At 43.0% G+C, this 72,089-nt stretch overlaps 1 protein-coding gene across 1 annotated transcript; it reads left to right on the forward strand.

Moving 5' to 3' along the window:
- The first annotated feature begins 26,512 nt into the window (after nt 1-26,512).
- TLX3 (T cell leukemia homeobox 3) lies at nt 26,513-31,790 on the forward strand. Its single transcript, XM_030213188.1, has 3 exons — nt 26,513-26,927; nt 28,377-28,620; nt 31,580-31,790. Exons 1-3 carry the CDS (start codon nt 26,513-26,515, stop codon nt 31,788-31,790), a joined length of 870 nt encoding a protein of 289 aa, XP_030069048.1.
- Nucleotides 31,791-72,089: the final 40,299 nt, after the last annotated feature.

Below are 72,089 nucleotides of genomic sequence, written 5' to 3' on the forward strand. Positions count from 1 at the left end.
CATTTTATTGGACTAATACATTTAGCTTCCAGAGGCCAAAATCTCCTTCCTCAGGTCAGTATAGTGCTGTTATAGTATCCTATCCTGACCTGAGGAAGGGGGTTTTGTTCTCTGAAAGTTAAGTCAAAATGTATTAAAATTAGTCCAATAAAAAGATTACCTTATTTACATGTTCTATTTATAAACAACACAGCTACAATACTATATCCTAAAGCAAAATAATAAAAATATATATTTACAGTTTGTTGTCTCTGGTTTCTGCTTTCCTCAACTTCTTTTCACTGTCTTCCTTCCATCCAGGATCTGTCTTTGCTCTCTCTCTCTGCCATCCAGTGTCTGCCCTCTCTAATGTCCCTTCCATCCACTGTCTGCCCTCTCTTTCTGCCCCTTCCATCCATTGTCTGCCCTCTCTCTCCCTTCCATCCACCATTTGCCTCAGTCTGCCCTCTTTCTCTCTCCCCCTTCCACCCACCATCTGCCCTTTCTCTCTGCCCTTCAATCCGTCTGCCCTCCCTCTCCCATCCATCCAGGGTCTGCCCTCCCTCACGCTCCCCACTTCCATCCAGGGTCTGTCCCCTCTCTCTCTGCCCCCTCTTTTCAGCCCCCAGTTCCACCTGCCCCTAGTTCCAGCACCAGCCCACATCTCCCACATGCCCCCCTTTTCAGCCCCACTATCCCACCAGTCCCCAGCCCTTTTCTCCCAACAATCCTGAGCTTCAGCCCCCAGCCACTTCTCCCTGTCCCCTTTTCAGCCCCTAGTTTCAACCCCAGCCCTTTTCTCTCACCAGTCCTGAGCTTCAGCCCCAGCCAGTTCTCCCTGTCCCCTTTAAAGCCCCCAGTTTCAGCCCCTGCCCCATTTCAGCCCACAGTTCCAGCACTAGCCCCCTTATCCCAAATACTCTCCTTTTCAGCCCCCAGTTCCAGCCCCCTTCATCCACCACATGCTTTGCATCCCCCCTTTTCAGCCCCAGACCCATTCTCCCACCTGCCCCAGGCATGGACCCATTTTCCCTCCTGCCCCCTTGTCAGACCCCAGTTCCAGCTTCAGACCCCTTCTCCCCTCTGAGCACCCCCACCCCTCCCCTCCCCTCCCCAATCCCCTTCTCCTCTGTGAGCACCCCTCTCAGCTCCCCCACCCCTCCCCTCCCCAATTCCATTCTCCCCTCTGAAAACCCCTCTGAGCTCCCCCCCACCCCTCCCCAATTCCTTTCTCCCCTCTGAGAACCCCTCTGAGCTCCCCCCACCCCTCCCCAATTCCCTTCTCCCCTCTGAGAACCCCTCTGAGCTCCCCCCACCCCTCCCCAATTCCCTTCTCCCCTCTGAGAACCCCTCTCAGCTCCCCCACCCCTCCACAATTCCCTTCTCCCCTCTGAGAGCCCCTATGAGCACTCTCCTCCCCAGTCCCCTTCTCCCCTCTGAGCTCCCCCACCTCCTTCTCCCATCTGAGCCCCCCCCCCTCCGTGGAGAGCGACAGAGCCCTCTTCTCCTGCCACCAACCTGCGTTTTTTTTAATCCATGCAGCGATGCAGGCAGCGCCTCGTGTCTGCCCTGCTGTGTGCTGTGAAAAAAGAAAATCACTTCGCTGGCGTCGGGCCTTCCCTCACTATGTCCCGCCCTCTTTTGAGGTAACTTCCTATTTCCTCGAGGGCGGGACATAGCGAGAGAAGGCCCGACGCCAGCGAAGCGATTTTCTTTTTTCACAGCACATAGCAGGGCAGACACGAGGCGCTGCCTGCGTCACTGCATGGATTTTTAAAAAAATGCAGGGTGGTGGCAGGAGACGACGGAGCACCCCCCCCCCACCCGCCGATACCCGGGGCGGACCGCCCCCACCGCCCCCACCGCCCCCTCCCCCTTGGTACGCCACTGAGGGGGAGCGCTCCTCCTGGTGCCGATGCTTCTCAGGTGCCGGATCCCTCAATGCCCCTGAGCTCCCGGCACCGTGTGTCGAAGGAGATCGGTGTTGGTGCTTCTTGGCCTTCGCCCGATGCACCTCACCGAGACTCCTCAGTGCCGACAAGGACGATGTCGAATCCTCATGTTGCCTCAGAGTCAGTCCGACAAAGGCCAGTCCCAGGGTCCTGCATAGCAGGAGGCCTCGAGGCAGGTGGAGACCCACTTGACACCTCGTTGCTCCCAGTGTCTCTGGGCCTTGCAGCAGCAATCCATACCTTGACGCCGACATTGCCGACCTCAATGCTGATGTCAAAGGACTGGACCGAGCTCCATAAAGTTTCTCTCTCTCTGAGCCTCTCAGGAAATTTACGTCCTTTTCTTCATACGAAGAAAAAGGACACAATTTGCCGGGCTATGGTTGGGCCCAGGGCACTGAATACACCAAGAATGTGTATCAGTACCCGAGATGGTCCAGTTGCACCAAGTACAACATTTGAAGCCACTGGGAGTCTTCAATGACATGGGAAGGAAGATGGCTTCGGCTAAATTAAAAGGCTCAATTGTGCCTAAGAAAAAAATAAAGGCACAAAAATGGGGAAATCAAGACCAAGTAAGCCTAAATGCGGCCTGCAGCGAAAAATAAAGAAAACTTAGACGTAGTCCAACAAACCAAAGAGGATAAGTTTTTTTTTCTTGAGTGAAATAAAATAAAGGAAAAAACAAAAAATAGCTGTATGGCACAAGAAAAGGCTCTTTTCCCAGGCACAAAAAAGGAGCTGCCAAAGAAACTGCTGCTCCTCATGCAGAGAAAAAACAGCTGAAGAACGCAGTCACACGATGGGCAGGAAGGCACAGTGGGGCACAGCACACGTGACAGAAGGCTCTGGCAACTTCTTTGCTATCTATCATGCCGGTTCCCAGGATACTGGATGTCAGGATTGCTGGATATCCTCTTGACATACTTAGATTAATATTAAACCAGCTTCTGACTTCTGATAACTCTCCCCCTCCCTCAGGAAGCACTGAGGATGACACGGACCAAATGGTATTGAACTGCCTGCTAGCTCTGTGTTTTCTTAATTGCTCCTGATTAACATACCTTTTGTCATATCTGGGAGCAGGGCTCTCTAAGAACAAAGGAAGCCAGACATAGAGGCTCCATCACTAGGGACTTCAAAGAGGTACAACCTGACTTCAGAAAGCAAACTGGAGTTTGGCTGGGAGGGAAGATAAGTTTTTGATCTCTTTCTGTTCTTGAGGTATAAAGCAGAGCACATGGCTCTGCTCAGGGCACACCTCTCTGTCCAGGGCACTTCTCTCTCTGTCTCTCCCCCTGCACCTACCCATCTCCAGCCACCAGAGCTCCGGCTCTAGCCCACCTTTCTTCCCCAAAGCCTTCTCTCCCAGAGCCCATGGCTTAGCTTTCTTAGGCCCTTCTCTCTCTTCCTTTTTCTCTCTGCACACATATACCTCTTTCAGCACAACCCCAAGGCTTCTCTCTTTCTCTGAACAAACACCATATCCTTTCTTTCTCTCTCTAAACACACACCCAGAGACAGCCTTGTACCATTTACCTGTACTAAGTGCTGTGAGCCTATACATATATGCAAATATAATATACTGTATATATCCAAACTCATGTGGATTGTGTATTCTTTGGGAACCTACTGCCTCTACGAACCCACTGCCTCTGTGAACTGGACCCCGGGACCAAACCTAGACAGCGATTGCTGTCAACGTCGACCCCACTTGTGAGAATAATTAATCCTGCTTGTCCTCGGAGAATAGAACATACAATCATAAAAAATATATACCCCACATCTTAATTCCCCAGTAAGATACATCAGTACTGAAATCAGTGTACTGAGTTTAACTTTCTCACAGTTCTAAGAGAAACTGTTAGGAGTTTTGCTTTTTATGACAGTGTACATCATCATTTATATTGTACTAGGGCACATTTTTAAAAACTGCTGAAAATATAGCTATTTGTTGATGTGTTTAGATAGGAGTGACCTGTTATAATCTGTTATAATGGCAGAAGACGTTTAATGTGAATAAGTGCAACGTGATGCATGTGGGAAAGAGGAACCCAAATTATAGCTACGTCACGCAAGGTTCCACGTTAGGAGTCACGGAACAAGAAAGGGATCTAGGTGTTGTCGATTATTGTGTTCAATTCTGGTCACCGCATCTCAAAAAAGATATAGTGGAATTAGAAAAGGTGCAGAGAAGGGCAACGAAAATGATAATGGGGATAGGATGACTTTCCTATGAGGAAAGGTTAAAGCGGCTAGGGCTCTTCAGCTTGGAGAAAAGGCGGCTGAGGGGAGATATGATAGAGGTCTATAAAATAATGGAGTTGAACAGGTAGATGTGAAGCGTCTGTTTAAGCTTTCCAAAAATACTAGGACTAGGGGGCATGCGATGAAGCTACAATGTAGTAAATTTAAAACAAGTCAGAGAAAAAGTTTCTTCACTCAACGTGTAATTAAACTCTGGAATTCATTGCCAGAGAATGTGGTAAAGGCGGTTAGCTTAGCGGAGTTTTAAAAAGGTTTGGACGGCTTCCTAAAGGAAAAGTCCATTATTAAATGGACTTGGGGAAAATCCACTATTTCTGGGATAAGCAGTATAAAATGTTTTGTACTTTTTTGGGATCTTGCCAGGTATTTGTGACCTGGATTGGCCACTGTTGGAAACAGGATGCTGGGCTTGATGGACCTTTGGTCTTTCCCAGTATGGCAATACTTATGTACTTATGTATTTGTAAGTGAAGAGCGGTAATATTTGTTTGTTGATCATTTGTAATGACTATTATGTTAGTTTTTGTTTTTAATTTATACATGTGTTTTATTATGTATGGGGGTTTTTTGTAACCTGCCTAGGTAATAGGCAGTGTATACATTTTTAAAATAAATAAATATAGAACTGGGGTTCATTTTAGGTGGAATATTGCATGTATATTATATAAATATTAATTTGGTTCCAGCTAAAAAAAAAAAAATACAATAAATGGGTTCCTGGAGGGAACTAGACAAAGCTTATTTACACTTATATAGATCTGAGCTTGAGATTCAAGTTTTATTATTATATGTTATGACATCTTCTGTTATTTAATCCCATGAATATTGTTGTCTTATATGTTTTGTCTGTATTTACATAAACCTTAATAAAATTTTTAAAAACCTGAATTGAAAATAATAATATGGGTGATTTGTGAAGAACATTATGTTTAAATGCAAACATAATTTCTAGAATTTAATGAAATTTTACATTTATTAAAAAATGCATGCAATTATTATATTCATTAATTTCAATAACACTGTGGTTGAAGATTTTAAACCTTGTTTGTGAACTAGAAAATGCATTTACTGTCTCTCTTCACAGGGATAGAACAGACTTCTCAGGGTGGTGCCTGCAGCTTTACAAGACGACCCTCCCCCCCCCCCCCCCCCCCCAAAAAAAAAAGGGTCTGTAGCTTTGGTCTAGTCCAGGCTACTTTTGATCCAGATATATTTTTATTGCAAAATTTTTAAATATAAATATCAAATTACAATCTGTAGCAGGACAATAAGCTATTAAATGTTTTTAATGGAGGCATGAGATAGCAAAGGGTAAGCTGCTATGCACTGCAGTCTAGGTGCTGTGCCACAGACCAGGAGTTGCAGCAACAAATGAACCCAATGCTTAATGCAGATATTCAAAAAAGCACAACCAATGGCCTCAGTGGCGACTCACATGACCAGCTCAGGTCATGACATGCTTGCCTCTTCACCGGCCATATGACCCCTTTATTCATACTATTTTTACTTTTTTTGCAAATTTTGTATAAAAATTGTGAAAGTACTTTAAATTTGAAATCTCATATCTTAAACACTTCTTTTAATATAACATTTATAACGCCAATAACAAACATCTAAATGTGAAGGACCGGACACCGACACACACACCATGTTTCGCTGATTGCTGCTTCAGGGAATGGTCCTTAAAAACAAAGCATTAAGTGCCCTGTTTACTAAGGCGCGTTAGTGTTTTTAACGTGCCAACAATTAGTGTGCTTGCTAACCGTGTAGGCGCATGTAGGTTAATGCACATATATGGTTAATGCACATTCAGTTTAGTAAACAGGGCCCTAAAACAGTGTATCACCATACACATAGAAAAAAAGGTTGTGTTTTTCCTGTTTGAGCAGCCATTTTCATTGAAGAATGATGTGAAGGAACCAACATTGTTGGGTTCAGATAGGATTAGCACATCCCTTTTTCTTTTTTATATGTTTTTGATATGACACACTGTTGTAATGTTTTTTTTTGTTTGTTTGGTTTTTTTTTTAATCATTTATTTATAATTTTTCATTTTACAAGGGTCACTTGCAAACAGTAATACAGAGATGACTGTACATTAATACAATATTAGAGGAAAACAATCTCAACTAGATAAATGGATTATATACAATCTTTCTCTTTCTTAGACCACAAAATAAATAGGGAGAGTGAAGCAAGACAAGGAGATCAATTAGACAACAGTAAACAAAGAAAACGTGGTATTAACCTGATTATCCCCAGTTATTATTTATCTGAATCATTATTCCACATTGATCGACTGGTTGGCTTCTTCAAACCCAAGACGGTGTATAGTCAATTAATTTCATTGGAAACATACTTATTGTCCAATATTAGTGGAAATAATACACCTGATTTCATTTTTTTCTCTTTTAAAACCAGAAATTATTTAACAATACAAACACTTGAATCTCTAATCCAATTCCCACTGATTAAGGTAATCCCAGTTTCACAGGCTTCACTCCTTTTGAATTAATATACTAAGAGGAATCATTTCAGAGGAAAAAAACTTTAGGAGTCATACCCGGAACTCTGGGAAAACAACAATCTCGATATTAATCATCTGTAATAATATTCATTTTGTTCAAATTTTTCTGGTCTATTATCATTTTCAAAATCTTAACTGTTTCCTACTCCTGTAGAACTTCATTTTTCTGTATCAATTTTTCATTCTCAAAGGATTCGATTCGAATATCCATGTGGCTCACTAATAAGATTATATCTGAAGCAAAATTATTTACTACCACCGTTAGGTCCTGGAGTGCCTTCCAGATGATATTCAATTTAACCTCCACGGGAGCCAAAAACTCCAAGATGATAGCTCTTACGGGTTTAGGAGTGGCACCGCCAACACAGGTTCAGCTGTAAACGACTTCTGTTTCAGCAAACACTCCTAACTCACTCCTCCACTCCTTTGGACATGGTGGTTAAATGACTTGGGAGCGATGAAGTTGTTTCCAGGTCCAAAAGCATCGACGCTCCTTCGTTGGCACTAATCAAAGGACTCATCAACCCAGTCATCTGTGGGCAGCTCGTTGCGCAGCGATCCCACACTTGCTGCACAGGGGACAAAACGCTGGTCATCGGTGGCTGACCCCCCATTGTCCCCTTCCTCTCAGTTAAGGTAACTGCAAATGCAGAGAGGAAATTTCAAGTAAACAAAGACAGAACTTCAGAGGACAGCTGGGCCGTTGAGCTTACGAGCTTCAGGTCACCATTTTTCCACTCTCCCTAGTTTGGGACACTCTTTGTCTGGTTTCTCCTCAGAGGTCTTTCTGATATGGGTAACCCTTCAGCATAGCCCTCTGAGTCATTGAAACACAGAAGCCCCTCCACCACTACAAGGTGGTGTCTCTTCTGAGGGGGTAATGTTTTATTTTTAAGGACCGTTCCCTGAGGCAGCGATCAGCGAAACATGGCGCATGTTGGCATCCGGTCCTTCACATTCAGATAAGTTTGTTACTACTTATCATTTCTATAGCGCTACTAGATGTATGCAGCGCTGTACACTTGAACACTTGTTACTGGAGTTATATTCAAATAAGTGTTTAAGATATGAAATTTCAAATTTAAAGTACTTTCACAATTTTTATACAAAATTTACAAAAAACGTAAAGAGTTAACATGAATAAAGGGGCCATATGGCCGGAGAAGAGGCAAGTGAGTCATGACCTCAGCTGCTCATGTGAAATGAGTCACTGCTGAGGTCATTTCCATAATTTAAGGGTTGTGCTTGTTTGAATATCTACATTAAGCATTGGATTAATTTGTTACTGCTATTGATTACTCCTGGTATAAAAATTAAATTGACCTTGCTATTGAGACAGACCGGGAATTCAGCATTCTGAAGCCCGATCCAGGAAACCTGAATACACTAATGGATAGTCACGTTAAACAGTCCTTGAGATACTGTTTTGTCTTGTTTAAGTTTTTGTGGAGATGTGAGTAGAAGGGAAGGGACAGAACTTGCTCTTCTCTAAAAGAAGTCCTGGATATAGAAAATGACACTGTAGAGTAGATCAGTGGCACCTTTTACTTCAAACATGATTTTTTACAACTCCATTTGACACCAGTTTCACTGGAATTAATAATAAAAAAAGATCAACAAGATTTAGATGATGTTTTTTCGTTGTACAAAATTCAGTTGGCCACTATCACTGCAATATTGTTATTTGGGTATACAATAAATTGTAGGTTTGGATTTGAGCTCATTCTTTTTCAGTGGTAGCTGAAGGGGAGTTACATTCAGATACACTAGGTATTTCCCTGATCCCATTGGATTTACAATCTATGGCCCCAATGCTCAGAGCTACCACAAGTGTAAATGTGCAGTTAATGCTGGGCATGCATGCACTGAATGCTCAGAGGGGTCAAGCATAGGTGTTAATGTGCACAATACAGATGGCTGCAAATTGTACTGAAATGTATTTAAATGGATGTTAATGAGGTCAGTAAGTATTCCTTCTCAGTGCAGAGATGGAAGTGCTGCAATGCATAGAAGAAAATGATGGCCAATAACACCAGTTATCACCAGGTCAGGAGCAGCTTAGAAGGTTTTGAAGAGAGGATTTCTTTGCAAATTTTTCATATTTAACTGCCAGTTTTTTCTTCTTTTATAAATGGAAGGAGGCTCTTGCAAGTTTTAAAGACAGATTTTCTTCTGTGCCTAAATATGCGCCTTGCAAAAATTCCATGTGCTAATAATATTTGTGAGCAGGGGCGGACAGACAGTAGTTTGGGCCCCTAGGCAATAAGTGTCATGGGCCCCTAATCATCTGTCAAAAGAGATTAAACTAAATGGAGGCTAGGGGAGAGGGCCCCCCTACTGCTGTGGGCTTTCGGGCACTGCCCTGATGTCTCAAGTGGTCGCCCCTGTTTGTGAGGCTTATATTTAAGAATAAGTGCCAATGTGTGCTGACACTTCCGTTATGTCTGGGAATGCAAAAAAGAGCTGTGCTTTCTACAAAACCTTTGTGTGCATTTGTCAGGCATGTTCTTCCCCCTACTTTTTATTTAATAGTATGATTTAGCCATGCATAAAATTTAAATATGATTTACTTCAAGCCTCTCTGTGCAATTTCTTTTTTATTTTTTTGTATTGCTGTTGTGTTGTTGGTTTATCTGTACAAGACTTTTGCATGTGGCTGTGAGTATTGGTCCTTAAGTTTATACCTGAGGCATTGGAAGTGACTTGCCCAAGGTCACAAACAGCATCAGTGCAATTTGAACCCTGGCTTCACCAGCTGCCATTGCTCTTTGTTTTTATAGCTATAAATTGCTGCAAGGTGTTAAATGTATTCCATGGAAGATTTAGGGGCCCTTTTACAAAGTTTTGCCACATGCCAAATTGGGGCTACTGCAGGAGCCTGGTGGTAGTTCTCACCCCAAGCATGCGTGACAAAAAAGCGAATGCTACATACCTGTAGAAGGTATTCTCCGAGGACAGCAGGCTGATTGTTCTCACTGATGGGTGACGTCCACGGCAGCCCCTTCAATCGGAAACTTCTCTAGCAAAGTCCTTTGCTAGTCCTCGCGCGCCCGCGCGCACCGCGCATGCGCGGCCGTCTTCCCGCCCGAAACCGGCTCGAGCCGGCCAGTCCAGTATGTAGCAAGACAATACACTTCAAGGGAAGACACAACTCCAAAGGGGAGGCGGGCGGGTTTGTGAGAACAATCAGCCTGCTGTCCTCGGAGAATACCTTCTACAGGTATGTATCATTCGCTTTCTCCGAGGACAAGCAGGCTGCTTGTTCTCACTGATGGGGTATCCCTAGCCCCCAGGCTCACTCAAAACAACAACCATGGTCAATTGGGCCTCGCAACAGCGAGGACATAACTGAGATTGACCTAAAAAAATTTACCAACTAACTGAGAGTGCAGCCTGGAACAGAACAAACAGGGCCCTCGGGGGGTGGAGTTGGATCCTAAAGCCCAAACAGGTTCTGAAGAACTGACTGCCCGAACCGACTGTCGCGTCGGGTATCCTGCTGCAGGCAGTAATGAGATGTGAATGTGTGGACAGATGACCACGTCGCAGCTTTGCAAATTTCTTCAATAGAGGCTGACTTCAAGTGGGCTACCGACACAGCCATGGCTCTAACATTATGAGCCGTGACATGACCCTCAAGAGTCAGCCCCGCCTGGGCGTAAGTGAAGGAAATGCAATCTGCTAGCCAATTGGATATGGTGCGTTTCCCTACAGCCACTCCCCTCCTATTGGGATCAAAAGAAACAAACAATTGGGCGGACTGTCTGTGGGGCTGTGTCCGCTCCAGATAGAAGGCCAATGCTCTCTTGCAGTCCAATGTGTGCAGCTGACGTTCAGCAGGGCAGGAATGAGGACGGGGAAAGAATGTTGGCAAGACAATTGACTGGTTCAGATGGAACTCCGACACGACCTTTGGCAAGAACTTAGGGTGAGTGCGGAGGACTACTCTGTTATGATGAAATTTGGTGTAAGGGGCCTGGGCTACCAGGGCCTGAAGCTCACTGACTCTACGAGCTGAAGTAACTGCCACCAAGAAAATGACCTTCCAGGTCAAGTACTTCAGATGGCAGGAGTTCAGTGGCTCAAAAGGAGGTTTCATCAGCTGGGTGAGAACGACATTGAGATCCCATGACACTGTAGGAGGCTTGACAGGGGGCTTTGACAAAAGCAAACCTCTCATGAAGCGAACAACTAAAGGCTGTCCCGAGATCGGCTTACCTTCCACATGGTAATGGTATGCACTGATTGCGCTAAGGTGAACTCTTACAGAGTTGGTCTTGAGACCAGACTCAGACAAGTGCAGAAGGTATTCAAGCAGGGTCTGTGTAGGACAAGAGCGAGGAGCTAGGGCCTTGCTGTCACACCAGACGGCAAACCTCCTCCATAGAAAGAAGTAACTCCTCTTAGTGGAATCTTTCCTGGAAGCAAGCAAGACGCGGGAGACACCCTCTGACAGACCCAAAGAGGCAAAGTCTACGCTCTCAACATCCAGGCCGTGAGAGCCAGGGACCGGAGGCTGGGATGCAGAAGAGCCCCTTCGTCCTGCGTGATGAGGGTCGGAAAACACTCCAATCTCCACGGTTCTTCTGAGGATAACTCCAGAAGAAGAGGGAACCAGATCTGACGCGGCCAAAAAGGAGCAATCAGAATCATGGTGCCTCGGTCTTGCTTGAGTTTCAACAAAGTCTTCCCCACCAGAGGAATGGGAGGATAAGCATACAGCAGGCCCTCCCCCCAGTCCAGGAGGAAGGCATCCGATGCCAGTCTGCCGTGGGCCTGAAGCCTGGAACAGAACTGAGGGACTTTGTGGTTCGCTCGAGATGCGAAGAGATCCACCAAGGGGGTGCCCCACACTTGGAAGATCTGGCGCACCACTCGGGAATTGAGCGACCACTCGTGAGGTTGCATAATCCTGCTCAGTCTGTCGGCCAGACTGTTGTTTATGCCTGCCAGGTATGTGGCTTGGAGCACCATGCCGTGACGGCGAGCCCAGAGCCACATGCTGACGGCTTCCTGACACAGGGGGCGAGATCCGGTGCCCCCCTGCTTGTTGACGTAATACATGGCAACCTGGTTGTCTGTCTGAATTTGGATAATTTGGTGGGACAGCCGATCTCTGAAAGCCTTCAGAGCGTTCCAGATCGCTCGCAACTCCAGAAGATTGATCTGCAGATCGCGTTCCTGGAGGGACCAACTTCCTTGGGTGTGAAGCCCATCCACATGAGCTCCCCACCCCAGGAGAGACGCATCCATTGTCAGCACTTTTTGTGGCTGAGGGATTTGGAAAGGACGTCCCAGAGTCAAATTGGACCAGATTGTCCACCAATACAGGGATTCGAGAAAACTCGTGGACAGGTGGATCACGTCTTCTAGACCCCCAGCAGCCTGATACCACTGGGAGGCTAGGGTCCATTGAGCAGATCTCATGTGAAGGCGGGCCATGGGAGTCACATGAACTGTGGAGGCCATGTGGCCCAGCAATCTCAACATCTGCCGAGCTGTGATCTGCTGAGACGCTCGCACCCGCGAGACAAGGGACAACAAGTTGTTGGCTCTCGTCTCTGGGAGGTAGGCGCGAGCCATCCGAGAATCCAGCAGAGCTCCTATGAATTCGAGTTTCTGCACTGGGAGAAGATGGGACTTTGGATAATTTATCACAAACCCCAGTAGCTCCAGGAGGCGAATAGTCATCTGCATGGACTGCAGGGCTCCTGCCTCGGATGTGTTCTTCACCAGCCAATCGTCGAGATATGGGAACACGTGCACCCCCAGCCTGCGAAGTGCCGCTGCTACCACAGCTAGGCACTTTGTGAACACCCTGGGCGCAGAGGCGAGCCCAAAGGGTAGCACACAGTACTGGAAGTGGCGTGTGCCCAACTGAAATCGCAGATACTGTCTGTGAGCTGGCAGTATTGGGATGTGTGTATAGGCATCCTTCAAGTCCAGAGAGCATAGCCAATCGTTTTGCTGAATCATGGGGAGAAGGGTGCCCAGGGAAAGCATCCTGAACTTTTCTTTTACGAGATATTTGTTCAGGGCCCTTAGGTCTAGGATGGGACGCATCCCCCCTGTTTTCTTTTCCACAAGGAAGTACCTGGAATAGAATCCCAGCCCTTCTTGCCCGGATGGCACGGGCTCGACCGCATTGGCGCTGAGAAGGGCGGAGAGTTCCTCTGCAAGTACCTGCTTGTGCTGGAAGCTGTAAGACTGAGCTCCCGGTGGACAATTTGGAGGTTTTGAGGCCAAATTGAGGGTGTATCCTTGCCGGACTATTTGAAGAACCCACTGGTCGGAGGTTATGAGAGGCCACCTTTGGTGAAAAGCTTTCAACCTCCCCCCGACTGGCAGGTCGCCCGGCACTGACACTTGGATGTCGGCTATGCTCTGCTGGAGCCAGTCAAAAGCTCGCCCCTTGCTTTTGCTGGGGAGCCGCGGGGCCTTGCTGAGGCGCACGCTGCTGACGAGAGCGAGCGCGCTGGGGCTTAGCCTGGGCCGCAGGCTGTCGAGAAGGAGGATTGTACCTACGCTTACCAGAAGCATAGGGAACAGTCTTCCTTCCCCCCAAAAATCTTCTACCTGTAGAGGTAGATGCTGAAGGCTGCCGGCGGGAGAACTTGTCGAATGCGGTGTCCCGCTGGTGGAGATGCTCTACCACCTGTTCGACCTTCTCTCCAAAAATGTTATCCGCACGGCAAGGCGAATCCGCGATCCGCTGCTGGAGTCTATTCTCCAGGTCGGCGGCACGCAGCCATGAGAGCCTGCGCATCACCACACCTTGAGCAGCGGCCCTGGACGCAACATCAAAGGTGTCATACACCCCTCTGGCCAGGAATTTTCTGCACGCCTTCAGCTGCCTGACCACCTCCTGAAAAGGCTTGGCCTGCTCAGGGGGAAGAGCATCAACCAAGCCCGCCAACTGCCGCACATTGTTCCGCATATGTATGCTCGTGTAGAGCTGGTACGACTGAATTTTGGCCACGAGCATAGAAGAATGGTAGGCCTTCCTCCCAAAGGAGTCTAAGGTTCTAGGGTCTTTGCCCGGGGGCGCCGAAGCATGCTCCCTAGAACTCTTAGCCTTCTTTAGGGCCAAATCCACAACTCCAGAGTCATGAGGCAACTGGGTGCGCATCAGCTCTGGGTCCCCATGGATCCGGTACTGGGACTCGATCTTCTTGGGAATGTGGGGATTACTTAGTGGCTTGGTCCAGTTCGCAAGCAATGTCTTTTTTAGGACATGGTGCAAGGGAACAGTGGACGCTTCCTTAGGTGGAGAAGGATAGTCCAGGAGCTCAAACATTTCAGCCCTGGGCTCGTCCTCCACAACCACCGGGAAGGGGATGGCCGTAGACATCTCCCGGACAAAGGAAGCGAAAGACAGACTCTCAGGAGGAGAAAGCTGCCTTTCAGGAGAGGGAGTAGGATCAGAAGGAAGACCCTCAGACTCCTCGTCCGAGAAATATCTGGGGTCTTCCTCTTCCTCCCACGAGGCCTCACCATCGGTGTCAGACACAAGTTCACGAACCTGTGTCTGCAACCTCGCCCGGCTCGACTCCGTGGAGCAACGTCCACGATGGGGGCGTCGAGAGGTAGACTCCCTCGCCCGCATCGGCGAAGCTCCCTCCGCCGACGTAGTCGGGGAGCCCTCCTGGGAGGTGGCCGCAGTCGGCACCGCACGCGGTACCGACGTCGGGGACCTCACCCCGGGCGATGGGCCAGCCGGCGCCACGCTCGACGGTACCGGAGGCGCAAGCACCGCCGGTACCGGAGGGGTAGGGCGCAACAACTCTCCCAGAATCTCTGGGAGAACGGCCCGGAGGCTCTCGTTCAGAGCGGCTGCAGAGAAAGGCAAAGAGGTCGATGCAGGCGTCGACGTCAGAACCTGTTCCGGGCGAGGAGGCTGTTCCAGGCTGTCCAGAGTGGAGCGCATCGACACCTCCTGAACAGAGGGTGAGCGGTCCTCTCGGTGCCGATGCCTGCTGGGTGCCGACTCCCTCGGCGACCCAGAGCTCTCGGTGCCGACGCGGGGAGGCGACCGGTGTCGATGCTTCTTCGACTTCTTCCGAAGCATGTCACCGGAGCTCCCCGGCACCGACGAGGAGGACGTAGAATCCAGCCGTCGCTTCCTCGGGGCCGAGACCGAAGGAGGTCGGTCTCGGGGGGGCTGTACTGCAGGAGCCCTCAGGGTAGGAGGAGACCCACCCGAAGGCTCACCGCCACCAGCAGGGGAATGGACAGCCCTCACCTGCACTCCTGACGATGCACCACCGTCCGACGACATCAGCAGACGAGGTCCCGGTACCACCGACGTCGATGCAGTCGCCCGATACCTTGGCGCCGATGCAGAGGCCCGATGCCTCGATGCACTCGATGCAGTGGCGGCCGAGGAAGATGGTCTGGACGCTGACGACGTCGATGCACTCGAAGATCCCGGTGCCGATGCCGACGAAGAGCCCGAGAACAACACGTTCCACTGGGCTAATCTCGCTACCTGAGTCCGCCTTTGAAGCAGGGAACACAGACTACAGTTCTGAGGGCGGTGCTCGGCCCCCAGACACATAAGACACGACGAGTGTCTATCAGTGAGCGAGATTACCCGGGCGCACTGGGTGCACTTCTTGAAGCCGCTGGAAGGCTTCGATGTCATGGGCGGAAAAATCACGCCGGCGAAATCAAAATCCGAAATGACGGAAAAAGAACACCAAAAATTTTTTAGGGAGAAAATCTCGACCGAGGCCAAAAAGAGGCCTACCCCGACGACGAAAGAAAACTTTTCGGGGCAAAAAGCTGGAAGTACGGGAAGGGGTTGGCCCGAAACCCGGGAGGGGGTTTCCGGAGCACTTCCCGACACTTTTAAAGACTTTTCCGAAGAAAAAGAACACGTCAAAATAAATTTGGACGCGCGAGGTCGACTTTCCGGGGCTCGACACGGCGAAACACGACCGTACCGAGTGCGGACAAAAGAAGACTGGCCGGCTCGAGCCGGTTTCGGGCGGGAAGACAGCCGCGCATGCGCGGTGCGCGCGGGCGCGTGAGGACTAGCAAAGGACTTTGCTAGAGAAGTTTCCGATTGGAGGGGCTGCCGTGGACGTCACCCATCAGTGAGAACAAGCAGCCTGCTTGTCCTCGGAGAAAAAATGTTTTATTTTTGTAGTGCTGGGGCTTACCCAGCAGTAATTGTACTGTCTGGTTACTGCCAGGTTAGTGTAGGAGCCCTTACTGTCACCTTAATAGGTGGTGGTAAGGATTCTCCACAGAAATGGCCATGCACCAGTCCCTGTGATTAGTGCAGGGCCATGTCTTTTTGGGGGCTGAAAATAACCTTTTACCCACTGAATTAAAAGGGGGCCTTGGCAAATCCACGTGCTGACAACACTGCAGGCCCCCTTTTACCACAGCATGGTAAAAGGGGCCCTTAGGTTTCTGTATTTCAATTAATTAATAACAGACCCTTTTACTAAGCTGTGGTAAAAAATGGCCTGCACTAGTTTGGATGCAAGAAATTAGCATGCACTGGGCCATTTTTTACCATGGTGGCTAAAAAGGCCTTTTTTTAAATTGGGCGGTAAATGGCTGTGTGCTAATATTAACAGTAGCGTGTGGCAATTCACTTCCTGAGCCCTTAATACCACCTATTTACTTGATGGTAACGGCTCATACACTATTCCTGTGGTAATCAGACAGTAGAAAATAGAAAATTATTTTCTAGCGTGGGGAATAGTGCACACTAACTTCGAAACTACCACAGGGTGCCCATGCTACCCCAGCAGTAGTGTCGATTTAGCATGCATTGGCCCTACCGTGGCTTAGTAAAAGGGCCCTTAAATGCATTGTATTACATTTCAAGAACCTTTCAGTTTTTTAACTTGAGTAAATATAATATTACTAACTTTTTGTAAACTACTATAGTAAATACAGCAAGAATTCTTTTAATCTATGGAGGAAAAGACTTCAGAAACTCTATATTCACTATCTGAGATATCGTGAATAACAGACTGGCATAGATCTCATTACATAGACTTTTTTATTATGTGAGACTATGATACAGGCTCCTCATAGTAACATAGTAGATGATGGCAGAAAAAGACCTGCACGGTCCATCCAGTCTGCCCAACAAGATAACTCATATTTGCTGCTTTTTGTGTATACCCTACTTTGATTTGTACCTGTGCTCTTCAGGGCACAGACCGTATAAGTCTGCCCAGCACTATCCCCGCCTCCCAACCACCTGCCCCTCCTCCCAACCACCGGCTCTGGCACAGACCGTATAAGTCTGCCCAGCACTATCCTCACCTCCCAACCACCAGCCCTGCCTCCCAACCACTGGCTGTGGCACAGACCGTACAAGTCCGCCCAGCACTATCCCCGCCTCCCAACCACCAGTCCTGCTGCCCACCACCGGCTCTGGCACAGACCGTATAAGTCTGCCCAGCACTATCCCCGCCTCCCAACCACCAGCCCCGCCTCCCGATCTTGACTAAGCTCCTGAAGATCCATTCCTTCGGCACAGGATTCCTTTATGCTTATCCCACACGTTTGAATTCCGTTACCGTTTTCATTTCCACCACCTCCCGCGGGAGGGCATTCCAAGCATTCACTACTCTCTCCGTGAAAAAATACTTCCTGACATTTTTCTTGAGTCTGCCCCCCTTCAATCTCATTTCATGTCCTCTCGTTCTACCACCATCCAATCTCCGGAAAAGGTTCGTTTGCGGATTAATGCCTTTCAAATATTTGAACGTCTGTATCATATCACCCCTGTTTCTCCTTTCCTCCAGAGTATACATGTTTAGTTCAGCAAGTCTCTCCTCATACGTCTTGTAACGCAAATCCCATACCATTCTCGTAGCTTTTCTTTGCACCGCTTCAATTCTTTTTACATCCTTAACAAGATACAGCCTCCAAAACTGAACACAATACTCCAGGTGGGGCCTCACCAATGACTTATACAGGGGTATCAACACCCCCTTTCTTCTGCTGGTCACACCTCTCTCTATACAGCCTAACAACCTTCTAGCTACGGCCACCGCCTTGTCACACTGTTTCGTCACCTTCAAATCCTCAGATACTATCACCCCAAGATCTCTCTCTCCGCCCGTACCTATCCTCATCAGTCAAAAAACCTCCATTCCTAATATAATCAAAGTTTATCAGTATGAATTCTTTCTTTCTTATACTCTATTATCACAAATTTGTAAAGGTTTAAATATACCTATCTGGGCTGTAGCATCATCAGTAGGGTGTGCTTGACAGAAAGCTTCTGTTTCCCAAATGCTTCGTCGGGAGCTAAGCCCTTGATCGCAAATTGTGCCCTGAAAGAAATTAATAGGTGACTGTTCACGAGAATGTATATAATGGAAACAGACATACAGCATTTGTTCACACTTATAGCCTACCTTAGTGTGTCTGACTGGTTCTATCAGCAACACAACTAGTACGCAACATGGCGCCCAGTTTTAAACAAATGCCAACATCAACAGCCTATCAGAAGAGACCTGAAAATTAAAAGAGCCAGGACACCTACAAAATATTTAAAGAACCAAGACTCCTATAAAATATTTAAAGGGGCAGTTCTATTTTGTATTCTTGAACGGGCCGACATAAGATTATAGTACATAAGTACATAAGTATTGCCACACTGGGAAAAGACCAAGGGTCCATCGAGCCCAGCATCCTGTCCACGACAGCGGCCAATCCAGGCCAAGGGCACCTGGCAAGCTTCCCAAACATACAAACATTCTATACATGTTATTCTCGGAATTGTGGATTTTTCCCAAGTCCATTTAGTAGTGGTTTATGGACTTGTCCTTTAGGAAACTGTCTAACTCCTTTTTAAACTCTGCCAAGCTAACTTCCTTCACCATGTTCTCCGGCAACGAATTCCAGAGTTTAATTACGCGTTGGGTGAAGAAACATTTTCTCCGATTTGTTTTAAATTTACTACACTGTAGTTTCATCGCATGCCCCCTAGTCCTAGTATTTTTGGAAAGCGTGAACAGACGCTTCACATCCACCTGTTCCACTCCACTCATTATTTTATATACCTCTATCATGTCTCCCCTCAGCCGTCTCTTCTCCAAGCTGAAAAGCCCTAGCCTCCTTAGTCTTTCTTCATAGGGAAGTCGTCCCATCCCCGCTATCATTTTAGTCGCTCTTCCAGTCTATACGGCTATTTAACCCCTTAGGTATAAGGGTATTGAGACGGTAGATCCATCGTTGTTCTCTCTGGATCAAGACACGGTCACAGTCGCCTCCTCTAGGTGATTTCTGAATTTGATCTATTACAATGCATTTGTAATATGCAAATGTGTGTAGTTTATCCAAGCTATGGGCCACTTGAGGGGCTTCTCTCTTCTGGTGCAATATGTTAAACTTATGATCTCTCAGTCTATGTTTAAGCGCCCTAGAGGTCTTCCCTACATACAATTTGGTACAGGGACATTGTAATATATACACATTAGTGTAGAGTACTTCAGATTATATGTTTTAGAATTCTCAGGATTGATGAATACATTAGTCGTTGTCATACTATTACAGTAAATACAGTTGTCACATTAATTATGGCCCTTATTAGTGATCATATTTTTAACCTCTATCGTGGGTTGCGTGTAGTCTGTCAAATTTTGTCCCCTGGAATAAGCAATGCGTAATTGGTGTTCCCTAAACACTGGATGAGCTTGAATTATTCTCCAGTGGTTTCTAAGTATGTTTACTACTCCTCTGATACCGTTGGTGTATTTGAGTACACATGTTTGTAATTGAGAGTCTGAAATTTTTGAACTAGTCTGCAGTAATGCCTCCCTATCATTATCTTTTTCGCGGGTATACACTTGCTTTAAAACAGATTCTGGGTATTGTCTTCCTCTGAACTTCTCAAGTAAGGTTTTTGCTTGATCCTTAAAAGTCTGCCGATCACCTCAAATCCTCCAATATCTGAGTAGTTGGGAAAATGGTGAACTCTTCTTGGTTGCTACAGGATGATTACTATGGTAGTGCAGGAGGGTGTTCCGATCAGTAGGTTTGATAAACACTTCAGTTATGAAGGACTGATACATTTGGGACACTTCAACATCGAGAAATTTAATCCGAGTATAAGATGATTGTTTAGTAAAAGCTATATTATTGTCTCTGGTATTCAACCATTGAAAGAACATTTGTAATTGATCTTCAGTTCCTTTCCATAGCAAAAAGACATTGTCAATATACCGATGCCATGCAGTAATTAGGTTTTTCCAGGGATTCTCTTTGACCCAGTTTTCTTCAAACTGTATCATATAGAGACAGGCTATAGATGGGGTACAAGTTGCTCCCATTGCTACCCCCTTCTTTTGTAGATAGAATTTTGTATATGTAATGAGATCTATGCCAGTCTGTTATTCACAATATCTCAGATAGTGAATACAGAGTTTCTTAAGTCTTTTCCTCCATAGATTAAAAACATTCTTGCTGTATTTACTATAGTAGTATTCCTCAGTGGCAAGAATCAGCAGTTAGTTGAAATAGTTCATTTTGTATTATAACTTTTTGTAAAACAATTTTTAGTGGAATGCCTTTAACAGTGGTGAAATGGTGAAGTTTAAGAAATGGGATGTCTGTAACTCTAGAAAATGTGAGGGCCTAGAACAAAAATATGGTTAAGTTAGAGGTGATTTAGGAGGGAGAATGGCAAGAGGCCAGGGACCTGTGAAGAACACTTTAGATACTGGACTTTCTGCCGAGATCTTATACAGTTATAAACATGTTGACATCCTCAACTTTATTTGTAAAAGGATAGTGTGGCAACTTAGGTTTTCTTTTAAAAAAATTACCAATTTTTGGTTCTCAAAACAAAATATTTAAGATAAATTTAAAATGTAAGTGAATTAATGGGACCACTGGCTGTGCGATTATCTAATTAGATGTACCACTCAGGGGTCAAGGACTCGTTCCTTAATTTGCTGTGTGTCCCTTCTGCGTCATAGCTACTAATCCATACACTACTTGTTGGTCATTTTCATTTAAATAAAGCACAATCAAATGCAAATGATATGACCGGATACGCAATAATTATATAATGCATGATCTGTACTTTCACATGCATCACCATTTTGAAGGATTTTATTTTTCCCGTAGCTGGTAATAAAAATCGAGTCGCTATACTAATTACAAAAACAAACAGAAAAACAACAACAGGTACTGAGGAAAGCTTGTCACCCAAACCTGTCGGGTTTTTCTCTGTCAGTAGTACAATTTGTCCAAACAAATAAATAAATGCATGCATGTTCAGCTTAATTTTCTGTATTAGCTGTAGCCTGTGATAAACAGAACTGGAGAGGAAAGTAGGGCATTCTGGACGTACAGCTTCAACTGCAGAATATCGACTAGTGGAAAGAACAGGAAATCAGAATTAAAGCTTATGTGCCCGCATTTCGGGAATCTTTGGGGCTGCAGTACACAGACTAGGAACACTGGAGACAAATGGACCGCAAGGGTAAACAGAGAGACAGGCCGGCTGCTGCAGGGCAGGAAAGACAACTGGGCGTTTAAATTTCTATAAATACAGGTAATAGGCGCTCCACTTTTGCTCACAGGTGTGCAGTGGAATATTTGTTTGTAGCTCTATGGCTAGTTGATGAAAGCCCGGAAGGATCCACAAGTTAAAGTTACTGTTGAGATGACAGAGTAGGGGGAGGGGAGGGGAGGGGTGCTCATGAATCTCTCTCTTGATGCGTCTACAAAGCAGGGCACAGTGGTCGTTACCTTTCTTCCCCCACTATTCTGGCGCTTATAAGCTGAATTTGCCTGGAGTTAGGTGAAATCACACCTGTTCCTTTCGTTTGTCAGTTTTCAGAAGGGACAATACATTAGTCAAACCAAACCCCCGCCTATCACCCCTTTGGCGGAATAAATTAGCATAACCGTTGCCACTTCCTCTCCAGAGTCGAAGCATACTGAAGTCCAGGATCCGCAGTCAGCAGCAGAATAAAGGAACACAGCAAATTTAATAGGGACTCAGAGAATAGTATTTAGGTAAAGTCTCACTTTTACTCCCAGAACACATTTTCACTGGCTTTAAAAACAAAACTGGTTAATTTATAAAGGGCAGTATTACTTTAGACTAGGTACCTATCACATACTCTAACATTATAGTAGTAGGCAATAATTGTCTTATTTCATAGGTGATATGGACGCTGATTTTTCCTCAAGTTGCTTGAACTAATGCAATCATTTGCTCCATAATAATCTGCCAATGGTTCAAAATAAACCCAAGCTTACGTTTCTGAGAACTGACATAAGGATATGGCCGTCAAAATAATTTGCGTTGATCACTAATAGCTTACTATGCGTTAAAATCCCAAACGAATAAGGTTATATAGCGCAAGAAAAATGGTTGGAGTTTACTAGTAGTTTAAGATAATATAAGTCTTAGTCTATTAATTATAGATCATAATTAAAGTAAAACTGCAGAACGTCAACATATTAAATTTAAAAGCTAATATTAAGATAAAGTTAATATTTAATAAGGTAGCCGACCGTTACCAAGCAGTGTGCTCGAGTGTACATTTAGCTGTTAACATCATGTTCGTTTTCTGAGGAAAAATGTATTGTTTAGCTGATTATCGAAGACTTTGTGATGTATTATCCATTTCACAAAATAATATAGATATCTTTTTAAATATAGTAATAAAAACATACCAAGCCTTTTAAATGCACTATTACTTACCAGCCCTTTTCATATTGTACTATCACAGACACTTTGGAATTGGTTTAAAAGCACATCATTCATTATTCAGTGCTCATCTTTGCATATTATTCCAGCACAAGTCTGCCAGCCTCCCTGTGAAATTGTTCACAGAATTGATAACAGCAGACACGCATGCAATAAAAAGATAGCCCTGGGCAGCTAGAGCCCCCATTATGCAGATCAAGCTTCAATTTTCTCTAACAAAGCCTGCCCTGATTCGAGACCAAGCATCGGGGGGGGGGGGGGGGGGGGGGGGGGGGGGGTCCTTTTTGCCACCCTTTGACCATTGAGTAGGAATGGGGTTGGAAGTTAGACAGACTCTTAATGGCGATGCCTGGGGGGGAGGGCAGTGCTAGGAAGGGCGTTTTTCCATCGTTCTCCTCCCTTTTCTCTCTTTTTTGTCATCCCCTCTCCAAAGCTAAAAGGCTCCTCACCAAAAGCTAACATAGCAGCTTGCTGGTATCCTGTAAATCCAATTAGCTCCACTCCATAGAAACTCGAACTAATGATCAGTCAGCTTAGACAAGCGAGAGCAAGTGGAAAAAAAATCCAATTAGGGCTCTTTGAGCCTACCCGGCCACTTCAGGAGCAGCGCAGAATAATAGCCGCACAGATACTATTTGTAAATATACTAGAAAAAAACCAATATAACACTTTTTTTCTTCTTTGTTTTAATAGTTATCAATAAGAGCAAAACCTTATTCAAAATAGAATCAATTAGAGCCACCTCTTTTTTCCTGTTGAAAGTTCTTAGTATTTATGTCTGTGCTTTGCAAGTTCACTTCTCATACAAGTGCGACTTTTTCTGTTCTGTTGCCCAGGTGCTATTATTACACCACAGGCTGAAATTTTGGCGCACCCTCAGCACAGTGAGATTCTATTATGTCCAATAAAAAAAGGTATCATCTTATTTTCTTTTCCATGTTTTATTTTGTTTTATTTCTATTGATTACCTTTAAAAGTGGACTAACACGGCTACCACACCTTGGCATGTGTAGAGAAACTCACCAGGGACTTTGTCGCAAAAGCGGGAATGAAAGGGTCGTTCGATTCCTGTTTGCCTGCTCATTTGTAGAGATGTAGCTGTTTAATAGATAAATGTTTTCACAAGTTAAGCAAAAGACTTTTACAATTTACTTACCCTTCCAGGACAAAATTCCGTTTAACCTATTTTTTCAGTCTCCGATCATCTTAGTTTCAGACCTAATGCATCGTTAAAGTGTTAAACATCATACAGCTGTGCAAACGTAATTTGAGAAGTCCAGCAATATGAAAAGTGATAAACTGTTTAGAGCTTTGGTGTGTTTTTCTTTTCTGATTTTAGAAAGAACATAACGTAGAATTCCCATGGAATTCTATAGAGAGCGCCTAGAATTCCAAGATATTCCAGAGGAAAAGATCCCTTCATATAAAGCAGGTTTTATATGATTGATCCTTGTAACCCGTCCATGTTACAAACGACCATGTGTGTTTTTGTTTTTGTTTTTTTGGGGGGGGGGGGTCTTAAAGGAAGGAAGTTTATGTTAGTTATGAATCGTAAATAATTCTGAGCTTATAGCGTTTCTTTGTACTCATGGGATGTTTCTGTTAAGTAATAGCTCATGTCACGTTTCTTGCTAACACTGAAATAACATACAGCCAGAAATTATTCACAGATCTCTTTCTCTAGAATTCAAATTTTGCTAAATGTGTTTTAAAATTTTCACCTGGACGTTGTCTGCACAAACTTTTTCATGATTTAGCCGTTAAACTAGACAAGAAGCAGATCATGCACATTTTATACTCACTACACGTTTTAATCCACCTGTTCAGTACCGTAAACCACAGTTCTTTAAAGTGAGTGTTTACGTACGTTTGTTATTCTCAAATAAGACAGAATATTAGAATTTGCGTGTGCGAACAGAAAATAATGTCACGGTAACAGCGATGATCTCTTAGTTTCTGGCTGACGTTTTATACTGTTCATGACTTTTTGCGTAATGACTTTAATAATAATGTTCTATTCCTTCTCATTTATGTTGTATTATTATTTTATTCTACCTTTAAATACTTTTTAAAGGGCTCTTAACGATCTAAAATTTCTCAATTTAAAAAAAACGCCTGTAAAGTATAGCTTTTGTAAAGCGTATGGCTGCTGTCGAGCCGAAATTCAAAGGCGGTTATGCAGTGTGCAAGTACATTGATTAATATTGACTATTTCTTATTATAGTTTTTCAATTAAAGATGGGGCGTTGTTGGACTTGATATGATTGGATGAATACCCGCAGACCTCTTTCATTAGTCCTTTCCAAAGTTCCGGGCTGTTATTGTGTGCTAAATGCAAATACGAGTACGTTTCCCAAGAAAGAAAAGCCAGTATCTCTGCTTAATTTATCTCTTCCTTATCATGTCCATCTCGCAATATTTCTCCTGGAAATACAGTTTATTCAATAGCTCCACATGTCTGCTTACATTTACTGCAGCCATTTAAATTATTCACTCTGTTGGGGTAATTGAATCCATTGCTTTAAAAAAAAAAAAAAAACTAATAAACTCTCCGCTTGTCACTGCTTTACCAAATCACAACATCAGCCCTAGCAGGTGCTGATCAAATACTATTACAATCTATTAAACGGAAAATTCTATTCCCTGTTTTCATTTCCCTTATAAAGGGAAAACTAAGTAAATGCATTTGAACGTTATTTAATTTTTAACGCCTTTAGTCCAATTTGGGTGTTAGGGAGCGTCTTCAAACTCTGCTAATAGGAAGTCTTCGCCAGTAATTATATTGAAACACAAAATGGAAAACATGATTTCTTTCTTTAAGTAGTAAATCTGCTTTGAATTGTTGCAAGAGACGTTCCTTGATAACAACCGAGAAAATAAAAGGTCTACCCTGTTGGATTTGTAAATGTAAATTAAAATGTTTAAAATACCACAAAAGGAATTTGCTAGGAAAGTATCTGAGTCTTTAATCATGCATACATTCAAAGTTACTTAAATGCTCACGTTTTAAAATGCGTTGCAGCACATTTTGAATGTGTATGGACTATAATGCGAGGCACATTTAGATGTTTCTGGAGTGTGCTTCTTTAGAAGAGATTTTGAGATGATTGGAATAATTAGTTATATATATATATATTTGTGATTTATTCTCTCCCTCTCATACACACGCACACACATTTTTCTACTTTCCACTGTCAAAAAAACCCAACAACCTTGGAATAAATGGTATATAAATATTAATGTAATAATAGGCTGAAGATCTTATGATACATTTTTAAGTTTGGGGAAAACGAATAAAAACTGTTTCCAGTTTATTTAAAATATTTAATTCTTCCATATTTTCCATTGAGATTTTGTTGAAATGTATTGCTATATAAAGTTGCAGGTATCTCCCCGATAGGAAGATACTTTACAGGCAAGAAAGGAATAGCAGATTGAACTTCTGAAACAGAGACTCTGAACTAGTGCATACATAAGAATAATTTTGTATACAGAGTTCATCATGAGTTATTGCTTTGCTACTTATAATTACATGCTGAAATACTGAGTTTAATGTTGGTGCATCGAAAACGAAAATCACAAGATTGTCACTACGGTACGATCGGTGATCTCTGCAGGTAAAAAAGGAAAACCTTCTAGAATTCAAACACTATTCGATCTCTGGAAAGGTGGTGATATTCCAAAAAACAAGCGCACTTCAAACTGGAATATCAGCCCACATATTATCTTTGCTAATAAATTTGACCTATTGTTCGTTTGTTAAAATGATGTCACCTTGGAACAGTCCCTAAGCTCCTATTTCAATGAATTAGGCCTTTACAGAGACGCAGGAACCAATGGGAGAGCAAAGGCTTGCTTTCTCCAACCAATGAGAGCTGCTAGAAAGAAATTAGAAGCAGAAACTCGAGGTTTGTTTCAAAAAAGATGACACAAAGCCTGTCGGGTTGGACCACTCTTGGCAAAGTTTCAGTCTGACATACAGCAGGACCTTCATGGATCTACTGTAAAGGAAGACCGGAATTTTATAGGAGAATTCAAAGCGTCTTTTTTCCCCCGAGCCAATATTTCTGCACACTGAGGATGGATCAGCCAACAAACACACAGACCCAGCACCAACACGAACCCATCAGCTTTGGAATTGATCAGATTTTAAATAGTTCTGATCAGGAGAACTCGTCTCAGTCTGCTCCCAGAGGATCGGAGAGTAGCAGTTACCTAGGAAGTCCCGTGAGCAGAACAAGCGCCCCTTATCCCTCTCTGCCAACCTCCTTCCCTGGCATCGGGGCACCCTTTGAAGATTCTGGATCTTACAGTGTGAATCTGAGTTTGGCTCCAGCTGGAGTGATCAGGGTGCCAGCTCACAGACCTCTCCCTGGTGCAGTGCCACCTCCCATCTCCAGCGCCATTCCGGCTATGCCAGCTGTGCCCGGCCTTGGCAGCCTCAATTTCCCGTGGATGGAAAGCAGCAGGAGATTTGTGAAGGAGAGGTTTACAGGTAAGGATTATTAATGAAACAACAAGCTGCCCTCCTCCCCCCAGATGTTGGAGTTCAGATAAGCAGTAACTCAAAAACAGTGATAACAACTCCCATATGTCAGTGTCCAAAAATAGAAGTTTCAAACAGGATGCTAAATAACTATTTTATTTGTTGATTTAAAATTCTACCGCCCCTAAAAAAGGATTTTTAAAGGAAAACATCAGGGAAGTTCTGTATTACTTTTGCTTCAATAATGGACACACATATATACAATCTCGACCACATATGTTTGCAAAACCTTTAATGCTATTAGCAGTATGTAATTAATAATTCTGCATCAATTAGCAAACGAAAATTATGGATAAATTTGCTTGACGAACATAAATATGTGGCTAACTGAAGTTGTTCGGGCTTCTAGGCATCAGAATTGTTGCTCTTCTGATATACGTCTAGCTAGAATATAAATAATACATTTGATTTAGGACTGTAAATTATATGGAAACGAAAAATGTAAGAGAAAACATTGCTAGGGACAATAAACTGCTTTCGGTAGAACAAGGCGTAAATAATGGTGTCTCTTCTAGAAATGATGAAAGGGATTCGGTTTAGCAAAAAGAAATAGTGGCATATACAGACCATAGTAACTGCACATCTAATAAATACACCTATGTACCATGGGTTTTTCAGAAATAATTGCCATGCATCCGGGATCTTTTATAAATTGCATCTGCCCTATAAAAATAATCTCTACGAGTAGAGATGAGAATGGGTAAGGAAGAATTATAAAGCTGCATAAATACTACCATAGCAAATTCTGTAGCTAAAAAAAAAAAAAAAAAAAAAAGCGTCAACCCCGCTTCATTAAAATGTAGCAGAATGTAGAAATAGTTTAAATCACCGGTCTGGAAACATCTTTTAGAGAAGCTGAGCTAAATACAGTACCAAAAAGGCCCTGAAAGCTCATTTCCTGGGAAAATAATGAGCAGGCTCCAAGCAGCTTTCCTGGGTGAAGGGCCTGCCAGCTTGTGCTTGGAGCTGGTGGTCTCCTTGCTACCTGAGCACCGGGAGATACTGGTGAATGAGCATGGCTGGACATTTTCATCTGTTCTGAAATAGATAGTGGCATGTCCAGAGTTTGGTGTTCTCTACCTCTGTCTCCAATTTTCTGCCCCCCCCCCCAAACCCTCTTATAACCGGTTCATGGGGGGGGGGGGGGGCAGATTCCAGGAATAGGGCATGCTATCCCTCTTTTTTTTGTATCTGTCTCATGTGATTTTTTTTTTCATTTTTCCTCAATAATTTATCTCCCCCCCCCCTCGTTTCCTTCCTTTATAGGCTTCTAAGGTTTTATTTTATTCGCCTCTTAAACCCCCTTCCCCCTCTTTATTTTTTTGTTTATATCTGCCTCTCTCTTTTTCTCTTCCCTCCCTCTGCCACCTCCATTGAGAGTCTTGTTTGTTCTCTCAGCAGCGGCTGCGCTCACTCCCTTTACGGTGACCCGCCGGATCGGACACCCCTACCAGAACCGGACACCGCCGAAACGCAAGAAGCCGCGGACCTCCTTCTCCCGGGTGCAAATCTGCGAGCTGGAGAAGCGCTTCCACCGGCAGAAGTACCTGGCCTCGGCCGAGAGAGCCGCGCTGGCCAAGTCCCTCAAGATGACGGATGCCCAGGTCAAGACTTGGTTCCAGAACCGCAGAACCAAATGGAGGTGAGCCCGGGGTCTGGAAGGTGGTGGGAGGGGGAGGCTGGAAGAGGGTGGTCTATATATCCCGAGGGAAAAGAGCGTCAAGCATCTCTCTCTCTCTCTCTCTCTCCACTTTTACTGAAGTCTCGGACACCTTAACATCCTTCTGCTTCATTGCTTTTCTTATTTAATAAATGCGAAAAAGGGCGCGCTACAATGAATAAAACAGTGTAAGATGGTTTCAAACTTATAAAGCTTGGTGAGTTTCAACGGTAGAAAAGGGTTGTTTTCCCTTTTTTGGATTCAAGTTTGAGACACACAGACACACACGCATAAGTTTTTTCTTTCAAAACAAAATTGTTGCATTTCTTTTTTCTCTTCCAGATAGTTCTGAAAATGCAGTATTCATTTTGTATCTATTTAAACCTTGCATCTGTGTGTGATTCAGAATTAGTGATTGCCTCGTCTCATACCAAAAATACATATATTTGTATAATAAAAATGTATTTTGTGAATCTGCAATAAATTCTATTTCATATACTGTATCTTGGAAAAGTTTCTTGAAGTAGTAACTCTTTTGCTGGGAAAGTTTTCTCAGCGATGACATACCCTGTCGGCTAAGATCTATTTTCCGATTTCCCCTAGTCTGATTGAAATTATTTTAAATAGAGTGAATACAATAAAATGTTTTGTAAGTTTGTCTAAACTGAATACATTAAAGACAATTGCAAACTGGTAGATCTAGCCAGTGGAAATCATCCGTGGGTTTAAAAATGAAAACTTTTTTCTCAACCTATTTAAGCATCGAATTCGCATGTTTGCTGTAAATAATATTTAAATGTAAATTTTTATAACATTTTGCAAGCCATTAAAACCAAAACCTTATTAGAAATTCGACTGCAGTGGAATATAGTTAATTCAAATATATCTTCCGCTTGATTTTAAGATTGAAATAGCTGGAAAGGGTTGGTTGTATTGGAGCAAGGGGAACTGCTAGTTTGATTTTGAAAATTAATCTTTTCTTATTTGTTCATTTACTTATTTTTCCTTGTCACCTTTTTCTGTCTAACGGTAAACAAACCTGAAATCTCAAACGTTGCACCAAGATTTTGTAGAATACGAATTCTTTCACAATATTATACCTATTATAATTATGTAAAAACTTTCAAATCCCCTTACCTTGTGAAAATGTTTTCATAATTTCTTTGACGTCTATTATTGTTTTTTTTAATAATTCTCACATACTAAACACAGAGTATAATAATATAATGCTGTATTGGGTATATTCAAATGTTGCATTACTCGAGTTTAAAACTAGATCACACAATAAAACATTAGCAAATTAACTAAATAAGCCCAGTCTTCTATTCGGAAAATTTTCGGTATTAATATTATTATAATAAAAATAAAAGAATGCAAATATAATGCAATAGCTGGGATGCACAGTCCATACACCATAGCCAGACAGCTGTACCTCTGGGGGTTTTGTGCATACCTGGAAACTAGAATTGTCCGTTTGTTGACGGCCGAATTAGTGGTTTACAGTCGAAGAGTAGGACAGTTCTCCAGGAGGTACAATCAGATATTCCTGGCTGCATGAATTCTCCAAAGATTATGTCCTAAGAACTGTAGAAAACGTTGCAAACTACAATCCTTAAAATAAAGTTTACATTCCATTTTATTCCCTGCTCTTGCAAATAATGTATGCTTGGAAAGAGTCGTACGTTCCCTCCCCCCCTCCCCACCCCACCCCGAGAGCTAGGATTTCCTAGAAACGATATAACAGCATTTTTCTGATGGAGCGGGGGTTCCTATTGAAAAGGCTTGTTCTGCGGGATGGGGGTACAGGGTTATGGATTTGATATATCACCTTTCTGTGGGTACAACCAAAGCCGTGGGGTTATTTTTGTTTGTTGTTGTTGCGGCCCAGTGATTTACCTCTTTCTCATTTCTTCCGCAAATTAAAGGATTGAACAAATAAAAACTTAATTCTTCGCGATGCCATCCAAGAATGTGGCTATCTCTTTGGCCCTGCCCGCAGTTTGAACGTACAATATCTGAGTGTATTTTATTCGCGGTAACACAAAAGGGCTCCCGGATGTGCCGCATCTGGCCTGGCCAAGAATGAGCCGAATCTGAATTTACGGGGGCTCATTCTAGAGGGCGAGACCACGCCTTAGGTCGTTTGAATGGTGAAAAACGTTGGGTTCGGCAAATTGTACAGTTCATTATTTGTTTCCATACAATTATTTTAAATTAATCTAATCGTAAAATAAATATCCCCGTGCTGTTATATGTATTCTCTATATTTGTGGGATTTTTTTGATTGGTTATTGTTTTGAATCCAATCGACTACCACACTAATATATAGATATGACATGACAACATGGAAACATTCGTTCTAGCATAATAGCAATTCAGTCTTAAAAATAATGAAAATATACATTTTTAATGACGATAAAGGAATGAGAAAAAACGAAAACAAGATACAATATTAAGGGACGGGAAGTTGAGGATGCCTTCCTTGGAAATTCGTTTACATTTCTCAGTAACAGTCCCGTGGGTTCTTCTTTCTAGACCTGTATTGTCTGCCGGACTGTATCCTTCTTAATAACCGTCTGTGAGTGCTGTCTCGCTGATATAAGATAGAAGGGCAGATCTTCTTCCTAGACCAGTTAGCGGACGAAGCAAAGAGTTAAAACCGCCGCAAGATAAGCGCATTTGCCCGACCTCAAGTATAATGTTAAGTTAGTGGTAATGTCGTGCACCAGTGACTAACAATAACTTTACCAAATAAAAATACTCTGCTAAATTCCCTAAAGATTAAAAAGATGCTTTATAAATTCTGTATTATGTTTCTGCTTATGTTATTAGACACGTAATAATAAATGGCTTCCAGAGATCTGTTCGTTGAGATCTTAGAAAGCCGCTAAGCCTTTTCGCTGCTAACTGCTTTGCTGATTGACGTCTTGTTGCCCCATAGGAGACAGACGGCCGAGGAGAGGGAAGCCGAGAGACAGCAGGCCAGCAGACTCATGCTGCAGCTCCAGCACGATGCTTTCCAGAAGTCTTTGAACGATTCCATCCAGCCGGACCCTCTGTGCCTGCACAACTCTTCTCTTTATGCACTTCAGAATCTGCAGCCCTGGGAAGAGGAGGGCTCCAAGATCGCTCCCGTCACCTCTTTAGTGTGAGCCTCCTTCTGCAGGGTCACGTCCCAGCCCTTCAAGCCAGTGCCAACGGTTGAATACACCGTGAAATATCTGGTCTATTTCTCCCAAAGGACTCAAGGAGGAACAAGCTGATCAGATCTGGGCCATTCACTATGCTGGATGACTTGCAGCAGCATCCCTGCTCTAGCTGGTGTCCTTTTCTGTCCCACTACCTAACCAGGTGTCTACAAAGAGGATGGACAATCCCGGTCTCTCCTGACGCGTTGGGATTTTCTTGCGATGGCTCTTTCTTTCCGCCAAGGACTAAAAATAACCGAAAATAAACCTATGTGTAGGGGTGGGGGTGGGGGTCCTAAAACCTTGTTTTTATTTTGCTATTGCGTGAAATTCCATACTGATCCATATCAAAAGCAACAGTCTGAAAGAAGAGAAGGAATGCGCTTGAAGGCCAAACCTCAAAGTCCTTCCCATGTGTGGGTCACCTTCGATTTTGTTACGGAACTTTCTCCAACAAACTAAGGGAAGAAACACTTACATACCATCTGAAATGCATTTCGGGGAAAAAAGTAACAAGGGAACAAAACGAATATATTTTCCCATCTCTTGAATTAATTTAGGCTTTGATTTGTTCCTATAGCACCTCACAAGTAAGTCTAGAGGCGGACAAAGACACGAAGCTTATCTTAACTGACGGATCTGATGCACTCTGAACTAGTTTTGTATAAAAATGTTGATGCTCCATTGGAAGGTAAATATGAAGATTTTTTTTGTTTAAAATATTCATTTAATTTATTTCTGCATTGAAGTTCTCAGAACTGTTAATATAAAACACACACACACACATATATATATTGTTGCTTATTATTTATGTCATACTAGACAGATACTTTATGTAAATGCAGGAACAAATGCTTAATAATATTCTGATTTTGGAAGAATTAAAAAAATTACATTTAAAAGAGAAGCAGAAAATAAAGCGGAGTTCAGTTGTGTAATGTGAAAATTCTTCTGACCTTCCTGCTAACCTAGTATCCAGCTGTTAACATCTGTTTCTCAATAGGTACACAGGACTATAAAAAGAATAAGGTTATTTAAAAATAAATCCCAATTGAAAAAGCGCCTTATGTTTCATAATAAAGATTTGCTGTTGACATAGACTATGTATTATACTTTGTACTTTACTGAAATGTGTAAATAAAAGTTCTCTTTAAATATAACCAATCCTCTGCGTATGATTAAAGTCACAAAGCACTATAGCAGTTTAACAGAATACCCAGCCCTGTGGTGTTGAGTAGCCTAGTGGTTAGAGCAGGGGGCTGATAACCAAGGAAGTATGGGTTCAAGTTGTGCTGCTCTTGGACAAGTCAGTTAACCTTTCCTGCCCAATTACAAGAATTAGATGTTAAGCTCTTCAAGGGACAGAGCAATAATAGTGTATTTGAATGTAACTTTCACCTTGAGCTACTACTAAAAAAGGATCTGTGCTATTTTAGCACAGGTGCCCTGTTGATAACTTTTCCCCTAAAAGGAGATTGGAAACAGTGGTGGGACAAATGAGTTACAATAATAGTGCATTGCTGTAATACCTATTAATTTCAATTTCTGTGTTACATTATATCATCACAGCACAAAGGATCTCATTTCTGGGCCTCTGAGGTGTGGAATAGCACTACACTGATCAACATGCTTCTAAGAATGTTTTTGCTTTGGCATAGAACAGTGGATTAAATCCGTGCATTTCTCAGGATGTTTGTGCTGTACAAGACAAAATAGTAGATAATTCATTCTCAATATTGTTTATTATCCCACTATCTATGTAGATTAAAATAATGGATTCTATTCTGCATCACAAGCTGCATGAGAAACATAGTTTTTCTTAATCCTAACCAAATAAAATCCCTCAAAAGTCAATAAATCCACAGGCACACAAAAAAAGGGCAACAGTGCAGTGTTTTGCCAGTCTCTGGGGCAAGACTACAGCATTAATATTTTGTCATGTGCAACCCAGTGGCATGCTGTGGTCAACCAAATCAGACATCATGGTAAGGATCTATTTCTTTCCAATAATTTCCTAATAATTTTATGCTACCAGTTATCTAAGGACCTGATTCACTAAGACTTTGCTCCTTTTCTGTGTCTATGAGAAAACACTGTGCTAAATATCAGATGCCAAATCTAAACAGCTTAACTATGAGGAGCAGTCCTGAAAACCAGCAACTTTAGACAATCATTATTTTAAGCAAAATGTCACCTCTGCCCACCTACTTTGTTGGTTTTCTTTTCACAAATAAGGAAAAGAGTATTAGGAAATGTCATAGTAAATTAATTTTTATCACTGAGCTATTTACCCAGGTTTAGTTTTGATGCTCCTTGTGATCGTAGGCAAGTCACTTAACCCTCCATTGTCTCAGATAAGCAATTAGGTTGTAAAGCCCTCTGGGGACAGGAAAATCCCCAGTGTACCTGAGTGCAATTCACCTGGCGCTGCTATTGAAAATGGTTTGAGCTAAATCCAAATCACCTTCCCCCATCCCAGAATTCAAGGAGCATGAAAACTAAAATTGGGTGATGATCATTTTTACTGGACTAAAATGGCAACGTGGCAAAGAAGTATTATTTATGGCCAGATTCAATTTGTTTTCTGGACAGATGTTATCCTCTACAGAGAGGTTGTATATGATGACTTTCCTAATTTGGTCTTTTTTAGGCACAGAGATAAATTTCCCAGCTAAACAGGGCTGGAAGGGGTTGCTGATGATTTGGTGGCAAAGGGTGTATCTTTGAGAGTTGTATAGTCTGAGTTGTCAGAGATGATATGAGATGGCAGAACAGTTACAGTTACCCACCTGGGGGAGCATGTCTTGGTGTTTCAGCACAAGAAAAGGAACTGTCACCAAAAGTCTAAATTGAGTCCAAGGCTGCTTATGAATATGGTGCTGGAATATAGTCTGATAAGTTTTCTCCTGAATTTATTGCACTGGTTTTGTGAAAACAAACAGAAGAGTTATGGCTTTGGAGGAGATAGGAACCAGTCCTTGCAATACTTATCACCACCTCCTTGGCAATATTCACTGGAACTAATCAAGGCAGCCAATTAGATTGGACATGATAAAATGCTTATGTATTTTGCAGCACATACAGTGGGAGGAGCCATTGTACAAAGGAACATGTAAAAAAATGAGCAACATCACTCAGTGGCAATTTTGCAACCTACTTGTGCAGTTGCTGGATTTCACAAACCTTGAAGTTCTAAATTTTGGGTTTTAGAGTTGGTTTTCAATACCACAGAGGTAAGCTCAGTTACCCCTTCAATCACTCCTGCAAGTCCCAGGTCCATTTACCTGATGCTTGCACATGCCTTGGAGCAGGTGTAAATGGCAATGTCTAGATCAGGGGTTCTCACCCCAGTCCTTGGAACACACTAAGTTAGTGTGGTTTTCAAGACAGCCACACTGAATATGTATGAGAGAAATTTGCCTCCGTTGTATGCAAATCTGTCTCATGCATATTCATTGTCTGAAAACCTAACTGGCTGAGTGTGTCCTTAGAACTCAGTTGAGAGCCCCTTGTCTACATTGTATAAAGTGTGCATGAATTACTGGGTACAAAATTGGAAACATACCCTTCAGGCTATGCCCACAATATACCTTATTTTAAACTGTGCATTTTAGTGATTTACACTTGTAAATAATAGCTTGCTAAATCCTTGTTTGCATTTGTAGGACACTGGTATGTGTAAACACTGCTATTTACATGTGTAAAAGTTGTGCAAGGCTTCTTAATGATCTCCATAGTCAATTACAATAAAATTAAAGGATCATTTACTAATGGTTGCCACAGGCTATTTAATACAGGACCCATTTGAGTAAATGACCTCCAATATTTTTAAGCTAACATTTTATTAATGTCTATCAAAACATTGTGGGAATTGCTTTGTAAGGTTTTGATGTTTTACAGTGGTGATCATCCTAGACTCAGCCAATTCTGATTATTACTGAGTGTGAGCTATTTTTGTGCACTTTATAGTATCACTTATTGTATAGGTTTGTTTTAAACTTTTTTTGGTGTCTGCAGTTTTATGTTTTATTTCATCATTGTAGGTCTGTTCTGTTTCATTTGTATAGAAGACTGTTTTCATGTTTGAATTTCCCCTCTTATTTTGGATGCATCTCACTTTGTGCAATGACTTCAATGACAACACAAGCGACAAAAGTTTGAAATAATTGTGGGGTCCTTTAACAAAGGTGAGCTAGTGTTTTTAGTGTGTGCTAAAATAAGCATGTGCTAAACACTAGCCATATATTCCTATAGATGTCTTTAGCATTTAGCATGTGCTAAAAACGCTAGTGTGTCTTTGTAAAAAAGACCCCTAAATATAGGAAGACAAAAAATTAAACAAATGTACATGGTTCTAGCAGCATCTGATTCTGCTATACAGAGGATAAATAGTATAACATGCTTACTACACAGTTGGAAAACCAGAAATGATTATTTAGATTTCCAGTGTGGTTGCATGTTTTATATGTAGATTTGGAGAAATTAAAAACACATCTAAGATATCACTAGTTCTTTCTCTTGAGTTATAGCTCCCCTTCTGTATGTTGACTGTGTAAGAGACATTTAACTGTTTTAGGATGACATGCATCTCTAAGAGCATTTTTCACATAAGAATTAAAAAAAAACAATTTGTTGGTTAGGAAAGTCAGGGTCTTTGGTGCTACCTATGTCTGATAGACTGTGCTCTACCTGCAGAGTTAACCCAGCAAAGTTAGGACTGCCTTTTGTGTGATCCTGCATACCCAGTTAGTTATGCTGGCATTGTCACTGAATATTACCTCACAACTCTTCCCCGACTCTACCCCCAGACTGCCCTGGCACTAACTGGAGAGTGCTGTGGTGATCACGGTGCAGTTTAGTGCTGCTGAAAATCCAGAGATGGCCTACTTGCAGTGATTTAACCTAATATCAAATCTAGTATTATTAGGCAGTACATTTGTGCAGACTACCAAGGCTAATTTAATACATAGGGTGACTAATTATACACCATTTAGCACCTGGACTAGCTTGCTATACACATTGTATCTTTGATCAGCTTCGTATATCTTGTTTAACTGTACAAAGAACTTGTCTTTAGTTTAGCGACACATCTGCTTATTCCAACTGACTCTGTACCACCCATCATGTCCCTATGTTTATATCTGCACTTGGCCCCTCAGCTATATAGTAAGTTGTATAAAAGCATTGGCATTATAGCAATGTTATTTGAATGTTCTAATGTGTGCTTATTAGATATTTCATTAAAATTATACTGATATATTAAATTTCTGTTATTTGAATTTCAGTGCTGTTACATGTGTATATTTTTTATTCTGTTTCCTGGTAGTCCTATTATTAGATTTCAGTTTGCTGTTTTCAAGTTTACCTCATTCATTGTTCTTATGTTTATATGTGGTCATTTTAGTACTGTTATGCTGTTAACAAAATTGTAAGTTTTATATTACTCTGTACCTGCAGTACACCATCTTGGGTAAATCTCTTCATAAATGAGGTTAATAAATCCCAATACATACATGTTTACACATATAGGGGTCCTTTACCAAGCTATGGTAAGCACTAGGGTGTGCTTATTACAGCTTAAAAGGGCTTACCTTAGGGCATGCTCAGGCATCCTGAAGTAAGTTCAGGGTTAGTGCGTGCACACCACGCAGTAAAAAAAATAATTTTTATTTTTACTGCAGAGGGGGCATTACAATATGTAATCAGTGCAGCTATATTGCTGTGTGCTAAGGGACCCTTTTACAAAGACGCGGTAGGCTCTACGCACTTGCAGCACTTGCCAAAAAGCGAAGATACTTAACCGTAGCAGGTATTCTCAGAGAACAGCTTCTTATTCTCACAGATGGGTAGACGATCTTCCCGCATTGCCCAGTCTGGCAAAATTTCCACAGTAAAAGATAAGAGCTTTGAGAAGCACGAGCTGCGCCTCAGCATGCATGTGCCAGTGCCTTCTCACCCGCTGCATGAATGCATAGCTTTAGCTTAATACAAAAGCTAAAAACCTAAATGAAATATCAAAAATACAACTCCAAGGGGAGATGGGCGAGATTGTGAGAATAAGAAGCCTGCTGTCCTAGGAAAATATCTGCTACAGGTAAGTATCTTCACTATCTCCGAGGACAAGCAGGCTTGTTTATTCTCACAGATGGGGAATCCCTAGCAACCAGGCTCACCCAAAGTAACAAACACTGGTCAACTGGGCCTCACAACGGCAAGGACTTAACACAGATTAATCTGAAACTATATACAAACTAGATGAGAGTAAAGCTTGGAACAGAATAAATGGGCCTAGGAGGGTGGAGTTAGATTCTAGACCCCAAACAGATTCTGAAACACTGACTGCCCAAACCGACTGTCACGTCGGGTAAACTACTCAAGGCAGTAGTGAGATGTGAATGTGTGGAATGAAGACCACGTCGCAGCCCTGCAAATCTCTTTGATGGAGGCTGACTTCAAGTGGGCTACCAACGCAGCCATGGCTCTAACATTATGAGCCGTGACATGACCCTACAAAGTCAGACCAGCCTGAGCATAAGCAAAGGAGATGCAGTCTGCTAGCCAATTGGATATGGTGCATTTCCCAATGGCAACCCCCATCCTGTTGGGATCAAATGAAACAAAAAGCTGGGCAGACTGTCTAAAGAGCTTCGTCTGCTCCATGTAAAAGGCCAATGTTCTCTTGCAGTCTAAGGTGTGCAAGCTGCTTTCAAGACAAGCAAAAAGGAGGAGCAGACTTCACATAAATGTGAGCAACAAACAAAACCGTGGGGTAGATGCGAGGAGGATATCCAGTAGTCTTTATTGGGAAACGGCTAAAAAACGACCCGACATGGCTGTGTTTCGAAACAAAAGGCCTGCCTCAGGGGTCTGGTGAATCTACATTAAAAACAAACATGAATATGTAATAACCAACATGAAATAAATAAGACTATATAATGATTAAATAAATAATTGAATGATTAAATAAATAAATAAATAATTGAATGGATGAATGAATATTTAAATGAAGCAGTAAAGTACAATAATAAAACACTTAAATGATATTACAAAAAGTATACATACAGTGGGGGAAATAAGTATTTGATCCCTTGCTGATTTTGTAAGTTTGCCCACTGACAAAGACATGAGCAGCCCATAATTGAAGGGTAGGTTATTGGTAACAGTGAGAGATAGCACATCACAAATTAAATCCGGAAAATCACATTGTGGAAAGTATATGAATTTATTTGCATTCTGCAGAGGGAAATAAGTATTTGATCCCCCACCAACCAGTAAGAGATCTGGCCCCTACAGACCAGGTAGATGCTCCAAATCAACTCGTTACCTGCATGACAGACAGCTGTCGGCAATGGTCACCTGTATGAAAGACACCTGTCCACAAACTCAGTTAATCAGTCAGACTCTAACCTCTACAAAATGGCCAAGAGCAAGGAGCTGTCTAAGGATGTCAGGGACAAGATCATACACCTGCACAAGGCTGGAATGGGCTACAAAACCATCAGTAAGACGCTGGGCGAGAAGGAGACAACTGTTGGTGCCATAGTAAGAAAATGGAAGAAGTACAAAATGACTGTCAATCGACAAAGATCTGGGGCTCCATGCAAAATCTCACCTCGTGGGGTATCCTTGATCATGAGGAAGGTTAGAAATCAGCCTACAACTACAAGGGGGGAACTTGTCAATGATCTCAAGGCAGCTGGGACCACTGTCACCACGAAAACCATTGGTAACACATTACGACATAACGGATTGCAATCCTGCAGTGCCCGCAAGGTCCCCCTGCTCCGGAAGGCACATGTGACGGCCCGTCTGAAGTTTGCCAGTGAACACCTGGATGATGCCGAGAGTGATTGGGAGAAGGTGCTGTGGTCAGATGAGACAAAAATTGAGCTCTTTGGCATGAACTCAACTCGCCGTGTTTGGAGGAAGAGAAATGCTGCCTATGACCCAAAGAACACCGTCCCCACTGTCAAGCATGGAGGTGGAAATGTTATGTTTTGGGGGTGTTTCTCTGCTAAGGGCACAGGACTACTTCACCGCATCAATGGGAGAATGGATGGGGCCATGTACCGTACAATTCTGAGTGACAACCTCCTTCCCTCCGCCAGGGCCTTAAAAATGGGTCGTGGCTGGGTCTTCCAGCACGACAATGACCCAAAACATACAGCCAAGGCAACAAAGGAGTGGCTCAGGAAGAAGCACATTAGGGTCATAGAGTGGCCTAGCCAGTCACCAGACCTTAATCCCATTGAAAACTTATGGAGGGAGCTGAAGCTGCGAGTTGCCAAGCGACAGCCCAGAACTCTTAATGATTTAGAGATGATCTGCAAAGAGGAGTGGACCAAATTCCTCCTGACATGTGTGCAAACCTCATCATCAACTACAGAAGACGTCTGACCGCTGTGCTTGCCAACAAGGGTTTTGCCACCAAGTATTAGGTCTTGTTTGCCAGAGGGATTAAATACTTATTTCCCTCTGCAGAATGCAAATAAATTCATATACTTTCCACAATGTGATTTTCCGGATTTAATTTGTGATGTGCTATCTCTCACTGTTACCAATAACCTACCCTTCAATTATGGGCTGCTCATGTCTTTGTCAGTGGGCAAACTTACAAAATCAGCAAGGGATCAAATACTTATTTCCCCCACTGTACAAATAGAATACAGTAAAAAAAGTAAATATGGAGGAAGAAATATGTATAAAAATATATACAAAAGTGCAGGTCAATAAAATGTACGTGAATTTTGTGATGTATGGATGAGCAAGAAACTATGAAAGTATCTCTGATGTTAAGGCGAAATGATGTTTATAATTTTTAATCTTTAATTTTTATGTTTTAAATGTAGTTTTTTTTATTACATTTACAATATATTTCAAGTACAGCAAAGATGACTATAAGTCATTATAGATTATAGGTAAATAGTTATTACATACTTAATTAAATTATGATCTTTTGCTCATCTTTAGTCCACAATATGGAGGCAAAACAAACTATATATCAGGAAAATTTGAATTACTACTTAAACTAAGAAAAAGGTGGCAGAGAATAAGATCGAGTGACTCTTAAGCTTTACGGCGAAGAGGTTATTACAGTCCTTGGTTACGGTACAAGTGAGCTAGCTAACTTGGATTCCAGAAAAGAATTCATTTGTTTAGAATCAAAAAATACATATTTAACAGAATTTAGCTTTATAACACATTTGCAAGGAAAATTTAGCCAAAATAATGCGCCCAATTGCAAAGCTTTCGGGCAAAGTTTAAGAAATTCTTGTCTTTTCTTTTGCGTAACCTTAGAGACATCAGGATACATTCTTATTTTACAATCCAGAAAATTCTGTTCTCTATGAAGAAAAAATTGCTTGAGTATCCAGTCTCTATCAGGTTGTAAAATAAATGTCACTTTAAGAGTTGCTGTTGTCAGTCCCACCATATCGTCTTCAATTATTTGAGTTAAGTTCATATCTAAAGTTTCCGCTGGTACCTCTACTCTTTCTCCTCGATCAGAATCTCTCTTCAAAAAAGGTGTTATATAGTATATCTTTGATATCGGAGGATGTGATTGTTCAGGAATTTTCAATACCTCCGTTAGGTACTTTTTAAACGTAATAAGAGGTGAGATTGACAATTGCTTTGGAAAGTTTATAAGCCTAAGAATATTTGAGCGTTGGTAATTTTCCAGCATTTCAATCTTATTTTGCAAATAAAGATTCTCGTTAATCAAATTAATTTGAATCTGCTGGCAATTCTGTATAGACTTGGAATTATTTTCAATGTCTTTGCCCAAAGTTACAATCTTTTGGTCCAATATAGGTATTTTTCCGACATAGAATGTATCTGTTGATTAACAAATGTGAACTTCGGGGAAAAGGAAGCTTCTAGACATACTAGAGCTTCCCAGATTGATTCTAAAGTTATGACCTTTGGTTTCTGAGGTAAAAGATACTTGGTAAGCCAATTTCAATGGAGTCCTTCAATGGCTGGCTCTCATATACCTTCAGATTTCCTCCAGGGACACTCTCCCCATTCTCACCCGCCATTTTCAATGCGGGGATAGTCAGCGTCTCCACTTTCAAAGCAGCGCCCACGCCAGGAGACCCCGTCGATGTTTGCGCATCCGGGATCTCCTGAGTTGCTTTCGGGGTTTCTGCCGGCATCATGGGAGGGTTACGCTCTTCAAGACTCAAGGATGTTTCGGCTTCAAGCCGCTAGGATGGGAGACCCCTCTATAAACTCAACGGCAGCGAAGGAGTTCCCGCCAAACCGCTCAACATCATGAAACGGTCCAAAGTCCCCATCATTGGCAGGGATAGCGCCGCTGGGCTAGCGCGTTGCCTGCCTCTCCTTTTGGGCATCAGGAAATCACTTCCAATAAGTGGGGAAGTAAATCTGAAACTGCTTCACTTGCTTCTTACTTGGCCACCATCTTGCCCCCTCAATGTAGTTTGTTTTTGGAGTATGTTATATTTTAAAATCATATTTCACTGTATACATATTATTTAAATTTTTATTATCTAACAATTCTATTATAGAAATGCAGCTGTCAAAATGGGGTTTGTCACCAATTATCTCTTTCAGAGCTCCACAATTATGAACACGCTGTCATCCTCACACTGTTTACATTACTACATTAATTGCGAGATATAGTCGGGTTACGCCTTTTTTCCTCACCATAGTTGAACATCCACCTTTTGAATTACAAACACAAAGCTTCCTAGTAGGCATTTTTCACTTTCATACATTATAACGCCGATTTAAAAAAAAAAAGGTTCCAGGGGAGATCCGGGAACTTATAGACAGGTGAGTCTTACGTCGGTGCCAGGCAAAATGGTAGAGACTATTATAAAAAATAAAATTACAGAGTATATTCAAACGCATGGATTAATGAGACAAAGCCAAAGGGGTGAACAAACATGTGGATAAAGGTGAGCCAGTTGATATCATGTATCTGGATTTTCAGAAGGTGTTTGACAAAGTACCTCATGAAAGACTCTAGAGAAAATTGGAGAGTCATGGGATAGGAGGTAGTGTCCTATAGTGGATTAAAAACTGTTTAAAAGAGAGAAAACAGAGAGTAGGGTTAAATGGTCAGTATTCTCAATGGAGAAGGGTAGTTAGTGGTGTTCCCAAAGGGTCTGTGCTGGGACCGCTGCTTTTAAACATATTTATAAATGACCTAGAGATGGGGGTAACTAGTGAGGTAATTAAATTTGCTGATGGCACAAAGCTATTCAAAGTTGTTAAATCGCGGGAGGATTGTGAAAAATTACAAGAGGACCTTACGAGACTGGGAGACTGGGCGGCTAAATGGCAGATGACGTTTAATGTGAGCAAGTGCAAAGTGATGCGTGTGGGAAAGAGGAACCCGAATTATGGCTACGTCATGCAGGGTTCCATGTTAGGAGTCACCGACCAAGAAAGAGATCTAGGTGTCGTCGTTGATGATACGTTGAAACCTTCTGCTCAGTGTGCTGCAGCGGCTAAGAAAGCAAATAGAATGCTAGGTATTATTAGGAAAGGAATGGAAAACAAAAATGAGGATGTTATAATGCCTTTGTATTGCTCCATGGTGCGACTGCACCTCAAATCCCACAATCATCAACACTCCAGATTACACCCTCCCTATCTCAGACAGCCTGAAAATCTTCGGCGTTACAATGGACCGCTACTTAACACTAGAGAGCCAAGTGTTTCACTCAATATGGAAGCTCAAACGCCTGAAGCAATTCTTCCCGAGGGAAACATTTCGCAACCTGGTACAATCAATGGTACTAAGCCATGTAGACTACTGCAATGGAATCTATGCGGGATGTAAAGAACAAACCTTAAAGAAACTTCAGACCGCTCAAAACACGGCAGCTAGGCTTATCTTTGGAAAATCGCAATTTGAAAGCGCAAAACCCCTCCGCGAAAAACTACACTGGCTCCCAATCAAAGAACGCATTGCTTTCAAAATTTGCACTCTGGTTCACAAAATTATCTACGGTGAAGCCCCAGGATACATGACAGACTTGATCAACCTACCAACTTGAAACACATCTGAATCAACACGAATGTACCTAAATCTGCACTACCCAAGCTGCAAAGGACTCAAATACAAATCAACCTACGCATCCAGTTTTTCCTACATTAGCACACAACTGTAGAATGCATTACCAAAAGCCTTGAAAACTACGTACAATCACCTAAACTTCCGGAAAACACTAAAAACTAACCTGTTTAAAAAGGCATACCCTGCCGATCCAACATAAATGCCTGATATCTGCAACACAACAAAACTAAAGTACATAATGGACATAACACAACTCTTCTGTTATACGATGCCCTAATGTGGCTGTGCCACATGAACTTTATCTTACCACAACATCAATTTGTATTTGTTCACACCGGAGTCTGCAAACGCCTCTCCGGTACTATGTAAGCCACATTGAGCCTACAAATAGGTGGGAAAATGTGGGATACAAATGTAATAAATAAATAAATAAATAAATAAATATTGTGCTCAGTTCTGATAGCTGCATCTCAAAAAGGATATCGTGGAATTAAAAAAACTGCAGAGAAGGGCGACGAAAATGATAAAGGGGATGGGACGACTTCCCTATGAGGAAAGGCTAAAGCGGCTAGGGCTCTTCAGCTTGGAGAAAAAATGGCTGAGGGGAGATATGATAGAGGTCTATAAAATAATGGATGGAGTGGAACGAGTAGAAGTGAAGCCTCTGTTTACGCTTTCCAAAAATACTAAGACTAGGGAGCATGCGATGAAGCTACAAAGTAGTAAATTTAAAATGAATTGGAGAAAATTTTTCTTCACTCAACGTTTAATTCATCTCAGGAATTCTTTGCCAGAAAATGTGGTAAAGGCGGTTAGCTTAGCAGAGTTTTAAAAAGGTTTGGACAGCTTCCTAAAGGAAAAGTCCATGGACCATTATTAAATTGAACTTGGGGAAAACATTTCTGGGATAAGTAGCATAAAATGTTTTGGTTTTTTTTTATTTTGGGGAGGATCTTGCCAGGTATTTGTGACCTCGATTGGCTACTGTTGGAAACAGGATGCTCGGCTTGATGGACCTTTGGTCTGTCCTAGTATGGCAATACTTATGTACTTATATATATATTTTCAGTTTTCTAAAAGATTTTTTTTCTTAAGTTCGTACTTCCTCCACACATGCACGTCATCTTTTTATACACGGACACTTTTTTTTTAACCTCAACATATTGAGTTGGCAGCGCATCTGTACAATTTATTTTGTGTAGATATTGAAACATATAGCTCTAGCATATCACAACTTGCAGTTTTTTCACCTAGATTGATATATCACACACCATTCAAAACAACTGAATAATATATTTTTTTAAAATAAAGACATTTCCTTAATAAAAAAAAAAAAATAAAGACACATTTCGTTCTAAATAGAGTCAAATATACAATTTTCTCTTTCAAAACTCTTCACCCGTTTTAATACACATACTTTATCGGTCCTCACTTCCACTCTTCTCTTTTACACGTCTCACTTTTATTATCCATGAACTGTCATGCCTACATTGGCTCTGCTATTTAACCAATGCGACTCTCGTTTACCTCCTTTTCTGCAATACTTGCAGCACTGACTCTAGCTGTTTGCAAGGCCATTGCTTTTCAGCGCTTCTGTCCCATTGAGGGTAAGCACTACATAGACTTCTAGTTTTAATTTTGAGCACATTTTTATTTTCTATAGCAGTTTCTCAGATGCAGGTCCTCACAGCGTTCTCTAGCCTCATTCTCTATGCTTTATTGGTCTTTCAGTGGCACTGTGGTATGAGTTTGTTCATTAGTTGTTTTTTTTTTCTTACTTTCAATCACTGCCACCATATTTCCCTTGTTTTTATTTACATCCATCATTTCTATGCACTGCCGGCGTCCGCAATCGTTTGCATGCACTGCCTTTCACTTCACGCTCTCTAGCACTTTTAAGTTCATTTTTACAGATGTTTATGGAATCCTTCATTTCATCTAGGTTTTCACATTCTCTTTTAAAACATATTTTTTAAAGACACGGTTCTTTGGCGCTTTTTTTTTAATGCTATGACGCAGGCACACCACATACTGTCTATCGTTTCATTGCTGCACTATACCCCCTTAAATCACTCTTGACATTCACTATGCCCACATATATATATTTATTCCAATTAGTTGTATCACAGTTATTTAATATTTTTCTTTTCAAAATATTAGCAGTGTCACTGTTCTCTCTCCATTTCACAGACACAGTTCTATAATGGGTCTCATTTTGTTTTTCTCGCAAAGTTTTGATTTAATCTATGCTTCACATAGAGAGAGTGTACTGTAATTCCAATATATGTTGTATGAACAGCAATATATAAGTTGATTATATGCAAATGTATGAAGTAATTTTCATGTTTTATTCAGGTATTACAAAGATTTTACAGCCAGAATTTTACAACTAGGAGTTTGACAACCATCTCGTTGTTAAGCAATTTTGCCATAACATCAGAGGTACTTTTATAGTTTCTTGCTTATCCATACATCACAAACTTCATGTACCAGTATTTTAATATATATTTTCACATATATTTTCTTCCTCCATATTTACTTTTTTACTGTAGTCTATTTGCATGTATACTTTTTGTAATATCATTTAAGTGTCACTTTACCTTATATTTGGACATCACTGTTTTATAATTGTACTTTTCTGCTTCATTTAAATATTCATTCATCCATTCAATTATTTAATTATTTATTTTATTCCATTTATTTTATGGTCTTATTTATTTGATGTTCGTTATTACATATTCGTGTTTGCTTTTATGTAAATTCACCAGAGCCCTGAGGCAGACCCTTTGTGCTGAAACATAGCCATGTCGGATCGTTTTTAGCTGTTTCCCAATAAAGACTATTTGATATCCTCCTCGCATCTATCTCACTATTTTGTTTGTTGTGCTGCAAGCTGCTTTCACCAGGATGGGCATGAGGTCAGGGAAAGAATATTGGCAAGACAATTGACTTGTTCCGAAGGAACTCCAACACCACCTTCAGCAGGAACTTAGGGTGTGTGCGAATGACTACTCTGTTGTGATGAAACTTAGTATAAGGTGCATCCACTACTAAGGCCTGAAGCTCACTGACTCTACGAGCTGAAGTAACAGCCACCAAGAAAATGACCTTCCAGGTCAAGTACTTTAGATGGCAGGAATTCAGTGGCTCAAAAGGAGCGTTCATCAACTGGGTGAGAATGGCGTTGAGATCCCATGACACTGGTGGAGGTTTGACAGGGGGCTTTGATAAAAGCAAACCTCTCATGAAATGAACAACTAGAGGCTGTCCAGAGATAGGCTTACCTTCTACACGCTGATGATAAGCACTAATTGCACTAAGGTGAACCCTTACGGAGTTGGTATTGAGACCAGACTATGATAAGTGTAGAAGGTATTCAAGCAGGGTCTGTGTAGAACAAGAAAGGGGATCTACAGCCTTGCTGTCACACCAGATGTCAAAGCTCCTCCATTTAAAAGTGGAATATTTCCTGGAAGCCAGCAAGACCCAGGAGACACCCTCAGAAAGACCCAAGGAAGCAAATTCAAGGTTCTCAACATCCAGGCTGTGAGAGCCAGAGACTGGAGTTTGGGATGTAGTGGCCTAGTGATTAGGGTGGTGGACTTTGGTCCTGGGGAACTGAGGAACTGAGTTTGATTCCCACTTCAGGCACAGGCAGCTCCTTGTGACTCTGGGCAAGTCACTTAACCCTCCATTGCCCCATGTAAGCCGCATTGAGCCTGCCATGAGTGGGAAAGCGTGGGGTACAAATGTAACAACAACAACAAAAAAAAGCAACCCCTCGTTCTGTGTAATGAGGGTCAGAAAACACTCCAATCACCACGGTTCTTTGGAGGACAATTCCAGAAGAAGAGGGAACGATATCTGCTGTGGCCAGTACGGCATGATCAGAATCATAGTTCAATGGTCTTGCTTGAGTTTCAACAAAGTCTTTCCCACTAGAGGTGTTGGAGGATACTCATACAGAAGACCTGTCACCCAATGTAGAAGGACGGCATCTGATGCTAGTCTGTCGTGGGCCTGAAGCCTGGAACAGAACTGAGGGACCTTGTGGTTGATCTGAGTGGAAAAAAGATCCACCAAGGCGGTGCCCCATGCTTGGAAGACCGTGCAGGCTATGCCCATATTTAGAAACCACTCGTGTAGTTGCATTATCCTGATCAGTCTGTGGGCCAGGTCGTTGTTTACGCCCGCCAGATAAGTAGCTTGGAGAAACATGCCGTGTTGGTGAGCCCATAAGTACATAAGTAATTCCACACTGGGAAAAGACCAAGGGTCCATCGAGCCCAGCATCCTGTCCACGACAGCGGCCAATCCAGACCAAGGGCACCTGGCAAGCTTCCCAAACGTGCAAACATTCTATACATGTTATTCCCGGAATTGTGGATTTTTCACAAGTCCATTTAGTAGTGGTTTATGGACTTGTCCTTTAGGAAACCGTCTAACCCCTTTTTAAACTCTGCTAAGCTAACCGCCTTCACAACGTTCTCTGGCAACGAATTCCAGAGTTTAATTATGCGTTGGGTGAAGAAACATTTTCTCTGATTTGTTTTAAATTTACTACACTGTAGTTTCATCGCATGCCCCCTAGTCCTAGTATTTTTGGAAAGCATGAACAGATGCTTCACATCCACCTGTTCCACTCCACTCATTATTTTATATACGTCTATCATGTCTCCCCTCAGCCGTCTCTTCTCCAAGCTGAAAAGCCCTAGCCTCCTTAGTCTTTCTTCATAGGGAAGTCGTCCCATCCCCGTTAGTCGCCCTTCGCTGCACCTTTTCCATTTCTACAATGTCTTTCTTGAGATGCGGCGACCAGAATTGAACACAATACTCAAGGTGCAGTCACACCATGGAGCGACACAACGGCATTATAACATCCTCACACCTGTTTTCCATACCTTCCTAATAATATCCAACAGTCTATTCGCTTTCCTAGCCGCAGCAGCACACTGAGCAGAAGGTTTCAGTGTATTATCAACGACGACACCCAGATCCCTTTCTTGGTCCGTAACTCCTAACGTGGAACCTTGCATGACGTAGCTATAATTCGGGTTCTTTTTTTCCCACATGCATCACCTTGCACTTGCTTACATTAAATGTCATCTGCCATTTAGCTGCCCAGTCTCCCAGTATCGTAAGGTTCTTCTGTAATTTTTTACAATCCTGTCGCGAGTTAACGACTTTGAATAACTTTGTGTCATCAGCAAATTTAATTACCTCGCTAAAGCAGCGGTCCTAGCACAGACCCCTGAGGAACCTCACTAACTACCCTTCTCCATTGTGAATACTGCGCATTTAACCCCACTCTCTGTTTCCTATCCCTCAACCAGTTTTTAATCCATAATAGGATATTTCCTCCTATCCCATGATCCTCCAGTTTCCTCTGTAGCCTTTCATGAGGTACCTTGTCAAACGCCTTTTGAAAATCCAGATACACAATATCAACCGGCTCCCCTTTGTCCACATGTTTGTTGACTCCTTCAAAGAACTGAAGTAAATTGGTCAGGCAAGATTTCCCCATACAAAAGCCGTGCTAACTTGGTCTCAGTAATCCATGCCCTTGGATGTGCTCTGTAATTTTGTTTTTGATAATAGCCTCTACCATTTTCCCCGGCACCGACGTCAGACTCACCGGTCTATAATTTCCCGGATCTCCCCTGAAACCTTTTTTAAAAATCGGCGTTACATTGGCCACCCTCCAATCTTCCGGTACCACGCTCGATTTTAAGGATAAATTGCATATCACTAACAGTAACTCTGCAAGCTCATTTTTCAGTTCTATCAGTACTCTAGGATGAATACCATCCGGTCCAGGAGATTTGCTACTCTTCAGTTTGCTGAACTGCCCCATTACATCCTCCAGGTTTACCGTGAAGTCATAATAACATAGTAACATAGTAGATGACGGCAGAAAAAGACCTTACCCCAACCCGCACCTGTCCCTTCCAGGGCACAGACCACACAAGTCTGCCCAGCACTATCCCCGCCCCCAACCACCCGCCCCCCCCCCCCCCGGCTCTGGCACAGACCGTATAAGTCTGCCCAGCACTATCCCTGCCTCCCAACCACCAGCCCCGCCTCCCACCACCGGCTCTGGCACAGACCATATAAGTCTGCCCAGCACTATCCCTACCTCCCATCCACCAGCCCTGCCTCTCACCACTGGCTAAGCTTCTGAGGATCCCTTCCTTCTGAGCAGGATTCCTTTATGTTTATCCCACGCATGTTTGAATTCTGTTACCATTTTCCTCTCCACCACCTCCCGCGGGAGGGCATTCCAAGCATCCACCACTCTCTCCATGAAAAAAAATACTTCCTGACATTTTTCTTAAGTCTGCCCCCCTTCAATCTCATTTCATGTCCTCTAGTTCTACCGCCTTCCCCTCTCCGGAAAAGGTTCGTTTGCGGATTAATACCTTTCAAATATTTGAACGTCTGTATCATATCACCCGTTTCTCCTTTGCTCCAGAGTATACATGTTCAGGTCAACAAGTTTCTCGTCATGCGTCTTGTAACGCAAATCCCATACCATTCTCATAGCTTTTCTTTGCACCACTTCCATTTTTTTTAACATCTTTTACAAGATACGGCCTCCAAAATTGAACACAATACTCCAGGTGGGGCCTCACCAACGTCTTATACAGGGGTATTAAAACCTCTTTTCTTCTGCTGGTCACACCTCTCTCTATACAGCCTAGCAACCTTCTAGCTACGGCCACCGCCTTGTCACACTGTTTCATAGCCTTCAGGTCCTCAGATACTATCACCCCAAGATCCCTCTCCCCATCCGTACCTATCAAGTTTCTCCGACTTGTCCGCTTGAAATACCATTTCCGACACCGGTATCCCACCCAAATCTTCCTCGGTGAAGATCGAAGCAAAGAATTCATTCAATCTCTCCACTACATCTTTATCTTCCTTGATCGCCCCTTTTACCCCTCGGTCATCCAGCGGCCCAACCGATTCTTTTGCCAGCTTCCTGCTTTTAATATACCGTAAAAAAATTTTTGCTATGTTTTTTTTGCCTCTAATGCTATCTTTTTTCGTAATCCCTCTTAGCCTTCTTTATCTGCGCCTTGCATTTGCTTTGACACTCCTTATACTGCTTCTTGTTATTTTCAGAGGGTTCCTTCTTCCATTTTCTGAAGGCGTTTCTTTTAGCCCTAATAGCTTCCTTCACCTCACTTTTCAACCATGTCGGCTGTCTTTTGGACTTCCGTCTTTCTTTTCTAATTCGCGGAATATGTTTGGCCTGGGCCTCCGGGATGGTATTTTTGAACAGCGTCCATGCCTGTTGTACAGGTTTTACCCTCTCAGTTGCCCCCCTAAGTTTTTTTTTAACCGTTCTTCTCATTTTATCATAGTCTCCTTTTTTAAAGTTAAACGCTAACGTATTTGACTTCCTGTGTATAGTTACTTCAAGGTTGATATCAAAACTGATCATATTATGATCACTGTTATCAAGTGGTCCCAGTACCATAACGTTCCTCACCAGATCATGCGCTCCACTAAGGACCAAGTCTAGAATTTTTCCTTCTCTCGTCGGCTCCTGCACCAGCTGCTCCATAAAGCTGTCCTTGATTTCATCAAGGAATTGTACCTCTCTAGCGTGTCCTGATGTTACATTTACCCAGTGCCACATCTGGGCAGCTTCCTGACACAGAGGGTGAGATCCGGTGCCCCCCTGCTTGTTGGTGTAATACACTGCAACCTGACTGTCTGTTTGGATCAGAATAATTTGATGTGACAGATGATTTCTGAAAGCCTTTAGAGCGTTCCAGATCACCCGAAGCTCCAGGAGATTGATCTAAATACTTGTTTACTGGAGGGACCAAGCTCCTTGAGTGTGAAGCTCATCTACATGAGCTCCCCATCCCAGGAGAGATGCATCTGTCGTCAGCACTTTTTGTAGCTGAGGAATTTGGAATGGAAATCCCAAGGTCAAATTGGGCAGAATTGTCCACCACTGAAGAGAGCGTACAAGCTCAGGGGACACTTGGATGGCATCCTCCAGATCCCCCGTGGCTTGATGCCACTGAGAAGCTAAGGTCCATTGAGCAGATCTCATGTGCAGGCATGCCATGGGTGTAACGTACACTGTGGAAGCTATGTGACCCAACAATCTCAACATCTGCCGAGCTGTGAACTGCTGCGATGTCCAAACCTGGGACTCCAGGGAGACAACATTGTCCACCTGCATCTCCAGAAGGTAGGCTTGAACAGTCCTCATGTCAAGCAGGGCTCCTATAAACTCCAATTGTTGAACAGGATCGAGATGGGACTTGGGGTAGTTTATAACGAACCCTAGTAGCTCTAGCACCTGAATAGTCATCCACATGGACTCCTGAGCAGCGTCCTCCGAGGTGCTCTTCACCAGTCAATCGATGAGATAAGGGAACACATGAACTCCCAATCTGCGTAGCGATGCTGCGACTACCATGAGACACTTGGTAAAGACTCTGGGAGCTGACGCAAGGCCAAAAGGCACCCATGTGGTACTGTGATGTGGGTGGGATATGTTTCCAGCCGAAACTGAACATACTTCCGGTGGGCTGGAAGTATCGGGATGTTGGTATATGCATCCTTTAAGTCCAGATAGCCAATCGTTTTCCTGAATCATGGGAAACCATCCTAAACTTTTTTTGGACTAGGAATTTGTTCAGGGCCCTTAGATCTAAGATGGGACACATCCTCCCTGTCTTTTTCTGCACAAGGAAGTACCTGGAATAGAATCCCTGTCCTTCTTCCCCTGGTGGAATGGTTTTGACCACATGGGCTTTGAGAAGGGTGGAGAGTTCCTCTGCAATTGCTTGCCTGTGCTGAGAGCTAAAAATGGTCTCTCGGTGGACAATTTGGATGTTTGGAAAGCAAACTGAGGGTGTACCCAAGCCAGACTATTTGAAGAACCCACCGGTCAGAGGTTATGAGAGGCCACCTTTGGTGAAAAAACTTTAACCTCCCCCACAACCAGCAAGTCTTCTGGAATGGACACTTGACTGTGGCTATGCTCTGCTGGATCCAGTCTAAAGCCTGTCCCTTTTGCTGGGGAGTGGCAGGGGCCTTGGGCGCACGATGAGAATGAGCATGCTGGGGAGCCTAAGCAGGCTGGCAAGTTGCAGGAGTGTACCTATGCCTAGAATAGTAATAGGGAGCACTCTGTGACTCGCCAAAATACCTCCTGGATGAGGAGGTAGTTGCAGAAGACGCTCGGCGGGAGAGAGAAGACATCAGTATGTTTCTTGATTTGGTCAGCGACCTCCTCAACTTTCTCTCCAAAAAGATTATCCCCCCAGCAAGGGGCATCCACCAATCTCTGATGGACAGAATTGTCCAGGTCAGAAACATGCAGCCATGAGCATCTGCGTATTGCTATACCTTGAGTAGAGATCCTGGATGCAACGTCAAAACTGCCCCTGGCCAAGAACTTGCAACACGTCTTCTGCGGCTTGTCCAACTGGTGAAACAGCTCGGCCTGCTCCAGAGGGAGCGCATCGACCAAATCTGACACCTGACGCACCGAGTTCTGCAAGTACATGCTTGTGAAGAGCTGGTACGACTGGATACGGTTGATGAGCATAGAGGCCTGGTCCATCTTCCTCCCAAAAGAGTCCAGGGTTCTAGCTTCTCTGCCTGTACTCCTGGCTCTCTTGAGAGCGGAGCCCATCACCATGGAGTCGTGGGGTAACTGAGACCTCACCATTCCAGGTTTCCTGTGGATCTGATACTGGGTGTCAATTTTATTGGGGACCACAGGGAGAGACAGAGGGAATGCCCAGTTCAAAATGAGGACTGCCTTGAGTACCTCGTGGAAAGGAGCCATCACTGCCTCCTTAGGAGGGGAGGTGTAGTCTAGGACCTCGAGCATCTTGGCCCTGGGTTCATCCTCCACTTCTATGGGGAATGGAATGGCATCAGCAATTTTGCGTACAAAAGAGGTGAAAGAGAGGCTCTCAGGTGGAGACAGTCTCCTCTTAGGTGGAGGGGAGGGCTCAGAATGAGTCCCATAGGACTCATCGGAGGAAAAGTACCTGGAATCTTCTTCTGATGCCCATGAGCGCTCTTCCTCGGTGTTGGATAACAGTTCCCTAAGGGATGTCCGAGACCAGGCCCGCCTCAATGCAGAGGACCCATGGCTCCCATCTCTACTCCAGCGAAGCTTCCTCCACCGACATCAAGGGGGTGCTGGCTTAGAAGACTGCACTGCGAGCTGAGGGCCAGGTGGGGCCACAGCGGGAGATATGGTAGGCGCAAGCACCCCCGATACCAATGCACATCACTGCATTAGGCCATCCAGAAGCTCAGGGAGCAAGGCCCGGATGCACTGATCAAGGGTCGCCATAGGGAAAGACTGTGGCATCAGCTGAGATGCAGGCTACGGAATCACTGGAGCTGGTGCAGAAGCAGGATCTCAGCTGCTTGGAGACACACACATTGGCACCTCCTGGACAGAGGGGGAGCAGTCCTCCCACGTCGATGCTTCTCAGGTGCTGAATCCCTTAGTGCCCCGGAGCTCCTGGCAACATGCATCGAAGGAGATCGGTGTCGGTGCTTCTTGGCCTTCGCCCGATGCATGTCACCCATGCTCCTCAGTGTCGACGAGGACAATGTTGAATCCTCCTGTCGCCTCAGGGTCGGGTCCAACAATGAGTGTTCCCAGGGACCTGCATAGCAGAAGGACTCAAGACAGGTGGAGACTCACTCGATGCCTCACTGCTCTCAGTGTCACGGGGCCTCAAAGCAGCCCTACCTGGGCTCCTGATCTCGGTGTGACGCTCAGCATCGATGCCGATGCCTCCAACCTCGATGCCATTGTCTAAATCAGACCGGACTCCAAAAATGTTTGCACGTTGAGCCTCTCAGGAAACCTGAATCCTCTTTTCATACGAAGGCAGAGGACACAGTTGGTTGGGCTATGTTAGGGCCCAAAGCACTGAAGACACCAAGAATGGGTGTCTTTTCCCGAGATGGTCCGTTTGCACCGAGTACAACGCTTGAAGCCATTGGGAGTCTTCGTGGACATGGAAGGAAAAACTGCAGCAGCCAAATCAAGACGTGATGGTGCCTAAAAAAGGGGAAAGAGGCACAAAAAAGAACAGCTCGACCGGGCAGGCCTGAAAGCAACCTGTGTCGAAAAATAAAGGAAACTTAAACGCAGGCAAAAAGAATACTAAAGAAATAAGGAATTTTTTTTTAAACAACAAACAGCAAGAAGAGCAGGTAGCAAACAAACTGCTGAAGGCATTGCAAAAATCGAGAAAACGCTCTGACTGAGCGTGTGAGGAGCCACCACAAAAAGCAGCTGCTCCTCACAAGGAAAACGCGAAACTGAAGCTGAACATTCACGTGACGGGCGGGAAGGCACTGGTCCCTCGATGTCGATGCTGCCGACCTAGGTACCGATGTCGACATCAAAGGACCGGACCGAGCCCCAAAAAGCTTCTCTCGCTGGGCCTCTCGAGACACTTGAGTCCGTTTCTTCATGCAAAGACACAGACTACAAGCGGATGGGCTATGGTCGCGCCCAAGACACTGGATACACAAGACGTGGGTATTGGTACCCAAGATGGTCCGGTTGCACCGAGTACAACGTTTGAAGCCACTGGGTGTCTTCGATGACATGGAAGGAAAAACGGCTTCGGCGAAATCAAAAGACACGATCGTGCCTGTTTACAGAAAAAAGGACAAGAAAAGAAGGGAACAACCCGACTGCGCAGCCTAAGCTGGCCTTGTCGAAAAAGAAAGAAAACTTTAAAAGGGCACAAAAAACTAAAAAAAACTATGGGAAGTTTTTTTTTTTTTTTAAGTAAATATCTATTAAAAGAAATAAAGAAATAAGGCAAAAGCCAGAAAAACGGAAGACTCTTTCCCGGGCCTAACAGGAGCGGAGAAAAAACTTGACCGCACCTCACCATGGAGAAAAAATAACTGAGCGGGAATGCTCACACGACGGGCGGGAAATCGGCCACGCACGCTCTGGCAAGAGTTTTTTATATTTTGCTTGCAAAAATGCCAGTTGACCCACATGTGAGAACAAGCAGTCTGCTTGTCCTCGGAGAACAGCATATATAAATGATGCACCTGCAAAACACACAGAGCAGCAGCACTCATCAATCATCACAAGGACATCAATCAGAAGAAAATCCATCCATGCCCTGCCCTGCCCCTGTGCATGCCCCCTTGCATTTACATGCTAAGCCAGTTATGCACTAAGGGCCAGATTCTGTAAATGGCATCTAAAAAATAGGTGTGTCCAAAAATAGCGCTTAACACTGTAGTGCATAGGGCCAGGGAATGCACCTACATTTAGGTGTGGCCATTTACACTGTTGAAACCTGGTGTAAATACCTGTGCCTAAATGTAGGCGTGCTCCCCTAAATTCTATAACCACGCACATACATTTGTGAAACGCCTCTGACATGCCCACACTCCTCTCATTGCTGTGCCCCCTTTTCAGCTATGTGCCTCTTTTTAGAATATGCCTAACAAAATGCATGGGTGAGTTCCAATTATTGCCAATTAGTGCTGATAATTGGTTATCGGTTAATTATCATCACTGATTAGCTTGTTAGTCAATTTATGTGCACACCGTGCACATAAATTGGAGGTGTGCCCAATTTAACATGCTCAACTCGCCACACCTTACATAGAATACAGGGGTAAAGCTATAGAATACCACTTAGCACCCAATGGTTGCTTAACCTTTCAAACAACACATAAACAAGAAGATACTCTATGAAACTAATGATCAGTAGATTGAAAACAAAAAGATGTTTTTTATCATGCAGCACTGTGGAATCTGTTGCCAGAAGATGAGGTCAAGGTGACATATAGAGGGATTCAAAAGAAATTTGGACAAGTTCCTGCAGGGAAACTTCATAAAATATTACACACATAACTGTACCAGTCATGTGCATAAGTGCTAGTAAAAGTTGACAGGTTAAGGACCTATGCGATCCATCCAGTTTTCCCAACAAGGTAGCCAGAGTTGTATCTAGCACCCTGAGCAGGTTCCACTTCTTCATGATTAAACACTGGCATCATAAACAGGGCAATTTGCAACCTGATATCTTGCCAACCTCATATAGGCAGTTATGATGCAATCATGGAACATAGAAACATAGTAAATGACGACAGATAAAGCCCTGTACGGTCCAGTATGCCTAACAAGATAAACTCATTTTACATGTACTAAAAGTTCTGAAGCTAATATTGAAGCCTCTTAAAACTTACACTCAAGCCCATCCATATCTATTCAGTCACAATCAGGGAGTAGACCATTGAAGTCTGCCCAGCACTGGTTTTGCTTCCCAATTACCGGTGTGGCCACTCAATCTCCACTAAGATTCTACTACTACTACTACTACTTATCACTTCTGTAGTGCTACAAGGCATACACAGCGCTGTACATCATACACGAAAAGACAGTCCCTGCTCAAAGAGCTCACAGATTCTGTGTATCCATTCCTCCACACTTAGTACGGTACCCCCATACCTAGTGCGGTATCGTTTTGGATTATCCATTCCTTCTAACAGGATTCCTTTGTGTTTATCCCACGCATGTTTGAATTCCATTACCGTTTTCATCTCCACCACATCCTGTGGGAGGGCATTCCATCACCCTCTCTGTGAAAAAATACTTCCTGACATTATTCCTGAGTCTGCCCCCCTTCAACCTCATTTCATGTCCTCTAGTTCTACCGCCTTCCCGTCTCCATAAAAGGTTTGTTTGCGGATTAATACCTTTCTAATATTTGAATGTCTGTATCATGTCACCCCTGTTTCTCCTTTCCTCCAAGGTATACATGTTCGGGTCAGCAAGTCTCTCCTCATACAGTTTGCAACGCAAATCCCATACCATTTTTGTAGCTTTTCTATGCACCACTCCCAGTCTTTTTACATCTTTAGCAAGATACGGTCTACAAAACTGAATACAATACTCCATTTGGGGCCTCACCAACAACTCGTAGAGGGGCATCAACACCTCCTTCTTCTGGTTATACCCCTCTATGTAGCCTAGCATCCTTCTAGCCATGGCCATCGCCTTGTCACATTGATTCTTCACCTTTAGATCCTCGGATACCAACATCCCAAGGTCTCTCTCCTGAGTCAAGCTTAATAATCTCTCCCCTCCTATCTGGTATCTCTCTTTTGGGTTTCTGCACCCCAATGCATCACTATACACTTCTTGGCATTAAATTTTAACTTCCAGACACTTGACCATTCTTCTAATGTTTAGAGATCCCTTCTCATTGTTTCTACCACTCTATTGGCTATTTTCGTGTCATCCACAAAAAGACAAACCTTTCCTTCCAACCCTTCAGCAATAACTGTCACAAATATATTAAACAGAATAGGCCCCAGCACCGACCCCTGAGGAGCTCCAGTACTTACCTTCCTTTCCTCAGAGCGGATTCCATTTACCACCACCCTCTGCCACCCGTCGGTCAACCAGTTAACTATCCTGTTTACCACTTTTAGTCATAAGTTCAACCCTTTCAGCTTATTCACGAGTCTTCTGTGGGGGACTGTATCAAAGGCTTTGATGAAATCCAAGTAGATTACATCTAGCGCACGTCCTTCATCCAGTTTTTTGGTCACCCAGTCAAAGAAGTCAATAAGATTAGTTTGGCAGGATTTTCCTTTGGTAAAGCCATGCTTCTAGAAAGTTAACTATCCTTTCTTTCAGCAGCGACTCCTACACAACATAATACCACAATACTGTTGCTATCAATCCTAAGAATGTCTTCCCCTCCTCCACTACTAACTAGCATTATTTATTTGCACAATACTTGCAACCATATCATATACTGTAAGTGTCCAATTACTATCAGCTGTTTTCTTGAACCATTTACGATTACACACTGTTGTCTTCCCTGTGCTAGTTTATTGTTTTTGTTTTTGCTTTCGTTTCTTTGACCACCAGTGTGCTGTCATTCACTATCAGCTGTTCCCTTGAGCCATAGCGATCATACGTCATTCATTACGTTCTTGCTTTTGTTTTTCTTTGACTGCAAGTGCGCTACCAATCACCATCCGCTATCAATTACCATCAGCTGTTCCCTTGGACCCAGTGGCATACCTAGGGTAGTTGACACTCGGGGCCGGACATTTTTTAACACCCCCCCCCCCCAAATCCAGTACTAGGCATGCCGAGAATACAAAACACTCAGGACCTATAGAGCAATTCTACCATACCATAAGCAGTCATTTCTACGAGTCACACAAGGAAAAAGAAAGCATCTTAAACACTACAGTGAGCACTAGAACATCAATTCACCTATTGTAAAACGAAACCAGACAGAATAGTACAGATCGTAGACCCTGCACAGTCAATGCCAACTGAAAGCCATGTTTTTTTCACAAACACAGATACACCCTAATCCACTATAGAATAAGTAATCATAAACTTTCTATTTAGACAAAAATTAAACTGAACCCCCAATGCCAGACTCTGCATACAATGCAACACCACAGAAACAGAAACTGTCCCCTAGAACTGTGCAAAATATAAAGACAGCAGATGTAAATTTGAAAAAAAACTAACTAGTACCAATCACCACTTTACAAATTAACAAATAGAAATAAAACAAATATAGAAAGTAAAATAATACCATTTTATTGGACTAATACATTTAGCTTTCAGAGGCCAAAACCTCCGTCCTCGGGTCAGTACAGTATAGTGCTGTTACAGTATCCTATCCTGACCTGAGGAAGGGGATTTTGTTCTCCGAAAGTTAGTCAAAATGTATTAAAATTAGTCCAATAAAAAGATTACCTTATTTACATGTTCTATTATAAACATTTAACACATCTACAATACTTTATCCTAAAGCAAAAAAAATAAAAAAATATATTTTATTTACAGTTTGTTGTCTCTGGTTTCTGCTTTCCTCATCTTCTTTTCACCGTCTTCCTTCCATCCAGCATCTGTCTTCTCTCTCTCTCTCTCTCTCTGCCATCCAGTGTCTGCCCTCTCTGCCGTCCCTTCCATCCACTGCCTGCCCTTTCTCTCTGTCACTTCAATCCACCATTTGCCCTCCCTCTCCCATCCATCCAGGGTCTGCCCTCCCTCTCGCTCCCCCTTCCATCTAGGATCTGTCTCCTCTCTCTCTCTGCCCCTTTTTTCAGCCCCCAGTTCCAGCCCCCTTCTCCCCTCTGAACACCCCCACCCCAGTCCTCTTCTCCCCTCCCCTTCTCCTGTCTGAGACCCCCACCACAGTCCCCTTCTCCCCTCCCCTGTCTGAGACCCCCACCCCAGTCCCCTTCTCTCCTCTGAACACCCCCACCCCAGTCCCCTTCTTCCCTCCCCTTCTCCCCTCTGAGATCCCCACCCCAGTCCCCTTCTCCCCTCTGAGATCCCCACCCCAGTCCTTCTCCCCTCTGAGATCCCCACCCCAGTCCCCTTCTCCCCTCCCCTGTCTGAGACCCCCACCCCAGTCCCCTTCTTCCCTCCTTTTCCCCTCTGAACACCCCCACCCCAGTCCTTCTCCCCTCTGAGATCCCCACCCCAGTCCCCTTCTCCCCTCCCCTGTCTGAGACCCCCACCCCAGTCCCCTTCTCCCCTCTGAACACCCTCACCCAAGTCCCTTTTGCCCCTCTCCTTCCCCACCTCAGTCCTGTTAAAACCGGCGAAGCAGCGTCGCAGGCAGCGCCTCGTGCCCTGCTTGTAAAAAAAAAAAAATCAAATCTCCTTCCTTCTCCTCCTCGTCTTGACGTCGACTCGGGCCTTCCAATCAATTTGATTGGAAGGCCCGAGTCGACGTCAAGACGAGGAGGAGAAGGAAGGAGATTTGATTTTTTTTTTTACAAGCAGGGAACGAGGCGCTGCCTGCGACGCTGCTTCGCCGGTTTTTTAAATGTGCGGCGCCGCGGGAACGGCCACGGGAGGCGGCAGGAGCGGAGCACCCCCCACCCACTGGCACCCGGGGCGGACCGCCCCCACCTTGGTACGCCACTGCTTGGACCATTGCGATTACATGTCATCGATTATGTATCTCAACCGTTTTTCCCGCTATTTTCTCCTCTCCTTTTATAAGGGCTGTCATTTGCCGTCAGCTGTTTCTTCAAATTTACTGCTGAACCCTTCACGCAAGTGATCCATTCCACGATTCAAATACAAAGGTCTTTTTTAAGGTATATTTTTTCTCTGAGATATCTGTTTCTCACCCTTGCTATTTCTTTTTTTTCTCTGAGATATCTGTTTCTCGTTTTTCACCTTTGCCATATTAGTCTGTATGCCTTCAATCTGGGTAGTTCATCTATCGGACGTAATATTTTCTCCAGATCCTTCTGTTTCCTTCCACAGATTAATATGTATGCGGATGTATGTATGTGTATATGTGTATATGTGTGTTAGTGTGTGTGTATGTATATGTGTATATATATATATATATATATGTTCTTTTTAGTCACTTCTCAGTCTGGTGTTTAATACCATATACACCTTATTCCTACTAGCTTCAAATCATGTGATTCTTTGTACATAAACTCTTGGATACTTTGTACATGCATTTTTGCATTGGATACTTTGTTAATATTTGTACATCTCTTCTTTTTCACAGACCATTTATACACTATTCGCCAGTATTTCTTATTCTGGATCATCATTAGCTGTCTACCTTAGTAGTTAGGTTAGTCCTTTTTCGTATTTTTAAATTACGCCACATACATATATATATTTTTTTCTTTACTTATTTTTTTCTTTACATATTTTTTCTTTTTTTTCCTAATTATTTATTTTTTCCATTTTTCTTCTTGTTTTTTCCTTTTTTCTACTTTTTCTTCTGTTTCATACTGTTGCATAATGTTTTAAGAATTATTTCCCCACTGACACATTTTTCATTTTATTTTATTTGGTTTATTCATTTTATTTATTCTCTCATACATATCTACATTCTTAATTGTTACGCATGTATTATTATTATTATGATTTTGCTGTTGTTCTGATCATTTGATATATATTTTGCATTTGTATTTTTATTTTTATTAATATTCTACATATTATTATAATGTTTTTATGTTGTTTTATATACATGTCTTATTTAGATTTATATATCAATTAATTTTTATGTTATGTTAAATGTCTATTTTTACTGTTTTATTTGTAGACTCCTGATGCAGGCCTTTTGGCCGAAACACAACGGTTGTGTCGAGTCAAATATACTAATTAATAAAATTTGGTTTTAGCTTTACTGTGATCCAGTCTCTGGGACTCTTTGTGCCCACTTTTCTGTTTGTTTTACAAAGTATCCATGGGTCTTCTTTGAGTTCTCCACGCTTTGTGGATTCTCTATTGACTGTTCCCCTCCTCCACTACTAACTAGCATTATTTATTTGCACAATACTTGCAACCATATCATATACTTTGAATATAATATTAAATACACATACATAATCACTCTCTATCCCTGCTAATTTTGGGGTACAGACCATTGAAGTCTTCCCAGCACCAGTCCTACTTCCCAACTACTGGAGTTGGCATCAAAGCCTTCTCCAACCTTCACCCTGAACTGTCATTGCCATTTACAGGACCCAATGCCTGGCATTGGTCTTACTTCCCAACCTTTGGAACTGCCGTCAAAGCTCACTCCAGCAATGAGTTCATTTAAGTTTTGTTTTAAATTGATTTCATCCTTTTTCTATATAGAGGTCCGTGTTTATCCTACACATTCTTGAATTCCATCACTATTTTTGTCTTCACAATCTCGCACAGGATGTTGCTCTTAAGTGTACCACCCTGCAACCTCAACCAATGACCTCTCGTTCTACTCCTTCCCTGTTTCTGAAAAAGATCAATTTGCATATTAACACATTTAAGTATTTAAAACATATGTAGCACACAAGAAAGTGGGAAGCAAAGGAAAGCTGGACAAACAACGGGATCAACAAATGAAATTTATTGCTGCAATATATAAAAAGTGCATAAAGCTCAACATCAATCCTCAAGACTCAACACAGCACCATGTTTCGGCACGGATGTGCCTCCCTCAGGAGTCTGGTATTATGAACTGCTGCTCACTGCTAGTGGCCTCCACACAAGGAGAAAAGTTTTAAAGGTAGACAAGTGGGTGGGTGGGTGGAGGGCATTGAGAGAGAGATTCCATGGGGCCAGATGAAATAAACCCAAGGATATTGAAGGAGCACAAAGAAATTCACATTTCGGCTTGGATGTGCCTGCCTCAGGAGTCTGGTATTATCATGCAAAAGAGAGGGGTGGGGATTATGCAACAAAGTTGAAAATTGTTCAGTGGTCTTCAAAAAGACCGAACATGCATGAATGATGCACAATACAAAATGCTATTGCAGTGTAGTGCAAAAGTGCTCTAACAAAGAGCTAAGCGCTTGGTGCGGTGTATGTGAAGAAGATTTAGACATACACCGCACCAAGCGCTTAGCTTTCTCGGAGCACTTTTCCACTACATTGCAATAGTGTTTTGTATTGTGCATCTTCATGCATGTACTGTCTTTTTAAAGACCACTGAACAATTTTCAACTTTGCTGCATAATGCCCCCCCCCCTCTTTTGCATGATAATACCAGACTCCTGAGGCAGGCACATCCAAGCCAAAATGTGAATTTCTTTCTGCTCCTTCAATATCCTTGGGTTTATTTCATCCGGCCCCATGGAATCTCTCTCTCTCAATGCCCACCACCCACTTGTCTACCTTAAAAACTTTTCTCCTTGTGTGAAGGCCACTAGCAGTGAGCAGCAGTTCATACACATTGTTCATAGCTGATTCCAGAGCCTTCCTTCTGATGCTTCCTGCCTATATAGAACAGGAAGTACATCAGAGGGAATGCTCTGGGGTTAGCCGCAAGCAGCATGTATGAATCGCTACACACTGCCAACAACAGGAGATCTCCTCTCATATGAGGAAAAGCTAAAGAGGTTAGGGCTCTTCAGCTTGGAAAAGAGACGGATGAAGGGATCAAGGTCTACAAAATATTGAGTGGTGTACAACAAGTAGAAGTAAATTGATTTTTTATTCATTCTAAAAGTACAAAGACTAGGGGACACTCAAGGAAGTTACATGGAAATACTTTTACAACAAATAGGAAGAAACATTTTTTCATTCAACGAATAGTTAAGCTCTGGAACTCTTTGCCAGAGGAGGTGGTAACAGCAGTTACTGTATCTGGGTTTGAAAAAGGTTTGGACAAATTCCTGGAGGAAAAGTCCATAGTCTTCTATTGAGATAGACATGGGAAGCAACTGCTTGCCCTGGGATTTGTAGTATGGAGTGTTGCCACGATTTGGGTTTCTGCTAGGTACTTGTGACCTGGCTTGGCCACTGTTTGGAAAACAGGATATTGGGCTAGATGGACCATTGGTTTGACCCAGTATGGCTACTCTTATGTTTTAAAGATAAATAGGGGGTGGGGGCATTGAGATTCAGGGGGAGATGCTAGTCATTAAATGGGAAGGGGACAGGAGGCAGAAGAGATGGAAGCCAGACTGTGGGGAGGAGGGAGGGCAGAGCCGTAGCGAGGGGAGCTGACACCCGGGGCGGGTCGCCGCTGCGCACCCCCCCCCCGGGTGCAGCACGGCGCACCCTCCTCCCACTGGAGCGCACCCCCCCGGAGCGCATACCTCCCCCCCGTAGCGCATACCTGCGGCGAGGGACGAGCGGGAGGGCCGATCCGCCCCGACTGCACGTTGCTGGGGTGTGTCGGCTCCGCGCTGATTCACTGCTCTCTCTGTCCTGGAACAGGAAGTAACCTGTTCCGGGGCAGAGAGGGCAGTGCACCAGCGCGGAGCCGACACCCCCCCAGCGGCGTGCACCCGGGGTGGACCGCCTCCCCGCCCCCCCTTCCTACGCCACTGAGGGAGGGAGAATGTTTGCCTGGGGTGGGGGAGAGAGAGAACACTGGTGGTGGAACATGACATCAGTTCCTTAGTAAAAGATGTGCCAGAATGCCATCCCACCCTTTTCCAGCATAAATTAAGTCCTGACCATTTATATCTTTTTGAAGGTCTTACCATATGGTTTATACAGAGGTACAGTACAGTCTCAATTATCCAACATAAACAGGAATGACCTGTTGTTGAATAAGTAAAAATTTGGATAATACAGAAAGCACTACATAAACCTCTCAAACAATGTATAAACAAAGGCATAGAGTTCCCAATTTTCAAAAATTGTTCTAAAACAAAGATTTTTAATAGAAATAAATGCGATGATGTCACCGGGGGAGGGGGGTCTGTTAAATATGCCAGATGATCAGATTAGCAAAGATCAGATCATCAAGACTGTACTATAATATCATCTCCTTATCAAGACTGTACTATAATATTGTCACCCTGTCTGTGGTAAGACTTTACACAGTATCAAAATGCCTCTGAATTGTAGTCGCGTCAGCCAAGGAACTAACTGTGCTCAGCTCAGAACTTAAATAGAGTGAACATAAAATAAAACATCATCCTTAAAAGATAATACCGGATGAATGCATAAAGGTGAATATGAATTCCTGTGAATGGAATCAATTTGATTTACAATAAATCCAGATACTACTCCCTTATATATAACAATGAATTATTTATTTTTTGTTACATTTGTACCCTGTGCTTTCCCACTCATGGCAGGCTCAATGCTGCTTACATGGGGCAATGGAGGGTTAAGTGACTTGCCCAGAGTCACAAGGAGCTGCCTGTGCCTGAAGTGGGAATTGAACTCAGTTCCTCAATTCCCCAGGACCAAAGTCCACCACTCTAACCACTAGGCCACTCCTCCTTGTACTGGTAAACAGAAAGAAATACTCTTCAGTTAGATTATACAGGATTAGACCAGTAGAACTGCTGACTCCCTACTAGATCCAGTATACACTCTAATTTCTTTACTAACCAAACATTTAGTTTCCTGACCAAGTTACAAGTAAGTAAAACACTTCAAAGATTTCCAACTCAAAATAGGAATGTTTCTTAGGTGTATCTCATTTAAACATTTTTATAAACTTCTTTCCTATAGGGCTTATCAGGTAAGTAACTATCCAAAATCTCTCAAATCTTAGTCTTATAGTGGTATAATTATTCTAATTGGATTTCTCCTTCTTCCTTTATTTTCAAAATTAAATCTCAGTTCACTTGGGTGATAAACAGGAGTTTCAGAAAAAGTGTGAATTGTCTCTCTCTCTCTTCCTCAATTTCCTGTATTCCGTTGGTTTACTTTTCTTTCACAGTGCTTAGCTGAAGGAAAAGTTCCAGTTGCAGTTTTTGAGAGCTCTCTCCTTTAGAAGTTGTCTTCCACTGATTCTTCTTCCTAAACTTAATCTAAAAATAAAAATAAAAGGAGAAATACTGCCTCCCTGCAGTGTGTGAGTCTTTAGATCAGCCTGCCTGAAACTGGAACCTGGACTGAGAGCTAAACTATGAAAAAACAAAATAAATTGAATTTCCTCAGTTCTAATTTCCTAAGTAGCTTTGTTATAACTTTACCCTGACTATATAAAGAGCAACTCTTTTTTTTTTCCTCCCAAGCTGCTGAGATCTTGAAGCCCACTGCTGGATCTGATCCACACACACACACATTCACAGATCCACTCCCCTTTCTACTCAGTAAGTCCACTGATCTGGCTATTTCAAAATGTGAGCAAAGTCCTCTTAGTTCCCAAAGATTATTTTTCTAACTTATCTCCTTTTCACCAAAGAATATAATTCAGATCAAACATTTAACTCAGATCAACTGTTTATCTCAGATCAAATATTTATTTCAGATCAAATCTTAAGGTTTCCTTGCTTACAGGCACTTAAATCTACTTAGCCTTTATATAGCTTATAGGATTTAAGCACTCAAACTGAAATTCTCCCTTTTCTATTTTTCATAAGCTTCAAGTAATCCTGAAATATTCAGATTATTTTCTCAGTAGAGAAACATCAAACTTGTAAATCTCCACCAATCTCTTTTCACTTATATTTTCTCATTTACCACATAATCAGGCACTCTTTTATAACTTCAGTCAACTTAGATCAAACAACAATTCTTTCTTTCAACTCTTTTACACACGGAGCTACCAGATGCAGGTCCTGTCTTGGCCAAATCTTCAGTTGCTCTCCTCTCTCTGTTACCGGGCAGATTTTCTAACAGGAGCTGATCATCCAATCAGAGAGCTCTATTTGAATGCAGATTAACATACAGACACTTTAATGGGAATTTTTAGTCAAAAACACTAGATAAACCCTCCATTTTTGGACCAAACTTCACATTTTGGATCAGAGTCATGCCCTAACATTAAGGCTGTAAACATTCCTATCAATTTTTACTCACAACTATGCAAATGAGTACCTCCCAAAAACGGACTAATTTGCATATGGCTTGAGCAAATCTGTACTATCCTTTCGCACCGAGGATATGTCTCCAAGTGCTGCCCGGGAGGCAAAGGTTAGGACAGCCGTTGTAGTTGGTGATTCGATCATTAGGCATATAGATAGCTGGGTGGCTAGTGGACATGAGGATCGCCTGGGGACTTGCCTGCCTGGTGCGAAGGTGGCGGACCTCACGCATCACATAGATAGGATTTTAGATAGTGCTGGGGAGGAGTCGGCTATCTTGGTACATGTGGGTACCAATGACGTAGGAAAATGTGGGAGAGAGGTTCTGGAAGCCAAATTTTGGCTCTTAGGTAGAAAGCTCAAATCCAGATCCTCTAGGGTAGCATTTTCTGAAATGCTACCTGATCGACACGCAGGGCCAAAGAGACAGGCAGAGTTCCGGAGTCTCAATGCGTGGATGAGACGATAGTGCAGGGAGGAGGGTTTTAGATTTGTTAGGAACTGGGCAACATTCTGGGGAAGGGGGAGCCTATTCCGAAACGATGGGCTCCACCTTAACCAGGGTGGGACCAGGATCCTGGCATATGCATTTTAAAAGAAGATAGAGCAGCTTTTAAACTAGAAATGGGGGGAAGGCCGACAGTCACTCAAAAGCTCATGGTTCGGGATAAGGTATCTTGCAAGAATACCTCACAAACAGGGAAGATAGGGTTTCTGGATAGTGAGGTTGCACAACAGACCGTGGTAGGCCAGGTGCCCTTAAATACAACCAAAGAGCAGACAAAAGATGGCAAATCATTAGTGTCAAGTACTAAGCATCATGCAAATAGGAACAACAAACATACTCTGAAATGTCTATATGCAAATGCTAGGAGTCTAAGAAATAAGATGGGAGAGCTGGAATATGTTGCACTAAATGAAAAATTGGATATAATAGGCATTACTGAGACCTGGTGGAAGGAGGATAACCAGTGGGACACTGTCATACCGGTGTACAAAGTATATAGTAGTGATAGGGTGGACCAGACTGGTGGAGGGGTAGCATTGTATATTAACGAGAGCCTTGACTCAGATAGATTAGAAATTCAGCAGGACACAAATCACACCTTTGAATCATTGTGGGTTGAAATTCCATGTATAAGAGGGAAAAGGACGGTGATTGGAGTGTACTACCGTCCGCCTCACCAGGATGAGCAGGTAGACACAGAAATGATAAAAGAAATCAGAGACGCAAACAAAATGGGCAATGTGATAATAATGGGTGACTTCAATTATCCAAGTATAGACTGGGTAAATGTAACATCTGGACATGCTAGAGAGGTACAATTCCTTGATGAAATCAAGGACAGCTTTATGGAGCAGCTGGTGCAGGAGCCGACGAGAGAAGGAAAAATTCTAGACTTGGTCCTTAGTGGAGCACATGATCTGGTGAGGGGCATTATAGTACTGGGACCGCTTGATAACAGTGATCATAATATGATCAATTTTGATATCAACCTTGAAGTAACTATACACAGGAAGTCAAATACGTTAGCGTTTAACTTTAAAAAAGGAGACTATGATAAAATGAGAAGAACGGTTAAAAAAAAACTTAGGGTGGCAACTGAAAGGGTAAAAACTGTACAACAGGCATGGACGCTGTTCAAAAACTACCATCCTAGAGGCCCAGGCCAAACATATTCCGCGAATTAGAAAAGAAAGACGGAAGTCCAAAAGACAGCCGGAGTGGTTGAAAAGTGAGGTGAAGGAAGCTATTAGGGCTAAAAGAACCGCCTTCAGAAAATGGAAGAAGGAACCCTCTGAAAATAACAAGAAGCAGTATAAGGAGTGTCAAAGCAAATGCAAGGCGCAGATAAAGAAGGCTAAGAGGGATTACGAAAAAAAGATAACATTAGAGGTAAAAAAAACATAGCAAAAATGTTTTTCGGTATATTAAAAGCAGGAAGCCGGCAAAAGAATCGGTTGGGCCGCTGGATGACCGAGGGGTAAAGGGGGCTATCAAGGAAGATAAAGACGTAGTGGAGAGATTGAATGAATTCTTTGCTTCGGACTTCACCGAGGAAGATTTGGGTGGGATACCGGTGTCGGAAATGGTATTTCAAGCGGACGAGTCAGAGAAACTTACTGACTTCACGGTAAACCTGGAGGACGTAATGGGGCAGTTCAGCAAACTGAAGAGTAGCAAATCTCCTGGACCGGATGGTATTCATCCTGGAATACTGATAGAACTGAAAAATGAGCTTGCAGAGCTACTGTTAGTGATATGCAATTTATCCTTAAAAACGAGCATGGTACCGGAAGATTGGAGGGTGGCCAATGTAACGCCAATTTTTTAAAAAGTTTCCAGGGGAGATCCGGGAAATTATAGACCAGTGAGTCTGACGTCGGTGCCGGGGAAAATGGTAGAGGCTATTATCAAAAACAAAATTACAGAGCACATCCGAGTACATGAATTACTGAGACCAAGTCAGCACAGCTTTTGTGTGGGGAAATCTTGCCTGACCAATTTACTTCAATTCTTTGAAGGAGTAAACAAATATGTGGACAAAGGGGAGCTGGTTGATATTGTGTATCTGGATTTTCAAAAGGCATTTGACAAGGTACCTCATGAAAGGCTACAGAGAAAATTGGAGGGTCATGGGATAGGAGGACATGTCCTATTGTGGATTAAAAACTGGTTGAAGGATAGGGAACAGAGAGTGGGGTTAAATGGGCAGTATTCACAATGGAGAAGGGTAGTTAGTGGGGTTCCTCAGGGGGTCTGTGCTAGGACTGCTGCTTTTTAATATATTTATAAATGATTTAGAGATAGGAGTAACTAGCGAGGTAATAAAATTTGCTGATGACACAAAGTTATTCAAAGTCGTTAACTTGTGAAAGGATTGTGAAAAATTACAGAAGGACCTTACAAGACTGGGAGACTGGGCGGCTAAATGGCAGATGACGTTTAATGTGAGCAAGTGCAAGGTGATGCATGTGGGAAAAAAGAACCCGAATTATAGTTACGTCATGCAAGGTTCCATGTTAGGAGTTACGGACCAAGAAAGGGATCTGGGTGTCGTCGTCGATAATACACTGAAATCTTCTGCTCAGTGTGCTGCTGCGGCTAGGAAAGCGAATAGAATGTTGGGTATTATTAGGAAAGGTATGGAAAACAGGTGTGAGGATGTTATAATGCTGTTGTATCGCTGCATGGTGCGACCGCACCTTGAGTATTGTGTTCAATTCTGGTCGCCACATCTCAAGAAAGATATAGTAGAATTGGAAAAGGTGCAGCGAAGGGCAACTAAAATGATAGCGGGGATGGGACGACTTCCCTATGAAGAAAGACTAAGGAGGCTAGGGCTTTTCAGATTGGAGAAGAGACGGCTGAGGGGAGACATGATAGAGGTATATAAAATAATGAGTGGAGTGGAACAGGTGGATGTGAAGCGTTTGTTCACACTTTCCAAAAATACTAGGACTAGGGGGCATGCGATGAAACTACAGTGTAGTAAATTTAAAACAAATCGGAGAAAATTTTTCTTCATCCAACATATAATTAAACTCTGGAATTTGTTGCCGGAGAACATGGTGAAGGCGGTTAGCTTAGCAGAGTTTAAAAAGGGGTTAGACGGTTTCCTAAAGGACAATTATTATTATTATTAACATTTGTATAGCACTACCAGACGCACGCAGCACTGAACACCTGACATAGAGAGACAGTCCCCGCTCAATAGAGCTTACAATCTAAAAATAATACAGACAGACAAGACAATTAAGGACGAGGGGAAGTACTGGGTGAGAAGGAACAAGGGGAAGCAATTGAGTAGTAGCTAGGAGCCAAAAGCAGTGGTGAAAAGGTGGGTTTTCAGCATAGATTTGAAAACAGGTAGAGATGGAGTTAGACGTACAGGCTCAGGAAGTTTATTCCAGGCATAAGGTGCCGCGAGGGAAAAGGAACGAAGTCTGGAGTTAGCAGTGGAGGAGAAGGGGTACGACAAGAGAGATTTGTCCAGTGAGCGGCGTTTACGGGGAGGAATGTAGGGAGAGATGAGAGTGGAGAGGTAATGGGGAGCTGCAGAATGAATGCATTTAAAGGTCAGTAAGAGAAGTTTGAATTGTATGCGGAAGCGGACAGGGAGCCAGTGAAGTGACTTGAGGAGTGGGCTAGTGTGTGTATAGCGATTTTGGCGGAAAATAAGTTGTGCTGCAGAATTTTGGACAGACTGGAGAGGAGCGACATGGCTGAGAGGAAGACCAGTGAGAAGTAAATTGCAATAATCCAAATGAGAGGTGACAAGGGTTTGGACAAGGGTTCTGGTAGCGTATTCAGAAAGGAAGGGGCGGATTTTGCTAATGTTGTAGATAAAGAAACGACAGGTTTGGGTGATCTGTTGAATATGCGCAAAGAAGAAGAGAGAGGAATCAAAGATGACTCCAAGGTTACGAGCCGAGGAGACAGGGAGGATGTGAGAGCCATTAACAGAGATAGAGAATGGGGGAAGAGGGGAGGTGGATTTAGGAGGAAAAATGAGAAGTTCAGTTTTAGTCATGTTTAGCTTCAGATGGCGTTGAGACATCCAAGCAGCAATGTCAGACAAGCAGGATGAAATTTTGTCCTGGATTACGGTTGAGATTTCAGGGGTGGAGATGTAGATCTGAGAGTCATCTGCATAAAGATGGTATTGAAAGCCATGAGATGAAATCAGGGTACAAAGGGAAGAGGTATAGATGGAGAAAAGGAGGGGTCCAAGGACAGAATTCTGGGGGACACCAACTGAAAGCAGGATGGAAGTTGAAGAGAAACCGCCAGAGTGAACACTGAAAGTGCGAAGTGAGAGGTAAGAGGAGAACCAGGAAAGAACAGGGCCCTGGAATCCAATCGAGGATAGCGTATCAAGGAATATGGTGTGGTCAACAGTGTCAAAAGCAGCAGATAGGTCAAGAAGGATAAGGATAGA

The sequence above is a fragment of the Microcaecilia unicolor genome, chromosome 8 (assembly GCF_901765095.1).
Source record: "Microcaecilia unicolor chromosome 8, aMicUni1.1, whole genome shotgun sequence".
Classification (NCBI taxonomy): Eukaryota; Metazoa; Chordata; class Amphibia; order Gymnophiona; family Siphonopidae; genus Microcaecilia; species Microcaecilia unicolor.

Coding starts and splice junctions, on each gene's coding strand:
- TLX3 (XM_030213188.1), top strand. CDS start 26,513: ATGGATCAGCCAACAAACACACAGACCCAGCACCAACACGAACCCATC. Junction 26,928..28,376: donor TGTGAAGGAGAGGTTTACAG/GTAAGGATTATT, acceptor TTGTTCTCTCAG/CAGCGGCTGCGCTCACTCCC. Junction 28,621..31,579: donor AACCGCAGAACCAAATGGAG/GTGAGCCCGGGG, acceptor GTTGCCCCATAG/GAGACAGACGGCCGAGGAGA.